The sequence below is a fragment of the Ictidomys tridecemlineatus genome, chromosome 11 (assembly GCF_052094955.1).
Source record: "Ictidomys tridecemlineatus isolate mIctTri1 chromosome 11, mIctTri1.hap1, whole genome shotgun sequence".
In the NCBI taxonomy this organism is placed as follows: Eukaryota; Metazoa; Chordata; class Mammalia; order Rodentia; family Sciuridae; genus Ictidomys; species Ictidomys tridecemlineatus.
The window spans coordinates 84,074,702-84,146,409 of record NC_135487.1 but is presented as its reverse complement, the minus strand read 5'-3'; the positions used below and the strand labels follow the sequence as shown (position 1 = coordinate 84,146,409).

The following is a 71,708-nucleotide window of genomic DNA, read 5'->3' as shown; positions in this document are numbered from 1 at the left end:
AGGTGCGAGGGGTCTCCCGCCAGAAGGGGAAAGTACCCTCTACCTTGGCTGTGGTGGTGGAACAGCTCGCCCTGATACCAAAGTGGGAGTGGTCTTCTGCCTGGAGGGGCGAGTCCCCGGTACCTTGGCTTCAGGGGTATAGGAGCTCCACCCACCACACCCAGGTGGGAGGGATCTCCCATCTGGAGGAGCAAATCCCCTCTACCTTGGCTGTGGTGGTATAGGATCTTCCCCACACACACACAGGTGGGAGGAGTCTCCTGCCTGGAAGGACCAGTCCCCTTTACCCTGGCTGTGGTGGTATCTGAGATCTCGCTGACACACAGGTAGGAAGTGTCTCCCGCATGGAGGGGCGAGTCCCCTCTAGCCTGACTGTGGCTGTATATGAGCTCCCACTGACACCCTGGTGGGAGGGATCTCCTGCCAGGAGGGGCAAGTAATTTCTACCCTGACTGTGGTGATATATGCGCTCCTGCTGACAGGTTGGAGGGGTCTCCTGCTTGGATGGGCTAGTCTGCTCTACCCTGTCTAAGGTGGTATACAAGTTCCCTGCAACACCCAGGTAGGAGGAGTCTCCTGCCTTGAGGGGCGAATCCCTCTTCCCTGGATGCTGTGGTATATGAGTCCCCCCCCCCACATACACACCCTAGTGGGAAGGTCTCCAGCCTGAAGGGGCGAGTCCCTTTAACCCTGGCTGAGGGGGTGTAAGGGGCCCATCCTAACTGCAGGAGGGAGAGGACACTGACCTGGAGAGGCAAGTCGCTGCTACCCAGCTGTAGCTGTATAAGAACCCTCCCTCGCCAGACACGCATGTGGGAGGGGTCTTCCGCCTGGACGGGAGAGCCCCCTCTCCCCAGGCTTAGGCAGTATAGGAGTTATCCCCATTCCCAGGTGGGAGGTGTCTCTGGCCTGGAGGTGTGAGTCTCCTCTACCCTGGCTGCTGGGTATAAGAGCTCCACCAGACACCCAGGTGGGAAGGGTCTTGCGCCTGGAGGGACAAGCCCTCTCTACCCTGGCTGCAGTGATATAGGAGGTCCTCCCTACACCCAGGTGGGAGTGGTCTCCTGCCTTGAGTGGGAGTCCCCTCTCCCCTGCCTATAGCACTATATGTACTGCCCTGACAATCAGGTGGAAGTGATTTTCCGCATGGAGGGTCAAGTCCCCTCTCTCCTGACTCTGGAGGTATAAGAGCTCCCTGCAACATCCAGGTTATGGGGTCTCTGGACTGGAGAGGTGAGTCCCCTCTACACTAGCTGCGGGGTTATAGGAGCTACCCCTGACACCCAGATGGGAGGGGTCTCCGACTGGATGGAGGAGTTCCCTTAATCCTTGCTGCAGAGGTAGAGGAGCTCACCCAGACAGCCAGGTGGGAGGGGTCTGTCGACTGGAAGTTCAGCTCTACACTGGCTGCAGCAGTGTAGGAACTCCCCCTGACACCCTATGGGAGAAATCTCCCACCTGGAGGGGCAAGTCCCCCTCTATCCTGGCTTTAGAGGTATAGGAGCTCCCCAGGACACCCAGGTGGAAGGGATCTCCCTCCTGGAGGGTCCAGTCCCATCTACCCTGGCTGCAGCAGAATAAAAGCTCCCCCAGAAACCCAGGTGGGTGAGGTGTCCCTACTGGAGGGGCGAGTCCCCTCTACCTGGCTGTGGCGGTATAGGATCTCCTTCTCACACCCAGGTGGGAGGGGTCTGCCTTCTGGAAGGAGGAGTCCCCTCTACCTTGGCTGCTGCAGAAATCAAGCCTCCCTGGACACCCAGGTGGGAGAGGTCTCCCGATTGGAGGGACAAGTCCCCTCTACACTTCCTGGAGAGGGATAAGAGCTCACCCAGAAACCCATGTGGGAGGGGTCTACCAACTGAAAGGGCAAGTCCGCTCTACCCTGGCTACAACAGTATAGGAATTCCCCCTGACACCCAGGTGGGAGGGGCGTCCCGCCCAGTGGGGTGACTCCCCAAAACCCTGGCTGAGGTGGTGTACCAGCTCTCCCAGACACCCAGGTGGGACGGGGTCTCTGCTTGAAGGGGCGAGTCCCCTCTATTCTGGCTGCTATGGTATAGGAGCTTCATCCTCCATGCCCAGATGGGAGGGGTCTCCCTCCTTAAGGGGTGAGTCCCTCTACCCTGGCTGCAGTGGTTTACTAGCTTTCCCTGACACCCAGGTTGGATGGGTCTCTCTCTTGGAGGTATGATTCCCCTCTACCCTGGCTGTGGCTGTAAAGGACCTCCCCCTGACAGCCAGCTGGTAGGGTCTCTGGATTGAAGAGGTGAGTCCTCTCTATACTGGCTGCAGTGGTATCAGAGTTTCCCTACACCCAGGTGGGCAAGGTCGTCCACCTTGAGTGTAGAGTCCCCTTTACCCTGTCTATGGCAGTATATGAACTCCCCAGACAACCATGTAGAAGGGATCTTCTGTCTGGAGGGTCGAGTTCCCTCTCCCTTGGGTCTAGAGGTATAGGAGCTTCTCCCCCCCTACAACCAGGTTATGGGGTCTTCCGCCTGGAGGGGCGAGTCCCCCTATACCTTGGCTAAGGCGGTATAAAAGTTACTACCATTCCCAGGTGGGAGGTGTTTCTGGACTGGAGGTGCCAGTTACCTCTACCTGGGTGCTGAGGTATACGAGCTCCTTCCCCCATACCTAGATGGGTAGAGTCTCCCACCTGAAAGGGCGAGTCCCCTCTACACTGGCTGAAGTGCTTTACTAGCATTCATTGACACCCCAGAGGGAGGTGTCTCTCACCTGAAAGGGCGAGTTCCCTCTACCATTGCTGGGGTAAATAATCTCCCCCTGACACCCAGGTGGGAGGACTCCAGCCTGGAGAGGCGGGGCCACTCTCCCCTGGCTGCAGTGGTATAGGAGGTCCCCCTACACCTAGATGGAAGGGGTCTCCTGCCTCTTGTTGCGAGACCCCGCTACACTGCTTGTGGGAGTATATGAGCTCCCTTGAACAACCAGGTGGAACGAATATTCCGCCTGGAGGGTCGAGTCCTCTCCCCCCTGGCTCTGGCAGTATAGGAGCTCCCCCATAACCTAGGTTATGGGGTCACAAGACTGGAGGGGTGAGTCCCCTCTACCCGGGCTAAGGCGGTATAGGAGTTACCCCCATCCCCAAGCGGTAGGTTTCTCTCGCCTGGAGGTGGGAGTTGCCTCTACCCTGGCTGCTGGGGTATATGAGCTCACCAGACACCCAGGTGGGAGGGGTATTCTGCCTGGAGGGGCTAGTCCCCTCAACCCTGGCTAAGGCGGTATAGGAGTTACCCCCATTCCCAGGTGGGAGGAGGGAGGTGTCTCTTGCCTGAAGGTGCTAGTCGCCTCTACGCTGGCTGCTAGGGTATATGAGCTCCTCCTGACACCCAAGTGGGAGGGGTCTTCCATCTGAGCGGGGAGTCCCCTCTACCCCACCGGGGCTAAGGGGGTATAGGAGTTACTCCCATTCCCAGTTGGGAGGTGTTTCTTGCCTCAGGTACGAGTTGCCTCTACCCTGGCTGCTGGGGTATATGAGCTCTCTCTGACACCGAGGAGGGAGGGGTCTTCCGCCTGGAGGGGGGAGTCCACTCTACCCTGGCTGCAGCAGTTAAGGAGCTTTCCCTGTTACCCAGGTGGGAGGGGTCTCCCGCCTAGAGTGGTGAGTCCCTCTACCCTGGGTGTACCAGCTCTCTCAGACACCCAGAGGAGAAGGGTCTCCTGCTTGGAGGGGAGAGTCCCCTCTCTTCTGGCTGCTGTGATATACAAGCCCCCCCCATAACCAGATGTGAGGGGTCTTCTGCCTGAAAGGGAGAGTCCCCTGTACCCTGGCTGCAGTAGTTAACTAGCATTCCATGACAGCCAGGTTGGATGGGTCTCTCACCTGGAGAGGCAAGTCCCCTCTACCCTGGCTGCAGTGGTATAGGAGGTCCCCCCCTACACCCAGGTGGGAGGAGTCTACCGCCTTGAATGGCAAGTCCTCTCTACCCTGCTATGGCAGTATATGAACTCCAATGGCAACCAGGTGTGAGAGATCTTCCACCTGGAGAGTCCAGGCCCGACTCCCATGGCTCTGGCTGTATAGGAGCTGCCAGGACATGCAGGATATGGGTTCTCCAGAATGGAGGGGCGAGTCTCCTCTACGCTGGCTGCAGGGGTATATGACCTCCCCCAGACACCCAGATGCTAACGGTCTCCCGCCTGGAGTAATGAGTCCCCTCTACCCTCGCTGTGGCTATATCCAGGCTCTCCCAGACACCCAGGTGGGAGTGGTATCCCGCTTGGAAGGGTGAGTCCCCTCTACTTTAGCTGTTACCAGACAAGATCTCCCAGTACACCCTGGTGGGAGGGGTGTCCCCTGCAGGGGCGTGTTTCCTCTACCCTGGCTGTGGCAGTATAGGAGCCCCCACCCAGACCCAGGTGGGCGGGGTCTCCAGCCTATAGGGGCGAGTCCCTTCTACCCTGTCTACTGCAGTAATCAAGCTCTCCTGGACACCCAGGAGGGAGGGGTCTCCCGATTGAAGGGGCAAGTCCCCACTATCCTGGATGCGGATGTATAGGAGCTCACCCGGACACCCAGGTGGGAGGGTCTCCCGACTGGAAGGGCAAGTCCCCTCTATCCTGACTGCAGTGGTTTAAAATCTCCCCCTGACATCCAGGTGAGAGGGGTCTCCTGCCTCGACTTGGGAGTCCCCTCTACCCTGGCTGCTGCAGTATAGGAGCTCCCCTGACACCCAATTGGGAGGATTCTCCGGCCAGGAGGCTAGAGTCCCCTGTACCCTGCTGCAGCGGTATAGGAGCTCCCCAGGTGGAAGTGGTCTCCCTTCTGGAGGATAGAGTTCCCTCTACCCCCACTGCAGTGGTATAGGAGCTCCTCTGACACCCAGGTGGGCGGGGTCTTCCGCCTGGAGGGGTGAGTTCTCTCTTCCTTGGCTGTGGTGGTGTAGGAGCTCCCCCCTACATGCAGGGGGGAGGGGTCTCCCTATTGGAGGGACGAGTCCTCTCTACCCTGGCTGTGGAGATATAGGAGCTCACCTAGACACCCATGTGGGTGGGGTCTCCCAACTGGAAGTGCAATTCCTCTCTACCCTGGCTACAAAGGAAATAGGAACTCCCCCTGACACCAAGGTGGGTAGGGTCTCCCTCCTAGAGGTGCGAATCACTTCTACCCTGGCTTCAGTGGTACAGGAGCTCCCCAGGACACCCAGGTGGAAGGGGTCTCTCTCCTGGAGAAGTGAGGCCTCTCTGTTTTGGCTGCAGTGGTATGCAAGCTTCCCCAGACACCCAGGAGAGAGGAGTCTCCCGCCTGGAGGGGTGATTTGCTGCTACCCCATCTGCAGGTGTATAAGATCCCCATCTCATCACACACCCATGTGGGAGGTGTCTTCCCCCTGGAGGGGCGATTCCCCTCTACCTTGGCTAAGGCAGTGTAGGAGTTACCATTCCCCCAAGTGGGAGGTGTCTTTCGCCTGGAGGTGCTAGTCACCTCTACCATGGCTGCTGGGGTATATGAGCTCCACCTGACACCCAGGTGGACTGGGTCTTCCACCTGGAAGGGCGAGTCCTCTTTACCATGGCTGTAGCGATTAAGGAGATTCCCCTGACATCCAGGTGGGAGAGGACTCCCACCTAGAGGGGTGATTTCCCTCTACCCTAGCTGAGGGGGTGTACCAGTTCTCCTAGACACCCAGATGGGAGGAGTCTCCTGCCTAGAGGGGTGAGTTTCCTCTATTCTGGCTGCTTTGGTATAGGAGCACCCCTCATACCCAGATGTGAGGGATCTCCTGACTGAAAGGGCGAGGCCCCACTTCCCTGGCTGCAGTGGTATACTAGCTTTCCCTGACACCCAGGTGGGAATGGTTTCCCGCCTAGAAGGGTGACTTCCTACTACCCATTGGGGGTTTACCAGCTCTCCCAGACACCCAGGTGGGAGTGATCTCCTGCTTAAAACCCTCTATTCTGGCTGCTGTGGTATAAGAGATCCCTCCTACATACCAATATGGCAGGGATCTCCTGCCTGAAGGGGCATGTCCCTTCTACCTGGGCTAAGGTGATATAGGTGGGAGGTGTTTCTCGCCTGGAGGTGCAAGTTGCCTCTACCTGGCTGCTGGGAAATATAAGCTCCACCTGACACCCAGGTGGGAGGGGTCTCCAGCCTAAAAGGGTGATTTTCCCCTTCCATGGCTGCAGGGGTTTACCAGCTTTCCCAAGACCAAGGTGCAAGGGGTCTCCTGCTTGGAGGGGCAAGTCCCCTCTAATCTGGCCGCTGTGGTTCAGGAGCTCCCCCCCCATTCCAAGATGGGAGATGTCTCCCACTGGAAAGGGCGAGTCCCCTCCACCCTGGCTCTGGAGATATATGAGCCCCTCCCCACACCCAGGGGAAAGTGGTCTCTTGCCTTGAGGGGCGAGTCCCCTCTACCATGGCTGCAGCAGTATAAGAGCTCCCCCTGACAACCAGGTGAAAGGGGGTTTCCCACCTGGAGGGGGGACTCCCCTCTACCCTGGCTAAGGCAGAATACAAGCTCGTCCTGGCACCAAGATGGGAGAGGTTTCTCGCCTGGAGGAGCATGTCCACTTTACCCTGGCTGCAGCAGTATATGAGTTTCCCCTGACACCCAGGTGGGAGCCGTCTTCCAAGACTCTGGTGGTATAGGAGCTCCACCTGACACCCAGGTTATGGTGTCTCCCGACTAGAGAGTCGAGTCCCCTCTACACTGGCTGAGGGGGTATAGGAGGCCCCCCATAGCCAGGTGAGAGGAGTCTCCCTCCTGGAGCAATGAGTCCCTTCTACCCTGGCTGTGGACATATACAAGCCCTTGCAGACACACAGGTGGGAGTGGTCTTCTGCATGGACAGGAGAGTCCCCTCTACCCTGGCTTTCGCAGTATACAAGCTTCCCTGACACCCAGGTGGGAGAGGTATCCCACCTGGATGGGCGAGTCCCCTCTACTTTACCTTTTGACATATAAGAGCTCTTGGTACACTCAGGTGGGAGGGATCTTCTGCCTGCAGGGGCATGTTCCTTCTACCCTTGCTGTCACAGTATTGGAGCTCCCTCTGACAGCCAGCTGGGTGGGGATCCTGCCTGTAGGATCGAGTCCCCTCTTCCCTGGATGCTGTAGTAATCAAGCTCCCCTGGACACCCAGGTGGGAGAGGTCTCCCGATTGGAGGGGCGAGTCCTCTCTACCCTGGCTGCAGAGGTATAGGAGCTCACCCAGACACCAGGTGGGAGGGGTCTCCCGAATGGAAGGGCAAGTCTGCTCTATCCTGCCTGCAGCAGTATAAGAACTCCCCCTGACACCCAGGTGGAAGGGGACTCCCTCCTGGAGCTGCAAGTCCCCTCTACACAGGACACCCAGATAGAAGGGGTCACTGGTCTGGAGGGGAGAGTTCCCTCTACCCCGCCTGCAGTGGTATAGGAACTCCCCAGCCACGCAGGTGAAAGGGGTCACTCACCTGAAGGAGAAAGTACCCTCTACCATGGCTATAGTGGCATAAGATCTCCCTCTGACACCCATGTGGGAGGGGTCTCCTGCCTGGAGGAGCAATTCCCCACTACTCTGTATTTACTGAATTAAAATAAATGCTAGAAATGTGGATCAGTGGCTTAGTGTCCTTAGGTTCTACTCCTGGTACCAAAGGGGGAAAAAAGAGGAGAAAAAGAAAACATGACTTGGGTACCTTGTTCTGTTGCTGAAAATTTTGGGGTGTGGAGTTTTAAAGGCTGTCATTCTGCCTATCAGAGGAATAGGTTGTTATATTTTTACTTGATTTTTTTTTTTAAAAAAGAGAGTACTGGTATCAGAGCAGAGGGAGGTTCTATTCAGCTTAAAAATGCTCTTTGGTAACTGTAAAAATTTTCTAAATCCCAGAGAAAGTCCAAAGGAAAAAAAATGACAGCATGTTCACAAATGACAAAGAAGGAAATCCAAACTTATCCCAGAAGAAAACACCAACCCACAGAAACAGACTAGAGAGTAAGGGAGGAAAACAGAGAAAAAGATCTAGAGAAATCAGAAAAAGAAACTAAAAACAAATAAGACCAGTCAGAAATAATTCTGTATCTTTCAATAAAAAACCTTGAATGTAAAGTGAATAAACTTCCCTATTTTAAGATGTAAAGTGACTGAATGGATTTTCTTTTTTTAATGGACTCAGTCACCTGCTGTCTACAAGAAAGTCACTCCACCTCAGGACACACACAGAGTGACAGTGAAGGGATGGAAAAGATATTCCACATGAAGAAAACCAATCTAGAGCAGGAATGGCTAGACTCCTGTCAGATAAAGTAGACTACAGATTAAAACACAATAAAAAGAGACAAGGTGATCACACCATGATAAAGGGGTCAATTCAGCAACATGAGAGAGAAATTGTACACACACATGTGCCCGACACTCGAGCACCCACATGTGCAAAACAGATATTACTGGAATGTAAAAGAAGAAGTCGACTATAACACAGTAAGAACAGTGGGGGCTTCAACTCCCCCCCTTCTTTTTGAGAGAGAGAGAGAGAGAGAGAGAGAGAGAGAGAGAGAGAGAGAGAGAGAGAGAGAGAGAGAATTTTAATATTTATTATTTAGTTTTTTTGGTGGACACAATCTTTGTTTGTATATGGTGCTGAGGATGGAATCTGGGCCGCATGCATGCCAGGCAAGCATGCTACTACTTGAGCCACATGCCCAGCCCAGTCAACTCCCCTTTTCAGCCCTGGACAGATCATGTCTGCACACAGTAGACATTTACAGACCATCCCACCCAACCACTGCAGAGCAAACATCCTTCTCAACAGCACACGACACATTCTCCATTTATCCTCAAAATAAATTTCCATAAATTTCATAAGAATGGAATCCATAGCAGGGGGAACACCTGGACAGTTACAAAGCATGGGACTTCTTCAGTGTGTTCCCCAACAACCAATGGGTCATTGAAGAAATCAAAACATTGTCATGTATGTAAGAAATAAGAAAAATAAATAAAAATAAAAAAGAAAGTGTAAAATGCCTGCAGACCAATGAAAAGGGCCACACAAGATATTCAGACCTGGGGTTACAGCAAAAGCAATTCTAACTTGGAAGTCCTCAGCAAGAAATAGTTTCATTAGGAAAATAGATCTCGAATAAATGGCCCAATATTGCATCTCAAGGGACTGGAAAAAATAAGGATGGGTCATGCCCCAGTTAGTAAATTTGGGAGAAGGAATAAAATCATAAAACTTCTCGAGTAGCTGTGATCCCAGGCATGTGCCACTGCAACCGGCTTTTCATACTTGTTTGTTATTGTTTTGGGGACCAGGCAGTGAACCCAAGGGTGCCACACCAGTGAGCCCCATCCCAGGTACAATTTTGAAACAGGGTCTCACAAATTGCTTACAACCTCACTAAGTTGCTGAGGCTGGCTTTGAACTCACCATCCTCCTGCCTCACCCCCTGAGCTGCTGGAACTATAGCTGAGCACCACCAAGCCAGCTTTTCCAGTAGTTTTTGGAAGAGAATCTTTCAGGACATCAATTTGATCCACCTGTCCAGACCAATTAAAGAATGCATTCTATTGTTTTCATGTGGGTTCTGATTCTTTCTTTTTGAATATTTCTAACAGATAGACAGCTCTCTTCCAATTAAACCTTCCCAATGTGGTCACATCATTTTTGGATTTATTTATGTGTTTACTTATCTCTGTGATGCCTTGGATGGAACCCAGGCCTTTCCACATGCTAGCAAGTGCTCCACCACTGAGAAGTGTCCCCAGCTCCCTGAGTCAGCTTTGATGAAGTTCACTCATTTGTCTAGAATAGCATGGGTTCTGGGTTTCTAAATTGTGGATGTAAAATTGGCCAGTGTTCCAGAGGGGCTGTAGAGTCTTTGGATACAGATGCACATCTCTGCATCTTTCAGAGGCCAAGGAGTGAAACCCAGTCGCCACTTCCTGACCCGGCCACCCTTACAAACCAGGTCCTGTTTGTTATGACATCCTACAGTTGTGTGCTCGCTCACAGCACAAATGAACCTAGAGTCAAAAGATGAGAAACTCAAAGAGAGGTGAGTGCTTTATCCCCAGGCATCTGAGAAAACAAAGTGCCCTCACAATCCTTCCAGTGTAAAAGGGGTCTGGAGGCACCAGAATATCTTCAAGTCCCTTTTTAGTCATGATAACTCATAAAAGAACACATGATGACAGATCTCATTATGCAGATCTTCCTTGACTTTATTTGATCCTAGAATCCAACAAAATGAATGCCCTTCAGAACCTTCTGCATGCCTCACACATGCAAGCTAGACTTAGAGCCCGAAAAAAGAAAGTGCCATAAAGAGGGAGCGAGGCACAAAGATCACTCTGTGGGTGACAGAGCGGCCAGCTGTGCTTGGCCCAGACTCTGCTACCAGTTCCAAAAGTGAGCTGCAGTCTGCTGACAAATCAAAGTGGGTTCCAGTTCACTATGTGTGGAGAATTATTCAAGCCGTAATTAAAACACGTCCAAAGGCAGCTTTAGAATACCTGAAATGAAGACTGGGTGGACTTTATTCTCATCCTTGGATGGGAAACTAAGGTCGCTGCACAACCCCATCAGCCCAGTCCTCAGCAGAGGGAAGTGTTAGAGGAAGATCTCTCAGTTATGTGCTACCCGGCCCATGACTAGAGCTTGTAATTGATTCAGTTTCATTTTGAAATATTTACAAGTGTTATCTACCTATATGATTCTACTATTTTGCTGAAAGGGAATTTGGGTCCTTCAAGGGGCACCAAAGGTTTAACTGTGGACAGACTACCTAGGTGGATGACAGGCAAGGTTTGGTGAGGCCCAGAGGCTCTAATCAAGTGCAGCATGGACACCTCCTGCAGCACTGGGAGTGGGACAATGGGGCCTGTCTTATGCACAGATGCCCTTGGCCAGCACACCCAGAGACCAGGACCTGAGTTTTCTGGGTCTACATGGAGACCCATGAGGAAGAACCAGCATTGAATGTCTGGGTGGCACTGAGGTCCACTGAGAAGAGGTTTTCTTGCAATGGCTCATGTTCAATGCCTACATAGAATGTTCCAATCCACCTGTGTGAACATGCATGTGTTAAGCCACAGAGTAGCCACCTATTATGACCAGATTTCAGTTTGATACCTTGACTTCCTGGGCCTGAACCTCATTGTTCACCAAGTACCTCATGCCTTCTTTCTCCATCAGCACCTGGAGAATCCCAAGGTTTCATTAGAAAGCCAGGTAAATCCAGACTAACCTTGAGATTCTGTTCATTTCTGACGATTTATGGACCAGCCATGAAAGAAAGTAGCATCTTCCTGTGCCCATCAAGCCTGAATCCTATTCTAGAAATCCAGGTCCCTATGTATGTCTCTATAGAGACACATGTCCTGAAGGTCCTAACCTCATAGGGCTTCCCTCCAATGGAGCCCCCTGCTGTACTTTCCTTTCCCCATCCACACTTTAGGCAATGTCTGAAATGGTGGGCTCTGTGTTCCCTCTAAGGTGACCTTACATCCTGGTTATACCTCCAATTGCCTAGAAGTACACTTTTTTTGTATGCATTAATGTGATTTACTGTGATATTTTCATATGTGCATACAGCATGCATTGATCATATCCAACCACCCATTTTCCATTTTTTTGTCCCCTTCCCTTGTGGCACCCTCCCATGTCCCTAGCAATCAGGTCAATTTTAGGTCAACTTTTTAAATTTTATGTTTGATTATTATATTTTTAATCTCCATATATGAGAGATAACATATGATACTTGTCTTTCTGTGTCTAGTTCATTTCACTTATGATAATGACCTCCAGTTCTATCCATTTTGCTGCAAATCACAGTATTTTATTTTTCTTTGTGACTGAATAATGGAGTAAGCATACAAAAGAGATACCTGCATACTGGTGTTTATTGTGGTATGATTTTTAATAGCTAAGATAGGAAATCAGCCTAGGTACCTCTCAACAGATGAATGGCAGGAATGTTGAAAAATCATTCTTCTAGGTTTTTGTAATGTACAGTCAATTATTGTTAATATAGTCACCCTACTATATAAGAGCCCATCAGAACTTCGTGCTTCTATATGACTATTTCTTAGTAGCCATTGAGAACATGAAGCATTTCCCTGTATTTCCTTCTCCATTTTTCTCCCTAATTTCAGGTAACCACTATTTATTCTCAACTTATATGAGATCAATATTTTTAGATTTCAAATATGAGTAAGGTTATGTGGTACTTATTTTCAGTGCCTGGCTTATTTTATTTAGCATAATGATCTCCAGTTCCATCCATGTTATGGAAAATGGCAGTTTTTGTTTTCTTTTATGGTTAAATGATATTTAATAGCATATATGTACCACATTTTCTTTATCCATTCTTCATTTGATGGACACTTAAATTGTTTTCATTTCTTGGCTATTGTGAATAGTGCTGCTATGAACATGAGAGTATAGAGATCTCTTCGACATACTGACTTCATTTCCTTTGGATATATAACCAGAAGCTGGACTGCTGTATTATATGGTAGCTCTTTTTTTTTTTTTACTTTTTTCAGGAACTTCCATAATATTTTCCATAATGACTGTACATTTACATTCTCACCAACAGCATGTGCAGGTTCTCTTTTCTCCACATCCTTCCAACACTATTTTTAGTCTTTTAAAATTTCCATTCTAACTGATGTGAGGCTATATCTATTGTGATTTGTTATGGTATGTCTTCTTGTGAGAAATTTATATTTAGGATGCTCATTTGTTTTTAAATTGAGATTGGTTTATTGAGGTTTTATTGTTTGTTGCTTGCTTGATTGGTTTTCTTATTTTTGCTATGTTTCGGTGCCCTGTTCTGGAATCAACTTCTTATTAGATATATAACTTGAAACTATTATCTCCTATTCTATAGGTTTTCTTCACTCTGTTGATTTCTTTTACTGTGCAGAGGCTTTAGAGTTTGATGTAATCACAACTTCTGTTTCTGCTTTTGTTTTCTGTGATTTTGAGGGCTTCTCTAAAATATCTTCGCACTTTGCAATGTTCTGAAGCATTTGATCTATGATTTGTTCTGTAGATTTCATAGTTTTGGTCTTACATTTGTCTTCCATTCATTTTAAGGTAATTTTTTTTTAATTGGTAAGATTTAAGGGTCTATTTCATTCTTTTGCATGCAAATATATGATTTTCTCAGCACTATTTATTTAAAATATTGTTCTTTCTCAAGTGTTTGCTCTTTGTACCTTTGTGAAAATTTGGTTCTGGAGACATTGGTTTACTTGTAGGTTCTATATTCTGTTCCATTTGTGTATATTGGTGCACATATCATGCAGTTTTTCTTATTACACCTTTATAGTATATTTTGAAGTCAGGTTATATAGGGTCCCCTGCTTTATTCTTTTTATTCAGTATGTCTTTGGCTATTTTAGGACTTCTGTGGTTTCATAAAAATTTTAGGATTATTTTGTTAGGAATTGCACTGAATTTGTAGATAATCTTGGGTAATAAAGATATTTTAACAATATTGTTTCTTCAAATCCATTAACACAGGTTATCTTTTTCCTTTAACCATTCAATCACCCTTTGTCTTTTAATTGGAGAACTTAATTCATTTACATTCAAAATAATTATTGCTAGGTAAGGCATTCTTGCAACTATTTCTAAATGAGAAGTATGTTTTTACAAATTTCCTATAAGTTTTCTGTATTGCATAGCTGGACCATATCAATGTAGTTAGTATTTTAAAATTGATTTTTGTATTCTTTATGTAAAAGAAGTGAATTATTTTTGTACTAGGTTTGCAATATTAGAGCATTCTGAATTTGTCTCTATAAATATTTCATTGGTAAGTTTTATTAATGGCCTGGGAATGTATTTATGTTTGCTTCATTTTCAAAGATAATCTTTGCTGGGAACAGTATTCATGATTGGAAGGTTTTTCCTTTAGTCCTGTGAAAATTTCATGCAATTTTCTTCTGACCTGTAAGGTTTCTACAGCTAGTTCTGCTATCCTCCAAATTGGGGTTCCCATATGTGCTATTTGTATCTTTCCATTTATAGTCTTGAAAATATTCTCTGCATCTTTCACCATTAAAAGTTTGATTATAGGATTGTTGGAGTAGACTCGCCTGAGTTAAATTTGAGTGGTAATTTTTGATCTTCCTGTACTTTATTTCTTTCCTTCTCTAGTTTTGGGAAATTTTATGGTATTAATTCTTTGAATAAGCTCTTTACCCCTTTGACTTTCTCAAGTTTCTTTCAAACCCAAATAGCTTAAATCTTTGTTCTTTTAATACTACCACAAAGTTTCTGTAAGTTTTCCATACTCCCATTTATTTTTTTCTCTTCTGTATATTTGCAAATAGCCAGGCTTCGAGCTCAGTAATTCTTTTTTCTGTTTGATCTACCTGCTATTGAATGTATTTAATCTTGCTGAGTATATATTCCACTGCATTTTTAATTTTGCTGAATGTATTTTTCAGCCTAAGGATTTCTGCTTGATATTTTAAATTGCTTCCATCTCATCATTAAGTTTCTCTGTTAGACTATTGAAATATTTCTGCATGTTTTCTTCAAGCTCATTGAAATTTTTTTGTGAACAATTTTATTTATTTATTTATTTATTTTTTATTTTTTATTGTTGGTTGTTCAAAACATTACATAATTCTTGACATATCATATTTCACACTTTGATTTAAGTGGGTTATGAACTCCCATTTTTACCCCGTATACAGATTGCAGAATCACATCAGTCACACTTCCATTGATTTACATATTGTCATAGTAGTGTCTGTTGTATTCTGCTGCCTTTCCTATCCTCTACTATCACTCCTCCCCTCCCCTCTTTTCTCTCTATCCCCACTACTGTAATTCATTCCTCCCCCTTGTATTATTTTTCCCTTTCCCCTCACTTCCTCTTGTATGTAATTTTGTATAACCCTGAGGGTCTCCTTCCATTTCCATGCAATTTCCCTTCTCTCTCACTTTCCCTCCCACCTCTCATCCCTGTTTAATGTTAATCTTCTTCTCATGCTCTTCCTCCCTACTCTGTTCTTAGTTACTCTCCTTATATCAAAGAAGACATTTGGCATTTGTTTTTTAGGGATTGGCTGGCTTCACATAGCATAATCTGCTCTAATGCCATCCATTTCCCACCAAATTCTATGATTTTGTCATTTTTTAATGCAGAGTAATACTCCATTGTGTATAAATGCCACATATTTTAATCCATTCATCTATTGAAGGGCCTCTAGGTTGGTTCCACAGTCTACCTATTGTGAATTGTGCTGCTATGAACATCGATGTAGCAGTGTCCCTGTAGCATGCTCTTTTTAGGTCTTTAGGGAATAGACCAAGAAGGGGAATAGCTGGGTCAAATAGTGGTTCCATTCCCAGCTTTCCAAGAAATCTCCATACTGCTTTCCAAATTGGCTGCACCAATTTGCTGTCCCACCAACAATGAACAAGTGTACCCTTTTCCCCACATCCTTGCCAGCACTTGTTGTTTGACTTCCTAATGGCTGCCAATCTTACTGGAGTGAGATGGTATCTTAGGGTGGTTTTGATTTGCATTTCTCTGGCTGCTAGCGATGTTGAGCATTTTTTCATGTACTTGTTGATTGATTGTATGACCTCCTCTGAGAAGTGTCTGTTCAGGTCCTTGGCCTATTTGTTGATTGGGTTATTTGTTATCTTATTGTCTAATTTTTTGAGTTCTTTGTATACTCTGGATATTAGTGCTCTATCTGAAGTGTGAGGAGTAAAGATTTGTTCCCAGGATGTAGGCTCCCTATTTATCTCTCTTATTGTTTCTTTTGCTGAGAAAAAACTTTTTAGTTTGAGTAAGTCCCATTTTTGATTCTAGTTATTAACTCTTGTGCTATGGGTGTCCTATTGAGGAATTTGGAGCCCGACCCCACAGCATGTAGATTGTAGCCAACATTTTCTTCTATCAGACGCTGTGTCTCTGATTTGATATCAAGCTCCTTGATCCATTTTGAGTTAACTTTTGTGCATGGTGAGAGAAAGAGACTCAGTTTCATTTTGTTGCATATGGATTTCCAGTTTTCCCAGCATCATTTGTTGAAGATGCTATCCTTCCTCCATTGGATGCTTTTAGCCCCTTTATCAAATATAAGATAGTTGTAGTTTTGTGGATTGGTTTCTTTGTCCTCTATTCTGTACCATTGGTCCACCCGCCTGTTTTGGTACCAGTACCATGCTGTTTTTGTTACTATTGCTCTGTAGTATAGTTTGAAGTCTGGTATCGGTATACCGCCTGATTCACACTTCCTGCTTAGCATTGTTTTTGCTATTCTGGGTCTTTTATTTTTTCATATGAATTTCATGATTGCTTTCTCTATTTCTACAAGAAATGCCGTTGGGAATTTGATTGGCATTGCATTAAACCTATAGAGAACTTTTGGTAATATCACCATTTTGATGATGTTAGTTCTGCCTATCCATGAACAGGGTATATTTTTCCATCTTCTAAGATCTTCTTCAATGTCTCTCTTTAGGGTTCTGTAGTTTTCATTGTATAAGTCTTTCACCTCTTTTGTTAGGTTGATTCCCAAGTATTTTATTTTTTTTGAGGATATTGTGAATGGGTTTTCCTCATTTCCATTTCAGAGGATTTGTCGCTGATATACAGGAATGCCTTTGATTTATGCATGTTGATTTTATATCCTGCCACTTTGCTAAATTTATTTATTAGCTCTAATAGTTTCTTTGTAGACCCTTTTGGGTCTGCTAGGTATAGAATCATGTCATCTACAAATAGTGATAATTTAAGTTCTTCTTTTCCTATTTTTATGCCTTTAATTTCTTTCGTCTGTCTAATTGCTCTGGCCAGTGTTTCGAGAACTATGTTAAACAGAAGTGGTAAGAGAGGGCATCCCTGTCTTGTTCCAGATTTTAGAGGGAATGTCTTCAATTTTCCTCCATTCAGAATGATGCTAGACTGAGGCTTAGCATAAATTGCTTTTACAATGTTGAGGTATGTTCCTGTTATCCCTAGTGTTTCGAGAGTTTTAAATATAAAGGGAAGCTGTACTTTGTTGAATGCTTTTTCCGCATCTATCGAGATGATCATATGGTTCTTATTTTTAAGTCTATTGATGTGGTGAATAAAATTTATTGATTTCCGTATATTGAACCAGCCTTGCATACCAGGGATGAATCCTACTTGATCATAGTGCACAATTTTTTTGATATGTTTTTGTATCCGATTTGCCAGAATTTTATTGAGGATTTTTGCATCTAGGTTCATTAGAGATATCGGTCTGTAGTTTTCTTTCTTTGAAGTGTCTTTGTCTGATTTAGGAATCAGGGTGATGTTGGCCTAGTAGAATGAATTTGGAAGTTCTCCCTCTTTTTCTATTTCCTGAAATAGCTTGAAAAGTATTGGTATTAGTTCCTCTTTAAAGGTTTTGTAAAATTCTGCTGTATACCCATCTGGTCCTGGGCTTTTCTTAGTTGGTAGTCTTTTGATGGTTTCTTCTATTTCCTCAATTGATATTGGTCTGTTTAGGTTGTCTATATCCTCCTGACTCAATCTGGGCAGATCATATGACTTAAGAAATTGATCAATGCCTTCACTATCTTCTATTTTATTGGAGTATAAGGATTCAAAATAATTTCTGATTATCTTCTATATTTCTGAAGTGTCTGTGTGATGTTGCCTTTTTCATCCTCTATGCTAGTAATTTGAGTTCTCTCTCTTCTTCTCTTCGTTAGCATGGCTAAGGGTCTGTCGATTTTATTTATTTTTTCAAAGAACCAACTTTTCGTTTTGTCAATTTTTTCAATTGTTTCTTTTGTTTCGATTTCATTAATTTCAGCTCTGATTTTAATTATTTCTTGCCTTCTACTTCTTTTGCTGTTGTTTTGCTCTTCTTTTTCTAGGATTTTGAGATAAAGTATGAGATCATTTATTTGTTGGTTTTTTTTCTTTTTTTAAGGCATGAACTCCAAGCAATGAATTTTCCTCTTAAAACTGCTTTCAATGTGTCCCATAGATTCCGATATGTTGTGTCTGTGTTTTTATTTATCTCTAAGAATTTTTTAATTTCCTCCTTGATGTCTTCTATAACCCATTGATCATTCAGTAACCTATTGTTCATTCTCCAAGTGATGCATGATTTTTCCTTCTTTCTTTTATCATTGATTTTCAGTTTCATTCCAGTATGATCAGATAAGATGCATGGTATTATCTCTGCTCCTTTATATTGTCTAAGAGTTGCCCTGTGACATAATATATGATCTATTTTTGAGAAGGATCCTTGTGCTGCTGAGAAAAAAGTGTAACTGCTTGATGTTGGGTGGTATATTCTATATATGTCAATTAAGTCTAGGTTATTAATTGTGTTATTGTGTTCTATAGTTTCCTTATTCAACTTTTGTTTAGAAGATCTGTCCAGTGGTGAGAGAGGTGTGTTGAAGTCTCCCATGATTATTGTATGGTGGTCTATTAGACTCTTGACCTTGAGAAGAGTTTGCTTCATGAACATAGCTGCACCGTTGTTTGGGGCATATATATTTATGATTTTTATGTCTTGTTGGTGTATGGTTCCCTTGAGAAGTATGTAGTGTCCCTCTTTCTCCCTTTTGATTAACTTTGGCTTGAAATCTATTTTATTTGATATGAGTATGGACACTCCTGCTCGTTTATGAAGTCCATATGAGTGATATGATTTTTCCCAACCTTTCACCTTCAGTCTATGTATATCTTTTCCTATCAAATACATCTCCTGTAGGCAGCATATTGTTGGGTCTTGTTTTGTGATCCATACTACTAGCCTGTGTCTCTTAATTGGTGAGTTTAAGCCATTAACATTTAGGGTTATTATTGAGATATGGTTTGTTCTTCCAGCCATATTTGTTTATTTATGTTACTAAAAATGTTTGTTTTCCTCTTTGATTATTTCCCCCCCTTTACTGTCCTACCTCCCACTGTTGGTTTTCATTGTTATTTTCCATTTCCTCTTCCTGAAATGTTTTGCCATGGATGTTTTGAAGAGATGGTTTTCTAGCTGCAAATTCTTTTAACTTTTGTTTATCGTGGAAGGTTTTAATTTCATCTTCCATTCTGAAGCTTAATTTCACTGGATACACGATTCTTGGTTGGAACCCATTTTTTTTCAGTGTTTGAAATACGTTATTCCAGGATCTTCTAGCTTTCAGAGTCTGTGTTGAAAGATCAGCTGTTATCCTGATTGTTTTACCCCTAAATGTAATCTGCTTCCTTTCTCTTGTAGCTTTTAAAATTCTCTCCTTATTCTGTATGCTGGGAATCTTCATTATAAAGTGTCTAGGTGTGGATCTCTTATGATTTTGCACATTTGGCATCCTGTAGGCTTCTAGGATTTGGGATTCTGTCTCATTCTTCAAGTCTGGGAAGTTTTCTCATATTATTTCATTGAATAGATTGCTCATTCCTTTGGTTTGGACCTCTGTACCTTCCTGTATCCCAATGACTCTTAGGTTTGGTCTCTTTATGTTATCCCATATTTCTTGGATGTTCTGCTCATGGTTCCTTAACAGTCTTGCTGAGCTGTCTATGTTCTTTTCAGGTTGAAATACTTTGTCTTCATTGTCTGATGTTCTATCTTCTAAGTGTTCTACTCTGCTGGTAGTATTCTCAATTGAGTTTTTAAGTTGGTTTATTGCTTCCTGCATTTCAAAGATTTCTGTTTGTTTGTTTTTTATTACCTCTATCTTTCTGTATAGTTGATCTTTTGCTTCTTGGATTTGTTTATGTAATTCATTGTCAAAGTGATCTTTTATTGTCTGATTTTGCTGTCTAATGTCTTCCTTGAGACTCCAGATCATCTGAAGCATGTATATCCTGAATTCTTTATCTGACATTCCATCTGCTGCAGCTATTAGCTCTTCTAATGTTAAGTTGACCTACATTACTTGTGGTCCTTTCTTTCCTTGTCGTTTCATACTGCTCGTGTTTCTTTCTGCTTGGTGAAACTGTTGTGTTTTTGAAATTTTCCCCCTATATATTTATATTGCTCTTGTATAGTTGAAAAGTCTCCCTTGCAGGGTGGGCAGTGGCTGTGCTCCTCCTCCATTTGTGGTGATCTGTCTACCATGCTGGCGGGCCGCTGGGTTGGTTCTGCCGGTCAGTCTCAGGTCTGCCTACCTTGTAGGCGCGGGCGGCGACTCTGCTCTGCCCCTCCTTCAGTTGGTGTGATGTGTCTACCACTCCCGCGAACCCCTGGGCCTGTTCTGCCAGTTGGTCACAGGTCTGCCTACCTTTCAGGCACGAGCGGTGGCTCTGCTCTGCGCTTGCTCCAATTGGGGTGATGTGTCTACCATGCCAGCGGGTCGCTGGGCCTGTTCCGGGCGCGGGAGGCGGCTCTGCTCTGCCCCTACTCCAATTGGGGTGACGTGACTACTATGCCGGCGGGCTTCTGGGCCTGTCCCGGGCGCGGGTGGCGGCTCTGCTATGCCCCTACTCCAATTGGGGTGATGTGTTTACCATGCCGGCAGGCCGCTGGGCCTGTTCCTCCAGTCAGTCACAGGCCTGCCTGCCTTGCGGGCGCGGGTGGCGGCTCTGCTCTGCCCCTCTGGCCTCCACAGTATTCAGCAAAATCCGGACCGAGAAGCAGTTTCTGCGGGGTCTTTAGCCCTGGGCCAGAGAAGTTCCAGGAGCCAGAATTTGGCCGCTCCTGGCTCGGTGTATGTTCTGTTAGGAGCAGGCTCCAAGAAGCAGTTTCTGCGGGTTCTTTAGCACTGACCCTGAGTAATTTGTCTGCGAGATGCAGGTGAATGGCAGCCTGAAATTACCTGTTCTATAGTTGAATGAGCTGCAATCAGTCGAAAACAGGGATGATGACGTCAGCTCTCCAAGATGGTGGCCACTGGCCTCCTCTGTGGTCTGACCGGTGTGGAGAACTGAACTAGACCGCTTCCTTCCCCCGTCTCAAACCCAGAATTCAGCACTGTGTACAGTGATTACACAGCTGGCAGGGGCCCACAGAATCTGCAGCTCTGTATCTTTGCGTTGCTATCTCTTGTTTCCCAGTGCGTGCCGCAGATTCTAGCCCCGGGGCAATTTGCTGAATAAGCAGTGTGACCCTTCGTGCGGACAATTCACTCTCGTTTGAGCCCCTGTAGCTGATCCTTGTGCGATGAAAATCCTTCCACTAGGTTTTGGAGCACCCCAGTTTTGCTAGAAATTCCTAACAAGATAGTTTTTAGCTGTTCGAACTCATCATTCTCCTGAACAGTGACGCGGTACACAGGGGTGATGCACTCCCTTCGCCGCCATCTTCCCTCCTCTAGAAGTACACTTTTGAAACACACCCAACTAGGCAGCTGTTGGACAGGAGCAGTGAATGAGGTCCTGGTTATACATGAACTTGGAGCCACAATGACGACAGGGGACAGTACAGAACACAAGGATGTTTGGCTGCCTAAAGTCCCTCAATATTGCTGTCAGCTCAGCACAGAGTTGGGAACATCTCCCTGGTGGATGGTACCCCGGGCATCATAGCTCTCCAGAGGGGCAAGATACAGCTCTACGCTCAACTGGCTCAGCCTGGCAGTGTGAAGCAGCAGGGCACTAAGGGTTGACATAGAGAGGCGGTTCCCATGGATGCTCAAGATCACAAGCTGGGAGCAGCAGCTCAGGGCAGGTAGGAGGGCTTCAGCTGGGAGTCAATGATCCCACAAGCTGCCAAGTCCAGGCTGTTCAGTGTGGTTGCAGTGGTGTCCAGCAGGATTTGGAGGGGCTCCAGACTGAAATCGGTCAGTTTGATGCCCCTCAGTTCCAGGTGTCTTAGCTGTCTGGCGTTTGGATATCGGGAAAGATAATTCCAGTCAGAATTGGACAGAGTCCAGCTGCAGCAGTCTCAGAACATTCCTGGTGTAGCTGGTAGGTTTCCCAAAGATCTTCAGCCTATTGCAACACAGGTGCAGCCTGTCCCTTCTCTTTCTGACCCACAGGAACAAGTGGGTCAGGAAGTCATCCAGGGGTCTTTTTCTGAGGCTCAAGTCTATGAAAACCTTGAAGAGTGGCTTAGCTGCCATTGCTGGACCAAGTTTCAATGCTTGATTCTTCTTAATGTCCTCTGGGGAGCAGGTGTCAACCACGGCTCCAGACCACATCCTCCAGAAGTTCTGGGGAACATTCTGCAAATCCAGCACCTGCAGTTTCTACCTCCTGTGGGGATTACAGCAGAGTCTCAGCCCTGAGGCCCCTTCTTTCACCTCTCAGCTGCTGCCCCCTGCTCCACCTCTTCCTTCTGTCTCACCTTTCTCCATCCACTTCCCTCTATTCCAGCCTGGTGCCCCCACTTGTACAGACTGAGGCAGGGGCAGGTACAGCCTCATTAATGGGTCACCACAGCTGCCACAAGCACCTCCACATCTGGAAGCCTTTCCCAGATGGGGCTCAGCATGGCCAAGGCCTCTTCACCCCTCCTTGCTGGCAGCACAGGAAGCCTGTGGAGCACACTTCAGCACCCACTCTCCCTGCCTATACCCATCCTTTCCCTGGCACCGAGGGTGCTCCCTTCCAGACCATGTGGGTCCCCCTCACCTGGGGCGATCCTGCTGGGAAAGCAGCATGTCCAGCCCATCCAGGGCCACTTGGATCATCTCAAGCTGTGGCTTCCTCATCAGGGCCCCCAGGGTCAGGCAGGTGAAGGGCCAGGCCTGCACCATTTTCTTCAGGACCTCAGTGTGTCCCCTGCTGAAGGCCTCCACAAAGAGTGGTGGGAAGAGCTCTATGGGCAGGTCCTCCAGATCCAGGACAGCCCTGTACTTTTTGCTCAGCAGACTGCTCCCTGCCAGCTCCAGCAGTGTGGGTGGGGACTGAATGCTTATCCTGGGGAGTCTGAAAGAAGAAGGATCCAGGAAAATAGTCCAGGGAAAAACCCACTAACCCATTCATTTGCCAGCCACTGGGAAGGGGGTACTGGGGAATCTATAAGCACACCTCACCCTTATGGGGGAAAGCCTTTGATTGTTATTTTGTCTTTCTCAATGTGGAATTGGACTGTCATGTGACCTTAACAGTAAGCTCCTAGATTCAACAACTACATGGCTGGGAATGGACTTGCCCTCATATGGGTGATATTAGTTTTAATTTAAAAAAATAATGAGCAATTATAAAGCATGTGCCCATACTTGGAAATTACAACAGAGTCTCTTGGATATCTGTTACACATGTGAGATTCTGCCACCTTAGGTGGAGTTGAAGAGAACAAACAGATCAGAACAGAGTCTGTGAACTGGTCCATGAGATAGTTTGAAGCTTTTGTTTTAATTTGTTTAAACAAATTATAAAAGTACCAAATCACATAGGCCATAGAGTATACTCTTTTAGGGAGCAGATATTGGCGATGAGTTTAGGACACTCCACCACTGAGCCAAGTCCCTAACCCTATTTTGTATTTTAGTTGGAGACAGGGTCTTACTGATTTGTGCAGCACTTTGTGTTGCTGAGGCTGGCTTTGAACTCTAGTCCTCCTGCCTCCTCATTCTCCTTAGTTTGCGGGATAATAGGTGTGCACCTCCACACCTGACAAAAGAGTATAATTTGTAGGCACACAATATAAATATTTCCATTATTAGAAAATAGAATTCCAATCAATTACAATGAAATAGGAATCCAATATCCTTGGTGAAGAAAGTGGCTGGGCCTGGAACTGGGCTTGATCCTTAGCAGCACCTAAAAATTAATAATGGTGACCTGGGGATATGCCTCTGTTATTAGAGTGCTTACCTCACATGTACAAGGCCCTCAGTTCAATCACCATACCACCAAATTAATTAATTAATTAATTATATTGTCCATATAAACCTTAAAAAACAAAAATTAATCAAATGAATAAAAGTTGGGCATGGAAGTGTGCACATTTAATCCCAGGGGCTCCAGAGATTGACAGAGGAGGATCAAGGGATCAAAGCCATCCTCAGCAAGAGCAGGCGCTAAGCAACTCAATGAGACTCTGTCTCTAAATAAAGTACCAAACAGGGCTGGGGATGTAGCTCAGTCGTTGAGTGCTCCTGAGTTCAATACTGGGTACCAAAAAAAAAGAGAGAGAGAGAGAGAGAGAGAGAGAGAGAGAGAGAGAGAGAGAGAGAGAGAGAGAAAGAGAGAGAGAGAATTGAAAGTGACATAAACCAAAATGGAAATCCTAATATTAAGCATAAAGGCAAAACCACACTGAGAGGCAAAATCAAAGTCCTACATTTGTTCATGAGAAAAGACAGGAACAAAATTGTACCTGAATCTGCACAGATGAGGAGGAAATGTGCTGGTCCTTAGGCCAGTGAGGAACTTAGGGGATCTAGCCAGGTGTGCAGGTGCTCTGAGCTTCAGTAGGCCAGGATGTGTCTTCTTGGGCTACAAGACTCTTGTGCTTCTCTTCTGGCTCTGCAGAAGCTTTTATGGACCTCTCTGGCCACGCTGCCCCCACCTCCATCTGATTGATCAGCATCCAATCAGAAAGAAGTATGTGATCACCTTCCCCAGTCTCCACCCACTTAATTCTATTGGGATTTTTCTTCCTCGATATGAGTTCGTTGAATCCAATGCTCATGCAGGAGTGCAGAGTCAGGGAGATGAGAAAGTCAGGGAGGCTTCCGTCTATGCACTCCCCACCATGGACTCAATTTTGTCCATATGTGACCCTCCTGTTTCTACTGTCAGACAGAAAAGTACTTAATCCCTAACATAAGAAAAACACATTCCTAGAAACTACCTTTCTACAGGGATCTTTGGTCATATCAAAATTATTTGAAAAAAATAACTTTCAAAAATATTTTGAAAATTCCAGAGAGAAAACAGCTTTTTGAAGACAGTAGTGTCATCCACAAAGACTACAGAATGGAAACTATGTGTCCAACATTCACACAAGTATCAAGTTACATTGTAGCAAATCTGGGCACACTCAGGGAGGAAGAGCACACAAGGAGGGTGGAATCAGTCTTCTAGACTTCGGGCAAAATTTCTTCTGTCTCTTTGTACTGGGGATGAAACTCATTGGCCCCACCATTGAGCCACATCCCCAGCCCTTTTTATTTTTTGTTTTTATTTGGAGACAGGGTCTCACTAAATTGCTTAGGTCCTCCCTAAATTGCTGAGGCTGGCCTCAAACTTGCCATCCCCCTTCCTCAAGTCTCCTGAGTTGCTGTGATTACAGGCATGGGCCACCATGCCCCATCAGACTTGGAAAAGTCTGAAAGCCACTGAGGGTGGAAGCAGTGGGCAACTTGGGATTTTAGAGACAAAGACACAGGGTTGGAGAGCAGGTGTCCTTGACTTCAGGGCAGCCACCAAGTAGAGAGCCTTCCTTGGCCAAAAATCCTTGGCCCCAGGCACTTTCCAAGGCCTTTAGCCTGGGAGAAAAACACAAGTAAAGGAAAATTGCAAGAGTCTGAGTAAAATAAAATTCTAAAATTAAGGAAGGAGAGACAGAAAGAGATGGAATGCTTGGATGAGCCATGTAAGGGGAGCACTTCCAGGGAACATGCAGAAGGAATGGTTTGATGGGTGGCATTTAGAGAATCCATTTCTGTTTCTTTGGTCTATCTTTATGGTGTTGTGACTAAAAGACCCAACTACAGTAACTACAGAGGAGGAAAATTTATTTGGGTGGCTTGGTTTCAGCGGCCTCAATCCAGAGACAGCACCTCCAAGGTGAGACTGAACATCATGGCAGAAGCGTGTGACAGAGGGAAGAGGCTCACATTACCAGAAATCAGAGTGAGAGACATGGCCTCTTGCAGATACAAACTCTTCACCCATATTCATACCCCAAAGATCAGCTTCCTCAAGCTACACCCCACCTGCCTCCATTATTCCCCAGTGAATCCCACCAGGGGTTAATTCACTGGCTAGGTTAAGGCTATAAACCAATCATTTCTCCTCCAAAACATTGTCACATGAGCTGTTGGCAGACACAGCATCTAAACCGTGATGGTCTTTTGGGGAATCTTGTTGGGAAATATCCCTGCTCACATCACATAATCATTTAATTGGATATTTACAATTGGCTAAGGTTATATTTGGTTTCTGTTTCACATAAGAACTTACCACAATGAAACACATTTAACTTCATGTGTGTGTGGAGCTATATAGGATTAAGGCTATCCAACACCTTTCTCTGGATTTTATGCTCTACAAATTTGAAATTTACTCTCTGATTTAATTTTAAGTTTCTCTGGAATTTGTCTGTGTCACCAGCTGAGAGTGACTACATACCACAGCCCTGGCTTCTCTTATTACTCCTGATTTGGTACACAAGGTAGGTCAAAATTACAGTCAACCTAAGTCACACCAGACAGTGGCTCTCCATAAAACAAGTGTAGTCAGACATAATAGGGCAGGAATGCAGGACACCTAAAGTAAGATGAATCAGAGCCCCCATTCAGAAGGCAAAGGGAGACAGGGTGTCAAAGGAAGCTTTCAATTAATTATCACTGGCTCCATAGTAACATGGGTGACCTCTGTTCATGGACCACAGGTGGCTACGGTGTCCTCCTACACTTTGGGGGGTGAGGGTTTGGGTGGATTTTATGCACAGCTGAGGTTGAGGCTGACTGGTTTGTGATAGTTCCTGCCATCAGGCAGGGCTGCCCAGGGACCCTCCCTTCACAGCACCCTGCTTCCCCTTCATCGGGATTTGACACAGTTCCTACCTGTTGATTGAACACCATTATGTTTTCCCCTTGGGATGAAGATTTTTTTCTATGGATGCATCACATAATGGTTAGGGTTTGATTCTCTCTCAGTGCCAGGATGGACTTTTCCTGGTTGGTCCATCTCCCATTGGAAGGAATTAATAGATGACTAGGAATCAATGTTGAAACTCATTGAGTCACATTTGAACAAGGTGGGTTTGGAGGGAGTGCCTCTCAGTGTCCCTCCACCAGGAAGTCACTGTTAAATTCAATTTTGCCTGTTCATTAGGCCTTGGCTATCTCAGCTCCAAGCTCTGGTCTTTACTATTCTAGGAAGAGTTAGACTTTTGCAGAAATTTTATGAGTACAGGTGCTCATTTAAAAAAAAATATTTAGGCTCTGAATTTATTTATTTTTATTTTTTGTTTTTTGCATTGGGATTGAACCCAGGAGAGCTTTACCACTGAGCTACATCCTCAGCTTTTTTCATTTTTATTAATTAATTACTTAGTTAAATTATTCATGTATTCAGTTTGGGTACCAAGGTTTGAAGCCAGGGGAACTACACCACTGAGCTACATTCCCAGCCCAATTTTTTATTATGAGACAGATTCTCACTAAATTACTGAGACAGGCCTTGAATTTGAGATCCTTCTGCCTTAGCCTGCTAAGTAGATGGTGTTATGGGGAGTCCCTCCAGAAAGTACTCAGCCTGAATTTCAAATCAAAAGAGACCTCTACTTACCTGACTAGGGACTGTCACCCACCACAGAGACTCAAGCTCTCTGACAGGACAGCAGCTTCCTGGTCCATCCAAAAACAATATAAGCACAAAATCCACAACTCAGTGACTTGCTTATTGTCATGTAAGCTACCAATCATAGAAATTAAAACATGAATAAGTGGGGCCTCTGGGCTCTAGGCAGGACCAGAATTCTCCAGTCAGCAAGCCAGCACATTAGCTTTGCAGTTCAGTTGAGCACGGTCCTGGGTTCAAGTAGGTACTAGACCGTCACATCGTGAATTTGGGTGGGGGTCAACAGGGTGAGAATGTACTTCAAAGTCATGTAGACCCACAATAGCATTCAAACCCAGGATGTAGCTCTCCACAACCACCACTGCATTCTGAGTAGGGTACAATTTGTGGGGTACAAAGTACAGAACAGCAATTATTTTAAAGTAAGAAAACAGCATTCATTTCAGTTTTTCAGAAATAGCTCTTTTAACAGTTGTTCATAAGAGGCAGCAAAATGGAGTCTCAGGCCTACCTATGACAGTTCTTGCTTTATAATTGTCTTATCTCACTTTTCAAAATTTTATATCCATCAGGTATTTTTTTATTAATCTGACACACTTATTGATTGTATTTATCTGTTCATACCATAGCAGATGGGATTACAAGTGTTCACCATCACACCCTTTTTAAATTACAATTTTGAAAAGGTAGAGCATTTGCCTAGCATGCATGAGGCCCTGGGTTTGATCCCTAGCAAGAATAAATAAAGAAATGGATAAATAAATACATAGATAGATAGATAGATGAGAGACCTGTGTTCAAGTAAACTTGTTAGAGGTTTTTTCTTCTTAATCAATTAATCTTATTTTAGTTATGTCCAGGGGAAAAAATCCAAATGATAACTCTTGATGATAAATATTTAGAATAGTCATGGTTAAAAATCTGTTGGGAATTTACTATAACCAGCTATTAACCAGGTGATTTGATTGGTATCTATATTTAATATAGTGTCCAGAATTATGTCTGAAAACATATGAGATTTTTTATGAATTTTTGCCATTTTAAAGCAAATATTAATAAAATATCCAAATAAATACAACTTGAAAAAGTTATGTCATATTTGACAACTCTTCCCATCATATCAAATTAGGATAATTGCCTTAATGTCTCTCTTCTAGAAATCCCTTAAGCAACTATGGAGTTCTCTGGAACATCCTAATGTTAGTTCAAGGTCAAATGACAATGTAGACTTTGATCATAGAGAAGTTAGTCAACAATCTCAAAAGTTTTAAAGTACTTAATGACACCTGGAGTCCTAGATCATTATAAAAGATAAGTCATTTAACCAGAGTGTTGAAAGACATTTAAAGCGAATACAGAATGTTATGTCCTATGAACTAATACTTCAATATTTAACAGAGATGACTCAGTTTTCCCTTTCCCAAGTAATCAGAGAATTTGATAAAACCAATTTGAACCCTATAAACTTACTCTCCCCTCCTCCAGTACTGAGCATTGAACCAGGGGCACTCTACCACTAAGCTACCTGCCCAGTTCTCTTTGTTTTATTTTGAAAAAGGCTTACCAAATGGCCAAGTATGGCCTGAATCTTGCCATCCTCCTGCCTCAGGCTCCTGAGAATCTGGAATTACAGGAGTGGACCACTCACCTGGCCTAAAATGTGCTTCTTAAAGGGAAGCTGTTTGAGAGATGTTCACCTGGAACATTCCATGAGGAAGCCATTACTGTTTTTAATTGTCTTTGGAATCATTTGCCCACCAGTTTAAAAATGTGTTTGAAAAGGAATCATGATAGACTCCACTGCGGTGCAGAAGAAAGGCTCTCCTGGAGTTTCTTGGAATTTGCAGGTCCCATTCTGTGTTTTATCAATCTTTTGAGAGCCAATGATAAAAATCCTATGATATTATTTGGAAAGATAGGAGTTTAGAAGCAAATTTTTCGTAATGCTGTGGTTTTGCAGAGTCCTCCTGGAAGTCTATTATCAAACTATCAAGCTCAAGGACCTTCTCCTGCATGGTCCCCTGCCCTCCACTTTTGTGAGGATTTTGTACAAATAGTTTCATTTTGATCCTGAAATCTTTCACAGTAGCATCATCAGCTGAAACACTTTGGCCACTGAGTATTCTAAGCCATTACATGGTCAGTGTTGGCTCCCTTGAGTTGTCTGAAGCTGATGGCAATCACTTGGCATGCATGAGGCTGCTGGACTGTGTGTGTGTGTGTGTGGGGGGGGTGTAGGTGTGTGTGTGTGTGTGTGTGTGTGTGTGTGTGTGTAGAACCAGAGATTATGTACCTGGGGCACTTTACTACTGAGCTATACCCCCAAAACTTTTTATATTTTTATTTGAGACAGGGTCTGACTATGTTGCCCAGGCTGGCTTGGAATCTCCAATCCTCCTGCCTCGGCCTCCTGAGTTACTGGGATTGTAAGTGTGCACCTCGGTACCTGGCCATAGAGCATTTAAACCCTTAAGAGATTACATTGCACTGGGGAACAAGTGCCATAACTAAAAGGAGAATAATAGCCTCAGACTCAAAATTCCTCTGGGTGAATGTTATACCAATATAGAGACCCTCAAATAACTCTCAGACCACACATTGCCATTCCAATTAAGCCTTTATTGCTGGCCAGCAGCAGACACTCTACTCTCTAAAAGCGAGATGGTCAGAGTAGCACACCACCTTCAGTGATGCCTCATATTTAAGCCAAAACACCACAAAAGGGAGATTTGGGGGTCTAGCCAATGTAAAATAGCACATTGAATATGAAAAGAAGAGCAGTGTACTACAATTTTATTGTTGATGTTTTTATATTAACCAAGTTTTAGACTCTGTAATGTGGAACAATACTCTAAAATAACAGTTGCTGTTTCACCAGAGATGTCCAAACCTTCATTTGTCCAGTTAGTTGCTCTAGAGAATAAAACTTAACAGACACAATGTAATTAATATTTTAAGAAGTGTTTGTCATTTTAATATGTAAATCAAACTTTGATTTATATCAGCACATTAATATTTGCTCTTAGGGAATAACCTTGAGTACTTTTAACCATTTGTGTTACATATATAAACAACTCAGTTATAAAGAAACATTTTAATATTTAACCTTTATTTATAGATGTTTATATTCCTTACTTAGACACTATTGTTTACTTAGATGAATTATAATTATATTTTACCACACAAAGACTTTCTTACCTGGAAACATGTTTTTTACTAAATATATTTTTATATTTAGAACCTTTTAATAATTTTTAATCCATGGATTCTTCTTTTTGTTTATACCTTAAAATAACCTTTATCAATTTCTGAATTTAGATAAATTAATTCATTTTAATAAGAGGAAATGTATTTACAGTACTCTAATTGAAATGCAGTTGAAACCTCTTGACATTTTGTATACAGAATTATACCCGCTGGGGACTTTTAACTTTTAGTAACCTTGTTTTTGTGATAATGTAAAGTAATTTTAAATTTTTAAATTTACCACTATATGAAATAACCAACAGTTCTTAAATATTTTACCTTATGGAATTTAAGAAGTTAAGATTACTTGATATTATATTTAACAGTTGACATTTAAACTTTGTAAACAAATCAGATGTCTCTAACAAGCACATCCATGATTAATTTCATATATGTCAGATCTAATTTACATTTTTTTAAAAAAAGGTATAAGAAAATGCATTGAATAGCATTTGTAATTTTTTCCCATTGAAGAAAAGTCCTAGAGACAATGGATATTAAACACTTTATAGACACTAACATTTTATTAACAACTGTTTGACCACCTAGAAACAAATCTGTGCATTGTAACTTTAAAGACATTTTTACTTTTATTTCTTTACCCAATTTCAATTGAATATTTTAAATAATATGAGCAAAAGATATTAATATCCATTTTTTAAATTTTAATTTTATGAGATCATATGTCAATTTTTAGTACCAAATATATGTAGACACTGAGAAACTGATGTGACTCCATTTTTGAAAATAAATAACAGAAGCTTCTACCTCAAGGCCTATCCAAGGAAGAGGGCTTGACCCTTGTCCTTGGAAAAACCCACAGAGAATTCCTAGGAACATACTCATCTGCTGAGTTGTTTATCTAAAATTAACAGGAGAGATCTGAGGCACCAGGTGTCCTTACTCAGTTAGGCTAGGTGAGGACCCATAGCAACCCCCTAGCAACCACCCATCAGTATTTTCCCAGATTACTCAGGATGCCAGATGACCCCCCAGTAGTTTATGGTGGTTGATAACATGTTGGGAAACCATGTAGTTCAGCACATACGCCCCTCATGGCTTAAAACAATCAGTTCAAAGGAATCCTGCAAACCCACCTTTCTGTTCAAATGTGGCTCAATGGGCTTCAACAAATATTCCTACTTGTCCTTTAATTCCCTCCAGTGGGGACAGAACCAAGGAGGACAAGTCCAACATGGCACTGGGATCTAATCAATCCACAGGAAAGAATGGTTGATCCCTGATGCTTCAGGAGAAAAGATCTTCATCAGAACTGGGATATATAAATGGTGTCCAAATCAACAGGCAGTAACTTGTCTCAAATCCTGATGAAGGGGAGCCAGAGGGCCATGAGGGGAAGGTCCCTGGGCAGCACTGGCTGGCAGCATGACTATCACAAGTGAGTCAGCCAAAACCTCAGCTGTGCATAAAATCTATCCCAACCTGTACCCCCATGTTTTCTAGGAGGACACCTGGCCAGTCGCTGCCTGTTGTCCTTGAACTGAGGCCACCCTTGGTACTGAGTCTGTGGAGCCAGTGATAATTGATTCAAAGCTGCCTTTGACATCCTGTCTCCCTTTGCCTCCTGGATGGGGCTCTGACTCATCTTTCTTTGGGTGTCCTGCATTCCTGCCCTATTATGTCTGATTACACTTGTTCTTTGGAGAGCCACTGTCTGTTGTGACTTAGGTTGACAGTAACATCTAGCTGCCTCCTGCACCAAGTCAAGGGTGGTAAGAGAAGGCAGGGCTGTGGAGTGAAGCCACCCTTTCAGCTAGCTACACACAGACAAATGGCAGAGAAATTTAGAATTCAGTTGAGAGACTAGATTTCAATTGTTGTGGAGCCTAAAAAGCAATGAGGTCTCTGAAATAGCCTTAGTCCTACTTCACTGCACACAAAGGAGATTAAATGTGGGTCATTTGTGGTAAGTCATTATGTGAAACAGAAACCAAAGATAACCTCAGCCAACTGTAAGTATCCAACTGTGATGTGAGAAGAAGTATTTTCCAACAAGATACCCAAGAAGACCATCACGGTTTAGATGCTGTCTCCCAACAGCTCACCTGTGAGACAATGGTTTTGGAGGAGACATGATTGGTTTATAGCCTTAACCTTGTCAGTAAGTTAATTCCCAATGGGATTACTGAGTGACAACAGGGGGCAGGTGTGGTGTGCCTTGAGGAAGCTGATCATTGGTGGTGTGAATATGGTGTGTATATTTTGTATCTGGCTAGGGGCCATCTCTCTCCTTCTCTGTTCTCTAATAATGTGAGCACCTTCCCTCTGCCACAATCTCCCACCATAATGGTCAGCCTCACCTTGAAGGTGAGGGCCCAAGGAATGGAATCTGCTGTGGTGCATTTCGACCTCTGAAACCATGAGTCCCCAGGTAAACTTTTTCTCCTCTGTAGTTGTTGGGGTTGGGTATTGTAGTGACAGCGTGAAAAAGCTGACTAACACAAAGAACAACAAAGCAGAAATGCAATTCTGTAACTGCAGTCAATCAAACCATTCCTTCTACATCTTCCCTGTAAGTCCTCCCCTCACATGGCTCATCATCCAAGCACTCCCTCTCTTTCCGTCTCTCCTTCCTCAATTCCTGAATTACTTTATACTCAGGCTCTTCAAATTTTCCTTTGCCTGTGAACTTCTCACAGCCTAAAGAGCCCTGGAAACTGCCTAGAGCAAAGCTGCCTGGGAGATGTGCCCTCAGGTCCCTGATTCTGCAGAAAGACTCTCCAGTGGGTGGCCTCCCTGATTTCAGGAACACCTGCTGTCCAACCCTGGGTCTCTCTCTCTGATTCCCAAGTTGCCCACAGTTTCCACCCTGGGTGGGTTTCAGACTTTTCCAAGTCTGATGGGGCACTATGGCCCATGCCTTTAATCACAGCAACTCTTGAGATTGAGGCATGAGGATGGCAAATTTGAGCCAGCCGCAGCAACTTAGTGAGGACCCAAGCATTTTAGTGAGACCCTATCTCCAAATAAATGCAAAAAACAAAAAGGGCAGGGGATGTGATTCAGTGTAGAGCACCAATGGGTTCAATCCCAGTACAGACAGTCAAACAGGAGAAGTTTTGCCCTAAGTCTAGAAGACTGATTCCACCCTCCTTGTCTGCTCTTCCTCTCAAATCTCCAGATTTGCTGCAAGGTAACTCGAAACTTGTGTGACTGTAGTAAATATGGTTTCCATTCTGTGGTCTTCGTGGATGACACTACTGTCTTCAAAAAGCTGTTTTAACTATGGAATTTTCAGAAAAGAAAAATTCAAATAATTTTGATATGGCCAAAGACCCCTTTGAAAGATATTTTCAGGTGTTGTTTTTCCTTAGGGACTCGGTGCTTTTCTGTCTCACGGGAGAAACAGAAGGGTCACATATGGACAAATTTGAGTCCATGGTGCGGAGTGCATGGAAGGACGCATCCCTGACTGTCACACTCTCCTGGATTCTGCGCACTTTCATGAGATCGGATTCAATCAATCAATCTGGAGGAAGACAATCCGATCAGGATTAAGTGGGTGGAAACTGGAGAACCTGATCAGATACTGCTTTCTGATTGGATGCCAGCCAATCAGATGGAGGTGGGGGCGTGGTCAGAGAGGTCCATAAAAGCTTCTGCGGAGCCAGAAGAGAAACACAAGAGTCCTGGAGCCCAAGGAGAACCAGCCTGGCCTGCTGAGGCTCCGAGAACCCTGCACACCTGGACCCATCCCGTAAGTCCCTCACCGCCCTGAGCACCACCCGGTTCCCCCCTCACCTGTGTGGATTCAGGAACAATTTTGTTCCTGTCTTTTCTCATTAACCAATTTAGAACGCCGATTTTGCCTCTCAGTGTAGTTTTACCTTGATCCTGAACACTAGGATTTCCACTTTGGTTTATGTCACTTTCAATTTTCTATCTTTCTTTCTTTGGTACTGGCTATTGAACCAAGGGGCACTCAAACACTGGGCCACATCCCCAGCCCTGTTTTGTGTTGTATTTAGAGACAGGGTCTCACTGAGTTGCTTAGTGCCTGCTCTTGCTGAGGCTGAATTTGATCCCATGATCCTCCTGTCTCAGTCTCAGGAGACCCTGGGATTATAGGCTTGTGCACACACGCCCCAAACTTTTTCTTTTTCTCAATTGTTTTTTTTTTAAGTTTATATGGACAATATAATTTATTTATTTATTCATTTATTTATTTGATGGTATGGTGATTGAACCAGGGCCTTGTGCATGGAAGGCAAGCACTCTATCAACAGAGGTATGTCCCCAGCCCAACATTTAATAATTTTTATGTGCTGCTGAGGATCAAGCCCAGTGCCTCACATGTCCTAGGAAAGTGCTCTTCCACTGAGCTCCAGGCAAAGCCAATTTAAAATTACTTAACCAAGGAAGTGGATTGCAATCCTATTTCATTCTAATTGATTGGAATTCTATTTTCTGATAATAAAAATATTTATTTTGTGTGCCCTTAAAATTATAGTGTTTTGCTGGGTGTGGTGGCACACACCTGTAATCCCAACACCTCCAGAGTTTGAGGAGGCCAGAGAATTAGAGTTCAAAGCCAGCCACAGCAGCACGAGGTGATAACAAATCAGTGAGGCCCTGTCTCCAACTAAAATGCAATATGGCTGTGGGCAGTGATTTACTGGTTGAGTGTCCTGAATTCAATCGCCAATATCATCTCATACACAAATTATACTTTATAGCTTATTTAGTTTTGTAATTTTATAGTTTGTTTAAAAAAACTAATTAAAAAGCTTCAAACTACCTCATGCAACAGTTCACAGGCTCTGTTCTGATCTGTTTGTTCTCTTCAATACCCCCTAAGGTGGCAGAATCTCACATGTGTAACAGACATCCTTGAGACTCTCTTGTAATTTCCAAGTGTTTTGTAATATGGGCACATGCTTTATAATTGCTTATTTAACCTTCTGAAATTAAAAATAACATCACCCATCTGAGGGCAACTCTTTCTGAGCCACAATAGTTACTGAAACAGAGGATCCTACTGCATTAAGTCACATGACACTCCAATTTTCATTTTATAAGGACAAAATAATAAGCAAAGCTTTCCCCCATTAAGGTTGGGGTGAGTTTTAGACTTCCCAGTACCCCCTTCCCAGTGGCTGGCAATGGATGGGATAGTGGCCTTTTCCTTCGACCATTTTCCAGGATCCTTCTTCTTTCAGATTCCCCAGGATGAGCATCCAGTCCCCACCCACGCTGCTGGAGCTAGCAGGGCACAGCATGCTGAGTGACAAGTCCAGGGCCATCCTGGATTTAGAGGACCTGCCCATAGAGTTCTTCCCACCACTCTTTGTGGAGGCCTTCAGGAGGGGACACACTGAGGTCCTGAAGAAAATGGTGCAGGCCTGGCCCTTTACCTGCCTGCCCCTGGGGGCCCTAATGAGGCAGTCACAGCTGCAGATGATCCGAGTGGTACTGGATGGGCTGGACATGCTGCTTGCCCAGCAGGATCGCCCCAGGTGAGGGGGACCCAGGTGGCCTGGAAGAGAGCACCCTCAGTGCCAGGGAAGGGTTGGGTATAGGCAGGAGAGTGGGTGCTGAAGTGTGCTCCACAGGCTTCCTGTGCTGCCAGCAAGGAGGGGTGGAGAGGCCTTGGCCATGCTGAGCCCCATCTGGGAAAGGCTACCAGTTGTGGAGGTGCTTGTGGCAGCTGTGCTGACCCCTGATTGAGGCTGTACCTGCCCCTGCCTCAGACTGTACAAGTGGGGGTACCAGGCTGGATTGGAGGGAAGTGGGTGGAGAAAAGTGAGACAGAAGGAAGAGGTGGAGCAGGGAGCAGCAGCTGAGAGGGGAAGGAAGGGGCCTCAGGGCTGAGACTCTGCTGTGGTCCCCGCAGGAGGTGGAAACTGCAGGTGCTGGATTTGCGGAGGGTTCCATGGAACTTCTGGAGGACGTGGTCTGGAGCCGTGGTTGATGCCTGCTCCCCAGAGGACATGATGAAGAATCAAGCATTGAAACTTGGTCCAGCAATGGCAGCTAAGCCACCCTTGAAGATATTCATAGACTTGTGCCTCACAGAAGGGCCCATGGATGAATTCCTGACTCTTTTGTTCCTGTGGGTCACACAGAGAATTGACGGCCTGCAACTGTGTTGCAATAGGCTGAGGATCTTTGGGAAACCCACCAGCCACACCAGGAAGGTCCTGAGACTGTTGCAGTGGGACTCTGTCAAAAAGGTGGAAGTACAGTGCACCTGGGCGCCCTCCACCTTGGCTGCTTATGCTCCTTTTTTGGGCCAGATGAGGAACTTGTGGAAGCTGCTTGTCTCCCAGGTCCACATGCCTGCCCACACCTCCCCAGAGGAGCAGGAGTAGCTGCTCGCCAAGCTCTCCTCGCAGTTCCTCAGGATGGACTGCCTGCGGAAGTTCTGTGTGAAGGCTGTGGTCCTCCTTGAGGGCTACCTGGAGCAGGTGCTGGGGTGAGTAAGGGGGGTGACCATCCTCTACAGATCAGTTACAGGAAATCTGAAAGGGCACCTACTGTGTGCCAGCCACTGACACTCTCATGGTGAATAAGACATTGGAAGGTAAATAACCCCTCATCTGTTCCTATTGTATCCTGAAGCTCCATCTTCTAACCTGTGTTAGAGCAAAGGGCTAAACCAGGGTCCATGATCTGGGAGGTGCCACCATGCTGGGAAAACAGCTGATGGGGACCGGATTTAGTGAGCTTGGTTGAGGTTCCTTTCCTGAGACGACTGTCTAGCAACAGATGTGTAAAGCTGGGTAGAGTAGAGGGCAGTGAAGGAGGGGAAGTCCCTACACCTGTACCCCCAACAGGGAAGCTCACTGCTCTCCAGCTGGTAGCACAGAGACCCACCTCTAATGCTCATGTAAGGAAGGTTGTTCTGAGCTCCAGGTAGTGATTGTGCAGTCCAGGGTGAGGAGCAGAGATGGAGGCCTTGCTGTGGGTGGAATGTGTGAACTCTGCGAAGATTAAACCCAGTAGGTTTTGTCACATCTTGCCTGGATTTGTCCTTCCTATGTGACTCCCCTTGACCTCCTCTGATCAGAGATGTGGCTTTCTGCTTGTTATTGAGGATTGGAGTCTTAGAGATGGTGGGTCCACCTGGTCACAAAAGTGGTGGTAAAAGGCTCAGACTGAAATGCAGTGACCTGAACGGGAAGATTCTGCAAAATGTCAACCATGTTCAGATAGCCATGGTGACATTGGGTTGGGGTCAATTCATTTTCTCCCTCAGAACTAACTGCCTTGTTTCTCCTTAGGCACCTGAAGACCCCCCTGGAGACCCTCTCAATAACCAACTGCCCGCTCTCAGACTCTGACTGGAATTATCTCTCCTGCTGCCCAAACACCAGCCAGCTCAGACACCTGGATCTGAGGTACATCACACTGACCAATTTCAGTCCAGAGCCCCTCAAAATTCTTCTGGAGACTGTTGCAGCCACCCTGAAGAACCTGGACTTGGAAGCCTGTGAGATGACAGACTCCCAGCTCCAAGCCATCCTGCCTGCCCTGAGCCGCTGCTCCAAGCTCAGGATCTTGTGCCTTTTCGGGAACCGCATCTCCATGTCAGTCTTGAGGGACCTGGTGCTTCACACTGCCAGGCTGAGTCAGTTGAGCATAGAACTGTACCCTGCCCCTCTGGAGAGCTATGATGCCCAGGGTGCCATCTACCCAGGGAGATGTTCCCAACTCTGTGCTGAGCTCACAGCAATACTGAAGGACTTTAGGCAGCCAAACGTCCTTATTTTCCGTACTGTCTCATGTCCTCAATGTGGCCGCATGTTCCTCTACAACCAGGGCCTCATTCACTGTTCCTGTCCAACAGCTGCCTAGATGGGTGTGCATAAAAAGCTGTCTTTTAGGCAATTGGGGTATAACCATCATGTAGTATGATTGTGAAGGAAACTCAGAGCCCAGCATTTCAGACACTGCTTGAAATGTGGATTGGGAAAGAAAACTGAAGGAGGGGACACATTGGAAGGAACCCCTTGAAGATTGGACTCTCTGTATAGAGCCATATGTGTCTGTATAGGGTCATAACTAGGGACCTAGGTTTCTAGAATGGGACTTAGGCTTCATGCACATATGAAGAAGCTATTTTGTTTCATGGATGGTCCATAAATAAATAGTCAGAAATGAACGGAATCTTAAGGTTAGTCTTCTCATGTCCTGTGTGATGGATTTTCCTGGATTTCTAATTTAAACCTTGGGATTCTCCAGGTGCTTATGGAGAAAGATGGCCCTGGATTCTTGGTGTTCAATGAGGTTCAGTCCCGGGAACTCAAGGTATCAAACTGAAATTGGGTCAATATGTGTGGTGGCTACTCTGTGGTTTAAGGCATACAGGTGTCCATAGCAGGCCTGGAACATTCTAAGTGGTCAGTGGAATTGGAAGAAAAACATTCATCAGGGGACTTCAGTGCCATCTAGACACTCAGCACTGGCCCCTCCTTGTGGGTCTCTGTGTAGAACCAGAAGCCTTGGGTCCTGGGCTTTGGCTGCACTGGCAACAGGCCAGAGCCTTTGGGCCTCACCAAACCTTGCCTTCCATTCTGCTGGGTAGTCTTTCCTCAATTAACCTAGCAATGTGTACCAATAAAGGTATCCAGATTACCTTTCAGCAAAATAGTAGAATCATTTATGTAGATGACACTTGCAAACATTCCTAACTCAAACTGAATAAATTACAACCTCTGGTGAGGTGGGGGCTTCTCATGACTGACGGATCTTCCTTGAACACTTCCAGTCTCTCCCTACCCAGGGACACAAGATGGCCTCTTTTAATCAGCAGATGGTGAGAGGATGAGTAAGGGTAGGGTAGCTCTGGGGAAATGTGTGACCCTGACTTGCTGCCTGGTCTGAGACCAGGATCTCCTTAGCGACAGCTCCTGCTGAGGACTCATGCAGGTGGGGTTGTGCAGTGACCTTAGCCTTAGCTGCCCATCTGAGGAGAAGGAAGTCACCCAATTTTTATTTGAAGTTTCTTAAGGCTGCCTGTGTATGTTTTAATTTGAACCTGAAGGCTTCTCCACACATAGTGAATGGGAGACTGCAGCTCCCTCTAGGAACAGGTAGCAGAGTCCCAGCCAAGCACAGCCAGCCCATCTGGCCCCAACACAGCGATCTTTGTGCTTCACCACTATTTATGGCACTTGCTTTTCTAGGGCTCTAAGTCTAGCTTGCACATGGGGCAGGTGGAAAGTTCAACAGCATTCATTCTGCACTGCTGCTGGATTTAGGATCAAATAAAGGCAAGGGAGATCTGCAGTATGAGATTTGTCATCATTTGTTCTTTTAAGGATCTTCATGACCAAAAAGGGGCTTGAAGATATTCTGGTGTGTCTAGACTCCTTGAATTATATAAGGATTGCGAGGTCCATGTGTCCTCACACAGCTCTGGGGATAAAGCACCCAGATTCCTCTTTGAGCTCCTCATCTTTTGACTCTAGGTTCATGTGTGCTGTGAGAGAGCACATGACTGTAGGATGTCATGAAAAACAGGACTGGGTGTTTAAGGGTGGCTGTGTCAGAAGGAGACTGGGTTCTACTCCCTGGAGTGCTACTAAAAGGTGCACATTCCTTTGTGCATCTGCATCAAAAGAGTCTAGATCCACTTCTGGAATACTAGCCAATTTCACCTGTACAATCTAGGAACCCAGAACCCATGCTTTTCTACAGAAATGAGTGAACTTCATAAAAATTAACTGAGGGCCTGGGGACATAGCTCAGTTGTAGAGCACTTGCCTAGCATGTGGAAGAGCCTGGGTTCCATCCCCAGAACCACAAAAGTACGTGAACAAATAAATGAATAATTAAATCTAATATTGATATGACTCCAGAGGGAAGTTTTAATTTGAAGAAAATTGTCTATATGTGAGGAGTACTTGAAAAGAAAGAACGAGAACCCACATGAAAACAATCAATTGCATTCTTTAATTAGTATGCACAGGCATGTAAAATTGATGTCCTTAAATATTCTTTTCCAAAACAACAGAAAACCCAGCCTGGGGGTGAAGGGAAAGTGAAGAATGAGAGTCAGATAAGAAAGAAATGAAAGACAGAGACCAGGCAGAGATACACACGAGAGTTGATTTTTCACACTTGACAAGTAAAGGCCATCTCTCTATAGGAGAGGGGGCAGAACAGGCTTCAGTTCTGGGACTTTTATGGCAGAGGATCCAGAATCAGAGCCCAGTGGGTCCTCATGCAGATGGTTAAGATTTGGGTTGGTATGGAGGAGTGGTGAACCTTTCTCAGAAATGCCCTTGGGCGGGAAATTGAAATGTTTTCCTTAATATACCACATGTCATTTAAGATGGCCATCTAGGTGCTAAGCAAGGACCTTATAGTGAGAACCTGATGTGACTCCGTTTTTGAAATAACCAGCCTCTACCTCAGAGCAGGGCCTGTCCAAAGCAGGGGGGAGGGGATGATCCAGCATTTCTAGGTGCATAGCTAGCCCTAACTGCAGTGACCAGATAGCCTTGACTTAGCAATTCAAGACCAAAGAATGCTTAAGACCTAATTTCAGACCATAGCAACAACCAATCAGAGTGAGACAGGGAACATATCTAAAATGCCAGGTGACCCTCCCAGTAGTTTTGGTGATTGATAACATGTTAGCAAACCATGTAGTTTAGCGCATACACGCCTCACAGCTTAAACCAATCAGTTCAAATGTACCCACCTCTTGAACTAACCAATCACCCTTACCCAACTTGTTCCCACCAGAGAATGTGCAAATCAATCTTAAGAGTTTTTGTTAGATTTTCCCACGGTATAAAATGATTTGCTGTCTGATGTGATATATAGAGTATCCCAAGAAAACCTATAAATTCTCACTGAACTAAAGGCCAGGACTCACTCCCTGGGACTGCTGCATCCTAAGTGGTTGTGAGTCCAGGCTCGAGCTTGCAATAAAGACTCTTGTGTGATTGCATCAGATTCGGCTCCTGGTTGTCTATGGGGTCCCATGAATCTGGCATTACAATAGGTACTAAAAAGAAAAGAAAAATTGGAAGGGAGTTGTTAGAGACACAGCAGAGACTCCTAAAACCTTACACTACCCTTGGGGACAGGGATAGACAAGCAGGCTTTGGTTCCCCTACAAGGTAAAGTGTGTTTGGGGGGAACTGGCTTAGCAAACAGGCTTGAGAAGTATAAGATTTTTGCTTAGTATCTGGATGGCCATTTTAAGTGACAGGAGCCATTTTAAGAAAAAAGTTTGCTTTCCCACCCAACCCTAACCACCCATATTAGGACCCACCTGGCTCTGATTCCTGAGCCTCCCAAGATCGAGCTCCCTGGTGTGCCCAATCTCCCCTTTGAGGTTCACGGAGTTTCTCTGGGGCCCCAATCTGGATTCCATCATGGAACCCACTTCTCCATTCTGCTGAAGGCCTTCTCTACCCCCACTACCAGACATTTCATCTCCAGTCAACCTAAAGGACCTACAGTTCCCAGGAAGTGATGGTTGATCATCTGGCACTCTATGTGATTGGGGGCACCCCCAGGCACAACATTCACAGCTACTGCTGATCCCTCCTATCGACTCAGTGTATAAGTGGTCATTTATTTGAGTCCTGGGTTTTGAGACAAAACCACTGAGGATGATTGGGAGCTGTTCCTGGTAAGATGACCTCTCAGCCTTGGGTTAATGTCTATGGACTTTTCCCCCATCTATGGGTATCTGGACCTTACACGGGCTTTTGCCTCTAGTACATTGTCCTGGCTGGATCTGAAGTGCCTCTATGGGCTTCTGGCCTTACACTTACCCCACAGGGTTGACAACCACTTGAGCATAACCATGCTCTCAATTAGGTGATACTCGGAGACTGGGGGATGGCCCATGTTTAAATTCACACACTATGTCTCATGAGTGGCTCCTTATCCATTCCCTCCCAGAGTCCTCTAGGCTGCCTCCTGGCTAACCTAGGGTCTCTCTCACCCCAGATATAAACACCGCAAAACTTATCTACTTGTGCAATTAGATCTGTCTTAAATATCCTTTGAATAATGACTCTTAATTGCCACTTGAGGGCACTCTAGAGCCCAATGTTTTCAGGGAACTCTTCAACTATTGTGAGTGTTTGGGAAAATGGAAAGAGATGTCATATGCTCAGGCCTTCTCCTTTCCATGTCCTAATCTCTCTCTCTCCAGCTCTTGCTCTCCCACACAAGTCCTCTCATCCCTCACCTCCCCTACACCTTCTTCCAAAGGGACAGAAGATTCTCCGCAGGACTCCTCCTCCTTTGACCCAGTGGGTGAGACACCCACCTTGCCACAGTTCTCTTTCTGATGAAGCTACCACAACAGCTGGCCCCCTGGCCCCTCCGGCTTCTCTCCTCCTGCCACATGCTCACAGGCTGCCACTGCCCAACCAACATCTCTGTGTCTGATACACAAGGTGGCTGGGGTACATGGTATAACCCGGGTTCATGTGACTTTCTCTTTTTCAGATGTTTCCCAGACAGAAAAGTGGGCTTGGTTCATACTTCAAGCCCTACCACATGTATCAAAGGGTTTCAATATCTGACTCAATCATATAATTTGACCTTCCATGGTGTCCATATGATCTTGTCTAACACTCTCCTGCCTGAGGATCACAGGTGAGTTTGGGAACAAGCTAGAAATTATGCTGAATACATTATACATCAGACCTTCCCTGCCCATCTGATTGACATTGAAGCAGTCCCTGACCAGGACCCCAACTGGGATTAGAATTTTCCTGAGGAATAACTAGTAGAAACCAATGCATTATTTGCCTCATGGCAGCACTTAGAAAGGCAGCCATAAGGTTTTCAATTATGAAACACTCCAAGAAGAATTCTAATATAATAATGAAAACACTTCGGCATTTTTAGATCACCTGACCAAGGCTTTATTATAATATATTAATCTGGACCCTGAGGCTCCAGATGGGAGACAAGTACTGAGGACATAATTGTTCTCCCAGATTTTCCCTGATTTTAAGGCCAAACTAAGACATGTTGAGAGGAGCCCCCTAACTCCCCAAGTGATGTTCTGGAAGTGACCTTTAAGGTGTATAATGAGGGAGACAAGAAGGCCTGAAAGCAGAGATATCAGATGCTTGCTCAAGCCATCTATCTGACCTCAGCATCTATGCTTGGTTCCACTGGCCAAAGGAAGTGTCCCTCAGGTCTGCTCAGACCCTGTTTTAAATGTGATCAGATGGGTCATTGGGCTTGTACCTGTCCTAAGCCTTGTAAGCCTCTGGATCTTTGTCTTATGCCATCAAGAGGGACACAGGGCCATTGACTGTCTCCAAGCTCATAGGAGCCCCTGGACATCCAGCTCTCCTGGTTCCACTTTTCAACTCTTGGAGTGGCTGAAGAGGATTGACGAGACCCAGGTCCCCATCATCCAACCACTTCCATCACTTCACAGAAACTCAGGGAACTCTAGATCCCAAAGTTATCAGGGAGCTCTTCAACTACTGTGTGTTGAAGAGATAACTTCAGGGTAACTCTGTGTATTTCAGGAAGGCCCGTCTCCTTCCTCCTAGACACTAGGGCTACATATGCAATCCTCAAGGTGTTCTGGATGCCGATTACCAACCCTTATAGACACCTAGCCTTGTTTGTGCTTGTGGCTCTCTAATTTTTACTCATTCCTCTTTGGTCAATCCAAAGTGTCCTATTCCTCTTATGGGTAGTGGCATCCTCACAAAGTTGGGGGCTATGCTGTCCTTCTCCCCTCATAGTCGCTTCCATGCAGACTCACTTGATGTTCCCCTAACCCTCACCCTTACCTTAGGACCATCCCTTACTCTGTTGGCCAGTGCCTTCCAATGACCCGCTTTTGAGGTGGATGTTTTTTGTCCTTCTATCACCTCACACCACGAGCCCATTCACATCTGTCTCAAAACCTCCTCCATTTTCTACCCAATCACAACACCTGCTCTCCCTCCTTGCTGATGCTGTTCCTCTCTTTGCAGAGCTGCCTTGATCACATTCTTCCAACAGCTTTGCTTTTTCATCCAGCTATTTGGGCTGCTTTGATCCCTGGCCTGAGGGCCCAGGACAATGACCACACACCTTCTTCCATTCACCTAGGGCTCTTCTTTACTACACGCTGGCCTCCCCTCGGGAAGTGACTTTGCTCTTCCTCAACCTTCCTTCTCACAAGTCTACTTCCTAGAGATGGCAGTGACAAGTCTCCACTCTAGAGACAAAAGTTAACTTAGATCTTGGCCCAGCACCAAGATTCTTGACATTCCCATTCCTTCCCCTTGGTGAGTTCACCTGGCATATGCGGGGCTCTGGGTTCGGTCCTCAGCATCACATAAAAATAAAATAAAGATGTTTTTGTCACCAAAAACTAAAAAATAAATATTCAAAAATTCTCTCTCTCTCTCTCTCTCTCTCTCTCTCTCTCTCTCTCTCTCTCTCTTAAAAAAAGTGACGTGTTATATTCTTTTACTGAATAAAATTTGGTGGTGGGTGTTTAAAAAAGTGGTTGTAGTGGACACATTGGCACACACCTGTAATTCCACCAACTCAAGATTTGGGGCAGGAGGATTGCAATTTAAGGACAGCTTGGGCAAGTTAGTGAGACTTGGTCTCATAATAAAAAACATAAAGGACTGGGGATGTGCTCAGTGATCAAACAGTCCTGCATTCAATCCCCAGTTCCTCCAAAAAAGAGGGGGTTGGAAATGTGTAACAGGGCTTCGCTCTTTTATTATTGTTATGCTCCAGTTCGGGACCCCCAAAAGACCACCAGAGACTGAGATCAATGTAAGCAGCAAAGAGGCGTTTATTGCGAGCTAGCTGGGTTCTCTGTGTACATAGCAATTGGTAACACCGAGAGGCCCTGAGCCTGGGCTTTGAGCAGTTTTATACACTCTTTGGGGAAGTCAGGGACTTCACATACATCATAGGATCTTTTAGCAAATCATCACACACCACGGGAAAATCATAAAACAACTCTAAAACATAATTACCACATTCACTGGTGGGAACAAGTTGGGTAGGGGTGATTGGTTACTACAAGAAGGGGATTCCTTTGAACTGATTGCTTTAAGCCACGAGGGGAGTACTGCTGAACTACATGGTTTCCCAACACGTTGTTATCAACCACCATCAACTACTGGGAGGGTCATCTGGCATCCCAGGTATTTTTTCTATCTCATGCTGATTGGTGGTGGCTAGGGGGTTGCTGTGGGTCCTCACCTAGGCTAACTCAGTCAGGGATACCTGGTGCCTCAGATCTCTCCTGTTATTTGTACATAAACAACTCAGCAGTGTGGGTATGTGCCTAGGAGTGCTCTGTGGGTTTTTCCAATGATGAGGGTCATGCCCCCTTCCTTGGACAGGCTTTGCTCTGAGGTAGAGGCTGGTTTCTCAAAAATGGAGTCACATCAGTTTCTCACTATATCCCCTGTGGCTTTGAAATTTACATTTTTTCCCCCAAACCTTCTCCCTAACCTTCTCCTCCCTGAACTTCCTTTCCCTGATCTTCTCCTTCCTGGTTTCTCCTCTCTAATCTCATTTTCTCTGAAACACCTCTTTAAAAACAACCTGTTCCTGTGATGGGCAGAATCACAGCCTTTGGGACAGGAGTCCCCTGGGTTCCTCCTTTGCTAGCAAAGTAACAAACATTCTTTTTCCTTTTTCTTAAACCTGTGTCCTGGTTATTGGATTGACACTGGGGAGACCGACCTTTTACTAACCATTATATAGTGCCCCTGGGTTCAATCTTCAATACTAAAAATAAATAAATAATCAGGCAAGCAAGCAGGATGAGCATACTTATCTCTCCGTCATTGGTGACTATTCCTTTTATAGTCCCCATGCTTGCCTTCCTGGCTTTAAAGGGTTTTAAACACTTTCCTACAACCACAAGCACTCCAAACTGTTGCCATCAGTTTCAGACAACTCAAGGAAACTTGTTGTGTCCTTGCTGAGGATGTCTATCATCCGTGAACTCCTGTGCACTTACAGGTGGAGCTAATGGTGAAAGTTTTCCATAAAAATGACACCACTCCATGTCAAAATCTGACAAAACAGGGCTGAGGGAGGTGCTAGGAAGAGGGCATCTTGAACTACCCAAGTAGCTGGGATTACAGGGGCAGGTCACCAAACCTGGTACTACACAATATTTTTAATAGGCTGGACTCTTCTGATTTATTTCTTTCCCTGGATTTCACTCCACAGTGGCACACTGTAATGTGTACAAGATACACATGACAATCGAGCCTCATGTCAGAATTAGCATTTTCCATCTCTTATTTCCAAATGCTCTCAAATACTATATGTGGCTTTTAGCATTGCTTACATTTAAACTGAGCATGGTGGTACCTGTCTATAATCCAGCTATTCAAGAGGCTGAGCAGGAGGATTATGAGGTTGAGGCTAGTCTGGAAAACTTAGTGAGATCCTGTCTCAAAATAAAATATGTCTGAGAGCCAAACGTGGTGGCAAGTGTCTGTAATCCCAGTGGCTTGAGAGGCTCTGGCAGAAGAATAGTGAGTTCAAAGCCAGGTTCAGCGACTTACCATGGCCCTAAGCAACTTAGTGAGTACCTGCCTCAATAAAAAATAAAAAGAGCTGGGGATGTGGCTCAGTGTTTAAGCACCCTGAGTTCAATGCCCAGTATGAATAAAGAAGGAGATGAAGAAGGAGGAGGAGAAAGGGTGGCAAAAAGACAATAAGGAGGAGAAGGAAGAGAAGAAAGGACAGAAAAATAAACGAGCTAAGGGCAAATGGACAACCCAGACCTGAGGCAGAGTCCACCCACGAGCTGACCATTCCCTCTGCTGGGCACAATGAAATCTGGCTCTAGAACCCATCAGTGGAAAATTGCTTGGGGGAGATGGGACACACTGGAACATGCCTGCCCCCTAGTGGCTGATTTACAGGTGGCTCTGGCTTCAGATTCCATTTTTCTGTGTTTGGTGCTCACTCTGGAGAGCAGCCTTAAATAATAAATCAAAACTAGATCTCCCCCAACCCAGAAAGTGATTTTCTGTTTGTTTATTTTTGTTATTAGACACAGTGGTGGGGGAAGAAGCACTGTTGGTGCACCTGGGTAGTGTCCTGATGCTCGGAGAGCTTGAACTTGAATGCAATCTTCTGATGTTGGTCTTCGAGTCTTTTAGGGCTCACTTGAGGTCTCTGTCAGCTAGATATGAAGGTGCTGGCCCCAAGGCCTTGGTTTCTGCACCTGAGATATGGAGCATCTTGGAGGTCGCTGGGTAGATGAAGCTGGAAAACTGGATCCTATTTGCTGGTGAATCTAGCTTTCCTGCTAGGTTTTGCTTTTCCTGGACTAGAGATCCCGTGACTCCTGCTGCAGGCAGAGCCTGGCCTCATGTCCTCTCTGAGAACCAAGGGCCTCAACTCCCCATCTGCCTGCATGGCCAGTCTTGCTACCCTTGTCAGTACAGAAATATCCCTGACCCAAGAGAAGCTTTACTCCTCTGTGGAGTGCAAATCATCAGCCTCCAGTCAAGTTGCCCAGGGTGCCAAGCTTCCCAAGGTCACTCAATTGCAAGCCAGTCTTTCCCACCTGGTGCTACTGAGTCCTCTGATAGTGTCCCTCTTTCTTGTTAATTCATCCTGGGGAACTTGGTCCTCTCAACAGCCTTCTGGAAATGAAAACGACCTCAGGCCACATTGCAACATTATGCAAGCCTGCCAACTGCCTCTTGGCAAGACCTTCCCTGGGGGCACCTCTCCAGGCCTACCTCCCTGCTCTCCCTAGTTCAAGGTGATGAGTTGCTATTACCCCACCTAAAACCAGTCTTGTCAGAGGACCTTAGCAGAGTCCAGTCTCTATAATCCACTGAGGGTGGAAGCTATAATCTCTTTGAGAAGCTGGAGAGAAGTGGACATGGGTCAAAGGCATGTGTCCCAGTCATGATTTGGATATGAGGTGTCCTTTAAAAGCTGCTGTATTAAGAAGGGTTACTCAGCCTTTACGTGGGAAGGATGGAGTCACTGAGAAAGCCCAGAGGCCCCATTAAGTCATCACCCCATCACCACCCCCACTCCCAACCCCCCCCACCCCCCCCACCCCCCCACTCCCCACCACCATCCCCCCACCCCCCCCCAACTTCAGTGTTTAGTAGGGGAGGATTCGCAGCCTCTCCCTGCCTGGGCAGAGGATTTAGGAGATCCTAGGTGCTTTCTATGGCCCAGCCCCTTGGGGAGATGCCTTGGTCCCCTAAACTTTAGCATGCCTGAAAAGCCACCAAGGAAATTGTTCAACAAAGATTCCTGGGTCCCACTCTCACAGGCTCTGGGTAGGATACCTAGAATTCGAGTATCCAGCAGCTCCTAGGCGCTGGGATCTGTCAGCATTGATGGCTCCCCCGAGGGCACTGCCCTGTCTACTCTTGGGGCCCCACTTCCTTGGAGGTGAGGGGCCATTAGCAAAACGCAACGCGGAGCCGCCTCATCACAAGCTCTTTTTGTGCATTGTGATTTCTGAAACAAGACCTTAGAAGGGCCCTGGATCCCTCTGACTAGGGCAGCATGGAAAAAGTTGCAGAAGCTGGTGCGGTGGGGGAGGGGTCGGAGCAAACCAGGTGGAGAGCCAGGAAGTGCCCAATTGGGGAAGCTGTCTGTCCTTGCAGGAGGCACAGACTTCCTCAGCTGCCCCAGAAAGCCACCTCTGACTTCAGAAAGCCCCCCAGGTCTGCAGGGAGAACTGGTGGGGAGCCCAAGGGCACACCACAGGGAGCGCCCCTGGGAGGAAAGCTACCTGCAAGGACTGACATCTGCTCCCACTGTGCTTTGGGTGTTCCCCTCAAGTCCTTGCTCACTTTGCTCCATTAGAAAAAATTTACATGAAATTTACTTATAATTTTAGGGGCCATTAGCAAAAAGCAAACGTTTTGGAGTCAGAAGTCCTGGTTGCCCTCCCCTTGCCTCCAGGAGGTTGGGAGTAACCCCGTAGGAAATGGTGGAAAGGCTGGGGGTCTTCTCCTAGTCTGTTTCTTCATGGTTGATGGGTCAGTGCTGCACAGGGCTGTTGATGCGGATCAGTGATACAATATGTGCCTTGCACAATGTCTCTGGTACAATATTGACACATCCACGTGAATTCTTTAAGTAAATGGATAGAAACTTGAGAATTCAAGGGATGAACTCTTTGGTTTCCTATTGTCAACAATTTCCGAGGTGGCATATCCCAGTAAAGCAGCCCCTGTCCTGTATCCTCAGGGGTCACTTTAAGACCTCAGTGGATGCTTGAAACCACAGATAGTAACAACCCGAGTTCTTTCCTGCACATAAGTACCCATGAGAAAGTATGATTCATACATTAGTCACCCTAAGAAAACAACAATAACCAAAAATAGAACAATTTATTACAGTATATAAGTATGTAAAAATACACTGTAATAAAAGTTTTTTTATTTTTTATTTTATTTTTTTTATTTTTGTTTTTAAACCACAGAATATATTTAATTCAAATTAAACATGAAACTAGAATAATGTTCGGTCCTTATCAAGGAGCAATTATATTGTTTTAAAAAAAAAGACAGTACATTTCTCTACATTCTGGCAATCTGACAAGGCACAAGTCACGTCCAGTTTGATGAGGTGACAGATGAGCAGTCACCATAGATGCTCACGGTTCTGAGCAGACTGGGAAGACACAGACCAGACTTAATACAAAACGGTTCTGCAGCAAGTCTGCAGGAGGGGCTCCCTCCTGGTACATGAGGGTGAGCGCCCCAGTAGCAAGCAGCACTGACCTGTGGCTGAGAGTTTTATTAAATAGACAGCACGTAGCTTCTCGTTTGCTCCGAGCTGCTGTGGGTGCCACCTGCGTTCACAGAAGTGGCCAAAGCTTCCTATGCACTGCTCAGCAGGAAGGCTGGTCCTCTCCTGGTTCTTCTTTGCTTTTGACTTTTTGCCATGGTTGCCCTCCCAGGTAAAGAAAGCCAACTTCTTCAAGACCCAGGTCATGCAGCTTTGAAGTGTGGGCCTCCACGCTCTCCTTGGGCTGTGCAAAAGGCCAGGTCCTGCGTGGGAGGACCTTTCTCCTCCACTGAAAGCTATTCACTGTCTGGTCTGCCCAGCCTGGTTCCGGCCCACAGGGTGGGAGGGACGGCTGGGAACAGCTTTCTTCACAAGGCGGTACTTTCCCTGTCAGTGTCTATATCCAGCAGAATGTGGCCGGCCAGGTCTTTGTTTGCGGAGACTGAGTGCATTTCAGAAAAGATGCTGCGAAGCTGTTCTGAAGCCCTAGAATTGGTGTCTGTCACTATTTTGGAAGCTGTTGGTGCTGCGCTGCTGAGGCTGCTGTCCCCGGCAGGCAGAGTAGGCACCAGGAGGATGGGGGTGGGGCGGGGGCATGCTGGGTCAGTTCCTAGGCTTTGGTACTGGCCTGGGTCTCGGCAGGGTTCCAGCATGTGTCTGCACAGCCTCAGGGTTACTCACCACCTGGGTCTGAGCAGCTGGCAGGTTGGAGTTCTGCTTTCCTAAGGGTGGAGTACTGGAGGGTGTTGGCGTCTGAGGAGGGGTGTGGGGTGGCTGCTGGAGTCTGTGCTCACTGGGCAGTGTCATGGAGGTGGGTGGGCCCTGGCTGCTGGGTTTGCTGTGCCCCTGTGGCGTGGCCTGGGTGGGCAGCTGTGGCGGTGGATGGCTGGGTGCTTGTATTGGAGACAGGCTGCTGGAGTACCTCCAGGGTGCAGAGAGCTGGGAGGTGGCTGAGGAGGGCTGGCCTGGGGCTGGGCCTGTGTGCTGTGGGGGAGGAGACGGACTTCGAGCAGATGGCTTTGGTGACAGGCTGGGTGGAAGCTGAGACGCTCCTGGAGCACTCGGGACCCCGTGATGGCCAGGAGGCAGTTTTCCCGGTTTGGGGGGCCCTGGAGCAGGTTTTTTAACTGCCCGGTGCAGCATGTGAGGGCTGGGACCAGCAGCGTTGTGAGCTGGGCCGACAGAGAGCTGATGGGAGCTGGCACCTGCCTGGGCCTGGCTTTGGCCACTGGTCATTTGACTGCTATTTCTCCCTGGTGCAGGGACAGCTGCAGATACAGAATCTTTGGGTTTTGGAGGACTGCTGTCCCCCCGGGCTCAGCCCCTGCTCCAGTATGCTCGCAGGGGAGGGGCTGTCCCACCCCCTGAGCTGCTTTCAGCCCTAGAGCTCTGGGAAGGGGGCTCTGGGCCTGCTGGAGCGCTACCGTCCATGGGCGGGAGCGGTGGCTGGAAAGCTGGGGATATGTGCTTTCTATTTAGAGTACCACCCCTCCGGTGGGCCTGGAAGTCCATAAGCTTCACACCAAAGCTCTCCTTCTTCACCAAGTCCCCTTCCATCACCGCCATGCTGGTCGGCCGCTACCTCTCCAGAGTCCCCGAGTCAGAGTCGTTTCCAGTGTGGGATGAATGATTGAAATTTGGGGTGGCGAGAGGCACGAACGCTTCTGATACATTAAACTCCACCTCTTCAGGGAAGAACCAGTCTGCGTGCATGGACGGATGTGGCCGCTGCCATTTCAGCCAGTGTTCCTTCATTTTTGGCCCATAACAAATTAGGGCCTAACACAATTGCAATGTTGCTAGGAGTCATTTTATTAATGTCACTAGTCTGAGCGAGCTTCGCAAGGAACTTGATTAAATACCTAAAATTAACAAAATTCTGTGGTGGCAACTTCTGACATGTTCTCCATAAATCTTGAAGTTTTTTGTCCTGATCCTGCACACTTGCCACTTGTGTCCACTCCTCATACAGATGAAAAGTCATCAGAGGTTCAGGCAATTCCCGTAGGTAGGACTTCAAAGCACCTGCTACAGCATGGGGGTCTGAGTAGAACTCGTCCAGGTGAGAAGTAGAACAATCCAAAGCGGCTTTCAGCTTCTTTAACTTGGAGGCTCCAGCCCCGATTCGGAAAAGGCCCTCCTCCTTCATGCCCATCTCCAGGAGCAGCATGACACAGGCTTCGATGGGAAGCCGCGATCTCATGCCCACTCCGCTTCAGGTGCTCTTCCAAAGGCGTCCCAAAGGCTGGTTTTTCTGCCCACTTATCTTGATGGGCTCGCATTTCGGGAAGGGCCTTTTCTAAGACTGCTAATGCTTTTCTATGGTAATCTGCTTGGGCTTCTAATAACGTAACAAAGAATTTGCGGAACTCCCCTTCCTTGGCCATGAAGTTGTACATGTCTGCTGCAAGTTGATCCTTGCACTGTTCTACTTTATTTCCAGTTTCATCCATCTCTTCCTTTAAGGTATCTATTTTTGATGGGAGCCCCTGAAAGTTGGTTCCTGAAGATTTGTGAGCTTGGTTCCACCTGGCTCGGACTGAGTCCCAGTCCAACACCAATTTAGCCAGCTGTTTCCTCTGTTTCTGGATGTTGGGAATCTCCACCTCTGCTATGCCATAGAGAGGGTCCACGATCTCCTTCTCAATAAGGACCTCGTGCTGAGAGAGCTCCAGAGCCAGTTGGTGCTCAGCGTCTCCGCAGGTCTCCAGCATCTTCCCCAGGAAAGAGTCTTCCAGCTGAGTGGATGCTTCTTGCATATTCTGACAGAGAGCTGTCAGAGGGAGTTTTTTGTGTCTTCTCTTGGCATCAGTGCCATGCTGGCCTTGGAAGCATGCCATGAGCCGCTTATGGGAATGGTGACACATTGACCGCACAGTGTGCAGGCGCCGCTCAATCTGTAACAGATCTTCACTGAGGATTTCTGTTTTCTCCGCTCTGCCCACGGTCTGGTTGGCCAGCTGCTTCATGCCGTTGAACTGCTTCTTCATGGCGGGGGCGGCGGCGGCCCATGGGGCTCGGGCGGGGCAGGACAGGAGATGGCCTGGCGGCTCCTACATTGCTTCCCGGCCCGGGTGGCAGCCATAACGTTTTTTTAAACTTAAAAAAACAGCTGCTGTATTAATACAAGAGGAGAAATGATCAAATCATGAGAGCTGTAATCTAATCAGTGGATTAAACCATCCAATGGATTAATTAGTCATTTTCCAAGCACACTCAAGTATTTTCCAAGTATATTCTGATAATTAGCATTTCTCCCTCATATTTAACAATACAAATAAAATCAGAACAGAGCCATGATATTGTCAACCACACATAAGAAAACTAATAACTAGACATTGGTTCAAAGGAAATTCTAGTCTATAAGATAAATTATACTTTTCTGTATGTGATGGATAGTGATGAACCAGCCTGATTCCATTTTAACATTGAGAACCATCTCGTCATAAAGCCATGAAAAGTTCATTTCTGTTTTACTATAAATTACTGTAATTTCTAAACTTGTTTGCAATTCCTGCCTTGTGCATTGAACCCACCCATGCCTGGCCTTCCCTGACCAGATAACAACCATTTCTGAAACCTCAGTGGCACCTCAGAAATTTTAATATTGGGATTTAAATTTACTCCCTACTTTGAAATATCACGCCCTGTAGTACATTAACCTAATATCTGCCTTTGTATTATACTTGTCAAAATATTGTTACCCATAAGTTCTCAAGACATCCCCTTTGCAACTTTTTGAGCTATAAAACCTTATTCCTGGAGTACTGGGGGGGGGGCTGGTCTTCAGCCTGTGTTGGGAGAGACAGCTGCTGATCAGTCTCATCATGTACACGAACACAAGCTTGCTTTAATTTAATTTAATTTAAAATTGGAGTTGGTGGTCTTTTCTTTGCATCAGGGTTCAAAATAAATGCTCAGGGTATATTTTTAGAGGAACTCAATTATGCTTAATTGGAGATGATATATGGGGTTTACTTTATCAGATTCATAAAAATTTTTTTGTTTGTGTCTAACTTAAACAACACACTCCTCCTGTCAATGTGCAGAGGCAGATGTGGTAAAGGACTGTGACATCTTACCACCACCAAGGGTTGGATAATGGGATTTACTTTGACCCTTTCTCTCCTGAATGCTAGATGATTCTCCTTGTGTGACAACAACAACAAAAAAATTAAAATAAAAATTTCCACCTAAGTGGGTCGAGCCCAGTAGCTCAGCCTGTCTCCTACCTGAAAAGGCCAGAGATGCCTCTTAAAAAGCTGGTGACATCTCTAACTGAAGGTCCTACATAAATTGACCTCTGATTAGTCTGTCATGTGTTCCCAAGCCCAACTGCTTTGTGCTTCAGAGAAATGTAGCCCTGTACTACACTCCAGGATGCTTGTGGCCCTTGATAATTGTCTCAAAGCAACTTATGTAACCTTCTCAAGGAAGGTGGGTCCATGAGACCAATGCTAGGGACAGATAGACCCAGGATTGCATCCAGTGCTATTTATTGGATACAAAAGGACAGAAGCATGTCTCAGGCACCAGCAAGATGCTGAACTTCCACTGGGATGATACCTGGACATTCTCAGGGGACCATGCAGTAGAAGGTCCTTAAGCTTGATAGTTTGATCAAAGGAACTTTCAGGAGGACTCTGCCAAAACCACCACCTTATACAAAAGAAATGCTTCCAACCCCCTGACTTTCCAAACAAGAGCATAAGATTTTATCTTTGGTTCTCAAGAGATTAGTAAAACACAGAATGGGACCCACAAATTTCAAGGAACTCCAGAAGAGACTTTCTTCTGCACTCCAGCTGAGACTGTTATGGTTCATTCTCAAGCACATTTTGAAATTGGTGGGCAAATGATACCAACCATAATTAAAAATTGTGATGGCTTTCATGTGAATGTTCCAGATGAACAGCTGTCAAAGAGCTGCACTCTAAGAAGTGCCTTTCAAGACAGGGAAGTGGGCCATGCCTGTAATTCCAGTTTCCCATGAGGCTGAGGCAGGAGGATGGCAAGATTCAGATGAGACTTGGCAATTTGTCAAGCCTGTTTCAAAATAAAACCAAAATGACTCGGCACATGGCTTAGTGGTAGTGTGCCCCTGGTTCAATGCTCAGTACTCGGGGGAGGTAACATTTTATGCTTCAGATTAGATTTTTTTGGGGGAGGGTGGGGCACAAACTGGAGATTAAACTCAGGGGTGTACTCGACCACTGAGCCCCATCCCCAGTCCTATTTTGTATGTTCTTCAGAGACAAGGTCTCACTGAGTTGCTTAGTGCCTTGCTTTTGCTGAGGCTGGCTTTGAATCTTCAGCCTCTGGAGTTTTATATTGGTTTTAACAAGGTCTCTGTTTACTTGAAAAAAAGGAAAGCTTAGTCATCTCGGATAAAAGTTGAAGTACTATTTCCTATGACATAACTTTCTGTATTAAATTTCAAAATCTTTCATCACTCTGGCTAAATGACTTATCTTTTAGAATGATCTAAGACCCTACTTTCACTAAGTGCTTTAAACCTTTTAAGATTGTGGACTAACTTCTCTAGGACCAAATTCTACATTGTCACTTGACCTTGAGCTAACATTGAGATATTATGGGGGGCTCCAGAAATTCTCAAGGGATTTCTAGAAGAGAGAAATTAACCCAAGTAGCCTAATTTGATATGATCAGAAACCCTGTCATATAAGACATAACTTTTTCAAGTTATATTTATTTGGCTGTTTATTAATATTTGCTTCAAAATTGCAATAAATTAATTTAAAAAACTAATATGTTTTCACATATAGTTCTGGACACTATATTAAAAAACCAAATCACCTTGTTAATAGATGGTTACGTCATATTACCAACAGATTTTTAATCATGGCTCTTTGAAGTATTTATCATATGAGTCACCATTTGGATTTTTTCCTAAAAGTAACTATAATCAGATTCATGGAAAAAACAAATAAACAAACAACCTCTAACAACTATACTTGAACACAGGTTTTGGATTTATATGTTTATTTATTTTTGGTGCTATGTATCAAACCCAGGGCCTTGTACATGCTAGACAAATGCTATACCTTTTGAAACTTTTAATTTGAAATGGGGTGTGATGGTGTACACTTGTTATCCCATCTACTTAGGAGGCTAAGGCCAGAAGACCTCAAATTCGAGGCCAGTGCCAGCAATTTAGCAAGAACCTGTCTCAAAATAAAAATAAATAAATAAATAAAAATAAAATAGGCTGGGAGTGTAGCTCAATGGTACAGTGCCCGTGGGTTCAATCCTCAATATCAAAACTACATAAATGAATAATTTAATTAATTGAAATGAAATGAAAAGGACTGGGGATGTAGCCCAGTGGTACAGCTCCCCTAGGTTCCATCCCTAGTGTCAAATAAAAAGAAAAATAAAGTCAGTACCTACATTGTTTTAAAATATTAAAAGGAGACTGAGGCAGGAGGATGGCAAGTTTGAGGCCAGCCTCAGCAACTTAGTGAGGAACTAAGCAATTCAGTGAGAACCTGTCTTTAAATTAAAAAAAAAAATAGAAAGGGCTGGGGATGTGGCTCAGTGGAAGAGCACCAATGGGTTTAATCCCCAGTACAAAGAGACAAACCTTTTAAAGAAGTCTTTTCCTAAGCCTTGAAGACTGACTCAACCATCCTTGTGCATGCCTCCTCTCTGAGTGGGCCTACATGTGCTGTACAGTAACTGGATACCTATGTGACTGTTGGCAGTTGGATATTTGGTGGTCATTCTGTTTTTTTCACTGGTGATGCTACTGTCTTCAAAAACCTGTTTTCTCTCTGGAATTTTTTAAAATTATTTTTTAAATAATTTTGATAGGGCTAAGGTTTCCCTTACAATATATTTTGGAGTTTTAGTTTTTCTTAGTTTAGGGATTAAGGGCTTTTCTGACTCACAGGCAGGAACAGGAGGGTCACATATGTGTAAAATTCAGTCCATGGCATGGACAGAGGCATCCCTGACCCTCACTCTCCCTGATTTTGTGCTCATGCATGAAAATCTGACTCAATCAGTTAATCTGGAGAAAGAAAATCCAATCAGGGTTACATGAGTGGAGACTGGGAATGTGATCAGATACTGCTTTCTGATTGCATGCTAGTCAAAAGGTGGAGTTGGGGGCGTGGTAAGGGAGGTCAATAAAAGCTCTTTCAGAGCCAGAGGAGAAACAAAAGAGTCCTGGAGCCCAGGAGTCCAACCCTGGCCTGCTGAGGATCCCAATATATCTGCCCAGATCCTGTAAGGCAATCACTGCACTGAGAATTATCTGGTTCCAGCCTCATCTGTGCAGAGGCAGGAACAATTTTGTATTTGATTTTTTCTTATGCACCAATTTAAGACTTAGATTTTGCCTCTCAGTGCGATTTTACCTTTATGCTGAACATTAGGATTTGCACTTTAGTTTATGTTGCTTTCAATTTTCTTTCTTTCTCTCCTTTTGCTCCAGAGATCGAACTGAGGGCACTCAACCACTCAGCCACATTGCCAGGTCTATTCTGTATTTCATTTAGAGACAGGGTCACACTGAGTTGCTTAGCACCTCCTCTTCTGAGGCTGGCCTTGAACCCACTGTGACCCTCCTGTCTCAGCTTTCCCAGCTGCTAGAATCACAGGCATTTGCAAAAGGCCCAAATCTTCTTCTGTTTTGTTTTTGTTTTTAGTTGAGAGGGACACAATACATTTTTGAATCTATCTATGTATTTGGTGGTGCTGGGGAATAAAACCAGGGCCTTGTGCATGTGAGGCAATTACTCTACGCACTGAGTTATATCCCCAGTCCATTATTTATTTATTTTTATGTGCTGCTGAGAATCAAACCCAGGGCCTCACACATGCTAGGCGACCGATTCACTACTGAGTTCCAGCCAAAGCCGCTTTAATATTTCTTACCCAAGGAGAATGATTGGAATTCCATATCATTCTAATTGATTGGAATTCTGTTATTTGACATTTAAGATATTTACTTTGTGTGCCCTTAAATGAAACTTTATTGCCAGGTGAGATGGCATGTGCCTATAATTTAATCTGCTCAGGAGGCTGAGGAGGCAGGAGGATTGGTGTTCAAAGCCAGCCTCAGCAACAGTGAGGCCCTAAGCAACTCAGTGAGGCCCTGTATCTAACTAAAATACAAAATATGGCCGGAGATGTGGCTCAGTGGTTGAGTGCTCTGAGTTCAATACCCAGTCCCAGTCCCCAAAATTATACTTTATGGCCTACGTGGTTTTGACATTTTAGTGTTTAAACAAATTACACAAAAGCTTAAAACTATTTCTTGCAACACTTCACAGACTCTGTTCTGATCTATCTTTTCTCTTCAACTCCCCCCTAAGGTGGCAGAATCTCTCATAGGTAACAGATATCCATGGGACTCTGTTGTAATTTCCAATATTTTATAATATGGGCACGTGCTATTACAATTGCTCATTTAATGATTTTAAAATTAAAACTAATGTCACCCAGGCTAAGATTGTGGCTCATCAGTAAACAAACAAACAAACAAACAATCAAACAAACTAATGTCATCCATGTGAGGACATGTCCTTTTCCAGCCATGGTAATTGCTGAATCTGAGGAGCCTACCACTGCATTAGGTCACATGACACTCCAACTCCCTATGTATTAGGACAAAATAATAATCAAAGGCTTTCCCCCATGAGGGTGTTGTGAGCTTTTAGACTCCCCAATACCCCCTTCCCAGTGGCTGGCAATGGATGGGATAGTGGCCTTTTCCCTGGACCATTTTACAGGATCCTTCTTCTTTCAGACTCCCCAGGATGAGCATCCAGTCCCCACTCACGCTGCTGGAGCTGGCAGGGCGCAGCCTGCTGAGCGACACGTCCAGGGCCATCCTAGATCTGGAGGACCTGCCCATAGAGCTCTTCCCACCACTCTTTGTGGAGGCCTTCAGCAGGGGACACACTGAGGTCCTGAAGAAAATGGTGCAGGCCTGGCCCTTCACCTGCCTTCCCCTGGGGGCCCTGATGAGGCAGCCATAGCCTGAGATGCTCCGAGTGGCACTGGGTGGCCTGGACATGCTGCTTGCACAGCAGGATCACCCCTGGTGAGGGGGACCCAGGTGGCCTGGAAGGGAGCACCCTCGGTGCCAGGGAAGGGATGGGTATAGGCAGGGAGAGTGGGTGCTGAAGTGTGCTCCACAGGCTTCCTGTGCTGCCAGCAAGGAGGGGTGAAGAGGCCTTGGCCATGCTGAGCCCCATCTGGAAGTGGCTTCTGGATGTGGAGGTGCTTGTGGCAGCTGGGGGGACCCATGAAGGAGGCTGCACCTGCTTCTAACTGAGCTGATACAGGTGGGGGCACCAGGCTGAATTGGAGGGAAGTGGGTGGAGAAAAGTGAGACAGAGGAAGAGGTGGAGCAGAGAGCAGCAGCTGAGAGGGGTAGGAAGGGGTCTCAGGGCTGAGAATCTGCTGTCCTCCCTGCAGGAGGTGGAAACTGCAGGTTCTGGATTTGGAAATGTTCTCCACAACTTCTGGAGGACGTGGTCTGGAGCGGTGGTCAATGCCCACTCACCAGAGGTCATGAAGAAGAATTGAAAATTGAAATATGGTCCAGCAATGGCAGCTAAGTCACCCTTGAAGGTAGTCATAGACTTGTGCCTCACAGAAAGGCCCCTGGATGAATTTCTGACCCACTTGTTCCTATGGGTCACACAGAGAAGGGACAGGCTGTGTTGCACCTGTGTTGCAATAGGCTGAAGATCTTTGGAAAACCCACCGGCCACACCAGGAAGGTCCTGAGACTGCTGCAACTGGACTCTGTCCAGAAGGTGGAAGTGCACTGCGCCTGGGCGCCCTCCATCTTGGCTGCTTGTGCTCCTTTCTTGGGCCAGATGAGGAACCTGAGGAAGCTGCTTGTCTCCCAGGTCTATGTGCCTGCCTACACCTCCCCAGAGGAGCAGGAGCGGCTGCTCGCCCAAGCTCACCTCACAGTTCCTCAGGATGGACTTCCTGCGGAAGTTCTGTGTGGATGCTGTCCTCCTCCACGAGGGCCATCTGGAGCAGGTGCGGAGGTGAGTAAGGGGGGGAGAGCATCCTCTGCAGGCCAGTATCAGTAAATATAAAAGGGCACCTACTTGTGCCAGCCACAGGTGGATAGGGGACAGGAGCTAGTGAGGTAGGTGAGGTTCCTTTTCTGGGAGGCCTATTCAGCGAAGGTGGTGGGAGACGGGGTAGAGGAGAGGGCGCTGAAGGAGGGAAGCCCCCTCACCTGCACCTTGCAACAGGGAAGCTCTGCGCTCTCCAGAGGGGAGCAGAGGAGCTGCTTCTAATGCCCCTCTGGGGAAGGCTTCTCTGAGCCTCAGATGGTGATTCTGGTGTTGAGGGTGAGGAGCAGGGATGGAGGGTACAGGTTGTGAGCCTCAAAGGTGGACAATTCCAGTGGGTTTCCTTCATCTTGCCTGAGTTTATCCTTTGTAGATGACTCCCCCTGACCTTCTGTGGAGAGAGCTGTGCCCTTCTGCTTTGCAGTGAAGAGGGGAGCCATAGAGATGTGGACCCATCTGGTCACAGGAGTAATGGTGAACCTCGCCCTGACATGGGGGTGATGTGAATGACCAGATTCTGCAAAAGGCAGAATTGCCTTTTGATATTGCTCCTCAGAACTAACTGTCTGGTTTCTCCTTATGCACCTGAAGACCCCCCTAAAGACTCTCTCAATAACCAACTGCCGGCTGTCAGATTCCAACTGGAATTATCTTTCCTGATTTCCAAACACCAGAAAGCTCAGACACCTGGAACTGAGGGGCATCAAACTGACCAATTTTAGTCCAGAGCCCCTCCAAATTCTGCTGGAGACTGTTGCAGCCACCCTGAAGAGCCTGGACTTGGAAACTTGCAGGATCACTGACTTCCAGCTCCAGGCCCTGCTGCCTGCCCTGAGCCACTGCTCCCAGCTCAGGGTTTTGAGCTTCCATGGAAACCGCATCTCCATGTCAGCCCGGAGGGACCTGCTGCCTCACACTGCCAGGCTGAGCCAGTTGAGCATAGAGCTGTACCCTGCCCCTCTGGAGAGCTATGATGCCCAGGGTGCCATCCACCCAGGGAGATGTTCCCAACTCTGTGCTGAGCTCACAGCAATAGTGAGGGACTTTAGGCAGCCAAAGGTCCTTGTGTTCTGTACTGTCCCATGTCCTCAATGTGGTAGCATGTTCCTCTACAACCAGAGCCTCCTTCACTGCTCGTGTCCAACAGCTGCCTAGTTGGTTGTGTTTCAAAAGCGTACTTCTAGGCAATTGGAGGTATAACCAGGATGTAGGTTCACCTTAGAGGGAACACAGAGCCCACCATTTCAGACACTCCCTGAGGTGTGGATGGGAAAGGAAAGTGCAGCAGGAGGCTGCATCGGAGGGAAGCCCCCTGAGGACAGGACCTTCAGGACACGTGTCTTCATAGAGACATACATAGGGACCTGGATCTCTAGAATGGGATTCAGGCTTGATGGGCACAGGAAGAAGCTATTGTGTTTCATGGCTAGTCTGTAAACAGTCAGAAATGAAGAGAAACTCAGGGTTCCTCTTCTAACATCCTCTGTGATGGATTTATCTGGCTTTCTAATGAAACCTTGGGATTCTCCAGGTGCTGATGGAGAAAGACAGCCCTGGGTACTTGGTGAACAATGAGTTTCAGCCCCAGGAAGTCAAGGGATCAAACTGAAATCTGGTCATGATGTGTGGCTACTCTGTGGCTTAACACATGTGGGTGCATACAGGTGGCCTGGAACATTCTATGTAGGCACTGAACATGAGCCAAGGCAAGAAAACCTCTTCTCAGGGGACCTCAGTGCCACCCAGACATTCAACACTGCCCCTTCCTCGTGGGTCTCCATGTAGACCCAGAAACCTCAGGTCCCTGTCTCTGGATGCACTGGGCAAGGGCATCTGTGCATACGACAGGCCCCAGTGTTCAGCTCCCAGTGCCTGCAGGAGGTGTCCATGCTGTACTTTGATCAGAGCCTCTGGGCCTCACCAAACGTTGCCTGTAATTCACCTAGGTAGTCTGTCCTCAAACTATTGGTGCCCATTGAAGGTATCCAAATTCTCTTTCAGCAAAATAGTAGAATCATATAGGTAGATAACACTTGCAAATATTTAAAAATTAAACTGAATAAATTACAAGCTCTGGTGGGGAGGGGGTTGCACATAACTGACAGACCTTCCCTAACACTTCCCTCCACTGAGGACTGGGCTGATGGGGTTGTGCAGAGACCTTAGCCTTAGCTTCCCATCCAAGGATGAGAACGAGGTCCCCCCAGTCTTCATTTGAGGTGTTCTAAAGCTGCCTGTGAACGCATTTTAATTATGGCTTGAATAACTCTCCACACATAGTGAACTGGAACCCACTTGGATGTGTAAGCAGACTGCAGCTCACTCTTGGAACTGGTAGCAGAGTCTGGGCCATGCACACCAGCTCATCTGTCCCCCAAACAGCGAACTTTGTGCCTCGCCCCCTATTCATGGAAGTTCCTTTTCTGTGGCTCTAAATCTAACTTGCACACATGGCGGGAGGAAGGTTCTGAGAGGCATTTGTTCTGCACTGCTGCTGGACTCTAGGTTCAAATAAAGCCAAAGATCTGCAAAATGAGATCTGTCATCATTTATTCTTTTAAGAATTATCATGACTAAAAAGGGACTTGAAGATATTCTGGTGTCTCCAGATCCCTTGAACACTGGAAGGACTGTGAGGGCTCTTAGTCTTCCCAGAGCCCTGGGGATAAAGCACTCACCTCTCTTTGAGCTGATCATTTTTGACTCTAGGTTTATTTGTGCTGTGAGACACACACAAATGTAGGACATCATGACAAACAGGACCGGGTGTTTAAGCGTGGTCGGGTCAGGCAGATGGGACTGGGTTCCACTCCTTGTGTGATAGTCCAGCCAAAATGACTCCATATTGTTTTGTGACTCCATCTTGTAAAACAACCATGCCAAGTAGAAGACTCGTGACCAAGGCAAGATGTTCTTTTCCTTTGGCTATAGAAACCTTTAAGAACACAGAACTACCTAATGGGACATTGTTTCTGTAACTAGGAAAACGGGACTCTGTTTCTGTAACTGAGGTGACTGGGCTAATTGTGATTGGCTGAGCATCCCTCCACCAGACTGCACTTTCCCGCTTCTATAACTTGGCTTGCTTGCATTGGCTGGACCCCCAAACACCCCTTTTGTGGTTTTCAGGCTTATAAAGAGCAACCTTGCAATTGTTAGGGGCTGATCAGGGGAATAGCTTTATGTTGTGGTCAGTCGCCATCTGTGTGCTTCAATAAAGGCTTGATTCAATTACATGTGAGTGGTCTAGAAGTCAATCTATGAAACCCCAGGATGATGCTTTAACTATAACACTTGGAGTGGCTACTGAAAGATGCAGAGTCCTTTGTGCATCTGCATCAAAACAGTGTAGAACCCCTTCTGGAACACTGGCCAATTTCACCTGTACAGTCTAGGAACCCAGAACCCATGCTTTTCTAGAGAAATGAGTGAACTTCATCAAAGCTAATTCAGGGATCTGGCAACATTGCTCCGTGGCAGAGCACTTACTAGCATGTGGAAGGGCCTGGGTTCCATCCAAGGCATCACAGAAATAAATAAACAAATAAATAAATCCAAAAATGATGTGACCATATTGGGAAGGTTTAATTGGAATAGAGCTATCCACCTGGTAGAAATATTCAAAAAGAAAGAAGCAGAACCCACATGAAAACAATGGAATGCATTCTTTAATTGGTCTGGACAGGTGGGTCAAATTGATGTCCTCAAAGATTCTTTTCCAAAAACAACTGCAAAAGCCGGCTTGGTGGTACTCAGCTGTATTCCCAGCAGCCCAGGAGGCTGAGGCAGGAGGATGGTGAGTTCAAAGCCAGCCTCATCAATTTAGTAAGGTTGTAAGCAAGTTTGTGAGACCCTGTCTCAAAATGCCTTCTGAGGGTGTGGCTCAGTGTCGAAGCACCCTTGGCTGCAATGCCTGGTCCCCAAGACAATAACAAGTAGGAAAATCTGGTTCAAGTGGCACATGTCTGGAATTCAGCTACTTGTAAAGTTAATTAACTCGTATCTTCTCCCAATTTTACTAATTGGGGGCATAGTCCATGCTTATATTTTCCAGTCCCTTGACATGCAGTACTGGGCCATTTATTTGAGATTTTTTCCTAATGTAGGTATTTCTTGCTGGAAACTTCCCACTTAGAATTACTTTTGTTGTGTCCACAGGTTTGAATATCTTGTGTGGCCCTGTTCATTTGTCTGCAGGCATTTTACACTTTCTTTTTGATTTCCTCAATGACCCATTGGTTGTTGGGGAGCACGCTGAAGAATCCCCATGCTTTGTAACTGCCCAGGGGTTCCTCCTGCTATGGACCTAACCTATGCACATGCTCCTGTGTGCTTTAAGTCACCTCAGCCTTCCTTATGTCACTGCATACAATGGGCAAATTACATAGCGGTTTACAATGTGCTGCTTAGAGAATAATGACAAGAAAAAGTCTCTACACATTCAGCCCAGATGCACTTATTTTCAACCATGTTCAATGCAAGGCTGATTGAGTCCAAGGATTCAGACCCTACAGCCTCAGAGCCCAGACGAGAGACACAGTAGCACAGAAGTGTGAGCAGAGCAGAAGCAAACAGAGACATCAGTTACAGAAGATGACAAAGAACCAGGAAGAGCAGCCTCGAGAATTAGAAGCATCACAGCTCTGCCATCTGCTTGGTGTTTGCATAGAGAGACCTACACCCCTGGGGCCACTAAGGACATTTCTGAGAAATAAGTTAGTAAGAATAAAGCTGTTAAATTTCATTCGATGCCTAGGTTTCAGTAATGCAGGCAATTGTGTCTCTATTAATTTTTCAATGAATCAGTCCAATGTTTCATCTTACCTCAAAGCAATAAGCTTCAGAAATCAGGGGACTGAATAATAGGAGAGGCCTAATTGCCTATCACACTCTATAATTAAACTATTTTTTTCCTTTAGGTTGTATTTATTGAATGAACAGAAAGAAAGGGAAAAAAAGGCTGGAAATGTGGCTCAGCAGTTCACTGTCCCTGGGTTCATCACCTGGTACCAAAAAAAAAAAAAAAAAAAAAAAGAAAAGAAAAGAAAAACTGATGAGTGGTACTTTGTTCTTTTACTGAACAAAATTTGTGGGGGCTTAGAAAATGTGGATTGTAGTGGACACAGTGGCACACACCCTAATTCCACCAACTCAGGAGCTAAGCAGGTGGATTGCAAGTTCAAGGACAGCTTGGGCAAGTTAGTGAGACACTGTCTGAAATTAAAACATGAAAAGGGCTGGGGATGTGGCTCAGTGGTCCAACAACCCTGCATCCAATCCCTAGTTCCTCCAAAATGTGGGGTTTGGAGATGTGGTTCTGTGCAGAACAGGGGTTGCCTTGACGCTTTGACTATATCCCTTGTGGCTTTGAAACTTATATATTTTTTTTCCCAAATCTCCTCCCTAACCTTCTCCTCCCTGGTTTCTGTCTAATCTCATTATCTCTGAAAAACCTCTTTAAAAACAACCTGTTTCTGCTGATTGGAAGAATCACAGCCTTTAGGACAGGTCCCCTGGGTTCCTCCTTTGTGAGCAAAGTAATAAACATTCTTTTTCGGTTTTCTCAAAACTGTGTCCTTGTTACTGGATTGTTATCAGGGACAAGGACAGAACTTTTGACATCCAGTGGTAGAGCACCCCTGGGTTCAATCTTTGGTACAAAAAATAAATAAATAAGCAAGAAAGCAGGATGAGCATACCTATCCCTAGGCCTCTGGCCAGTGGTCCTTTTATAGTTCCCATGATTGTTTCCTGGTTTTAAAGAGTTTTAAACACTTTCCTACAACCATACACACTCCAAACTACTACCATCAGTTCCAGACAACTCAAGAAAACCAACACTGTTTTGTCCTTGCTGAGGATGTCTATCAGCCGTGAACTCCTGTGTACTTACAGGTGAAGCTAATGGTGAAAGTTTTCCATCAAAATGACACCATTCCAACACAACAGGCTGACAGGGTGCTGGGAAGTGGGCGTCCTGGACCACAACTGCCTGCTAACCAGAGCCATCTCGTGTTCCTAAGAGCCCCCCATTCACTCCTGGTGTTCACTCAGGTCTATCTTTCTTTCCTTCCTTCCTGCCTGTCTCAGTACAGGGGATGGAACCCAGGATCTCTAGGTGAGTGCTCTACCACTGAGCTCCATGCCCAGTCCCTTTCATTTTTTATCTTGAGGCACAACCTTTCTAAGCTGCCCAGGCTGGCCTCAAACACAATTCTCCTGTCTCAGCCTCCTGAGTTGCTGGAATTACAGGTGTGGGTCACTATGCCTGGCTCTCAGTGGATTTTTGTCTAGACTCTCAACCTCTGGTTCTGACCCTTAACCTGCTCTTTGGCTTTCTGTGTCAATTCACTTTTTTGGAGGTAATCTTGTCCAGCAGGTTGACTGTACTGATCCCTAATGGAGACTCCCCTTTTCTTTCTTGGGGAATCAAAGAAGGCATCTCCCTCCCTGACCTCAAGGACAGCACTGAGATTGAAGGGTCTCTGTTGTCCCTCTTGTAGCTACTTCCCTTCTGACCTCTAAACTCCTTCTAAAACAGATATTTTAATCTTTCAAAAACAGATATTTTAATCTTTCCACGATCACCACCCAAGAGAACTGCACCACGTCAAAACAAAGCCCCAGGCAGGCACCAAAAATAGCTGCATGTACTTCCCACTGCCTTGATGATCCAGAGTTCCACACACAGCAGCCTCAGCAGCCCAGGCCCCAGATCTGCTCCCATTATAGCTGTGGCCTAATCCTCTGGACTCAAGTTTTGAACATCAGTCATATCCTCAGAGGTTCCTCTCTCCCTGCATGAGTGGGCATATGAACTGGTATGTTAGGAAACATAAAATCCAAGTGACAGTTAGTACACTGAGTAACTCTGACATATGTGTGTAAATTCAATGTGGCCCGTTGGGATGGTGGGGCATGCCTATATAATCTTGGTAACTCAGGAGACTGAGGCAAGATGATGGCAGGTTCAAGGACAGCCTTGGCAACTGAGTGAGACCCTGTCTCCAGGAAAAAAATACGAGGAGCTCGAGATGAAGATCAGTGGTAAAGTGTCCCAAGGTTCAATCCCCAGTACCAAAAAAATAATTTCTGTGTATATATAGAGAGACAGATAGAAGGGCATGGCCAAAGAAATCCCAAGAATGATGCATTCAGTTGATTTTCCCTAAGACCAAAAACAGATTTAACCCTTTCCTGTCTCACACTCAGGACTATAAAAGTCAAATACTAATAAAAGTCAATCAATAATATAGAGTGAACAATTAATGTGTCCTTCATTGAGACCCTACTCTTCAGGTATTCCCTTTCAGGTATGTACTTTTGATTAAATCAGTTAATTTGGGGAAAAAAGAAGACGTTAAGTGGGATTAAGTGGGTGGAGATTCAACTATTTAACCAGATAACTCTGATTGGACCTAGGAGTTGAAAAGAGGAGGGGGAATTAGAAAGACCCCATAAAAGCTTCAAGGAGCCATAGAAGCACAGAAGCCTGGAACCTGTGTCACTGTCTGGCACTGCTAGGATTCAGAACTCCCTGCCAACCATCCAGCTCTGGTAAGTCACCAAAGCCCATGGAGACCCCATTCAGGCTGCCTGGTGGCATACACCTTTAGTCCCAGCTACTCGGGAGGCTGAGGCAGGAGGATTGCTTGAGCCCATGAGTTCAAGACCAGCTTGGGCAACTGAACTCAAAACAGAACCTCTATGGAGTCTACTCTCAGCCAATCTTACCCAGTGACCTAGAGCCTAGGAGAGGTAGCACATGTTTGTAAACCCAGCAACTCTGGAGGCTGAGGGAAGAGAAGCACAAGTTGGAGACCAGCCTCAGCAATTAACAAGATCCTGTCTCCAAATAAAAAATAAAAGGAGCTGGAGATGTAGCTTGGTGTTAGAGCACCACTGGGTTCAGTCCCCAATACCAAAAAAGAAACAAAAAATGGTGACATGTAGTTTGTGATGGCAAAAAGAATATCATATTCTATCTCTCCAAAGGACCAGATGTCTGCATTTCTTGTCTCTAAATGCAGTTTTGCCTTCATGCCAATAATTTTGATTTCTGCTTTGTTTTAGGTCATATTAAATTTCTTTCCTTCTGTTTTTCTTTTTTTAGATGAATTTCCACCTATTTATCAACTTTAATTTCAAAATACTTTTTCCTTTGAATCTTCATGGTAACTTTGATTCCAGTTAGAGAAACAGACTCAAAAAAGTAGATGGGACTCAAAGGAATGGCTACTGCAGTTTTCCAAACATAATTGTCCTTCCTTCTCTCTGGGTCTGATACTCTTAAGACAAGTCTCTTCTTAAATAATCCAACACAACATCTTCAATGGTGGCTGGACTGGAACAGGCATTTCAGTCTATATCTGTTAAATGATTGAAGAGTAAGGAAAGCCTTATTCAGAGCAAAGCACTGATGTTCTTGTTTAACATTCAGCCACTCAGTACCTCAAAGTTTCTTTACACTCTCATGCTTGGGCTTAGTTGCCTTCACTTAGAATATTATTTTTTTCTGGAACCACACAACATTATTCATAGGCTGCACTCTATTCTGATCTGTTTCTTTCCCGGGACTCCACTCCAAAGTGGCATGCTGTCACATGTATAAGATATATGTGACAATCGGACCTCATCTCAAAGTTAGCATTTTCCATCTCTTACTTCTAAATGCTCTCAAATACTATATGTGGCTTTTAGCATTGCTTACATTTAAACTGTTCATGGTGGTACCTGTCTGTAATCCAGCTATTCAAGAGGCTGAGGCAGGAAGATCATGAGTTTGAGACTAATCTGGACAACTTTGTGAGATCCTATCTCAAAATAAAACAGGGTTGGGAGCCGGGTGTGGTTAAGGGTGTCTGTCATACCAGTGGCTTGGGAGGCTGAGGCAGAAGGATCGCAAGTTCAAAGCCAGCCACAGCAAATTAGCAAGGCCCTAAGCAGCCTCAATATAAAAAATAAAAAGAGCTGAGGATGTGGTTCAGTGGTTAAGTACCCTGAGTTCAATCTTTGGTATCAAAAACAAACAGGGCTGGGGATGTAGCTCAGAGGCAAAGGACCCTGAGTTTAATCCTGTGCCACAAAGTGAATAAATACAAACCAAAAGGGGTAAGGGTGTAGCTCAGTGGTAAGCTACCCCTTGCTTCAATCCCTAGTATCACCAAAAAAAGAAAAGTATAAGTAAGTAAGTAAATTAATTTAAAAATTGCTCATTTTGAAAATGAAAACCAATGATACGCTCTTTAGTTACTTATTTACTGAAGCTAGGGATTGAACTCAGGGGCACTCTACTACTGAGCTACATCACCAACCCTATTTTATTTTTCATTTTGCTACATGGTCTCACTAAGTTCTAGGCTGGCCTGGAATTTGTGATCCTCCTGCCTCAGTATCCCAAGCCATGGGGTTATAGGCCTCAATCACCAGGCCTGGTTTGCCAACCAAAGAGTGAAATTGGATCAACTGATTGCCAAAGCATCCACTTGGCTGAGTGGTTTCCTTGGGGTGGGTATAAGGTAGAGCTATGGAGCTTGGCTATAAATGATGTGTTTGGGCAGGGCATCCTCCAGGATCCTTCCATGCAGTCTCCAGAGGATGAGCAGTGGACCCCACCCACACTGCAGGAGCTGGCAGGGCGCAGCCTCCTGAAGAACAAGTCCAGGGCCATCCTACCTCAGGAGGACCTGCCCATACAGCTCTTCCCACCACTCTTCATGGAGGCCTTCAGCGGGGGACACACTGAGGTCCTGAAGAAAATGGTGCAGGCCTGGCCCTTCACCTGCCTGCCACTGGAGGCCCTGATGAATACGCTACAGCTGGGGATAAACCGAGTGGCACTGGATGGGCTGGACATGCTGGCTGCCCAGCAGGATCGCCCCAGGTGAGGGGTACCCTGGAAGGCAGCGCCTGGGCATCCAGGGAAGTGATGGCTGTGGGCAGAGAGAGTAGGTGCTGAAGTGTGCCCAACAGGCTTCCTGTGCCGCCAGCAAGGAGGGGTGGAGAGGCCTTGGCCATGCTGAGCCCCACCTGGGAGGGGCTTCCAGATGTGGAGGTGCTTGTGGCAGCTGTGCTGACCCCTGAAGGAGGTTGTGCCTGCCCCTCCCTCAGCTGGTACAGGTGGGGGCACCAGGCTTGATTGCAGAGAAGTGGGTAGAGAAAAGTGAGACAGAAGGAAGAGGTGGAGCAGGGGGCAGCAGCTGAGAGGTGAAGGAAGGGGCCTCAGGGCTGAGATTCTGCTGTGGTCCCCGCAGGAGGTAGAAACTGCAGGTGCTGGATTTGCGGAAGGTTCATGGGAACTTCTGGAGGACGTGGTCTGGAGCCATGGTCAATGCCTGCTCACCAGGAGTCATGAAGGAGAGGCAAACAGTGAAGGCCTCTCCAGACACAGGGCCCACTCTGCCTTTGAAGGTGTTAGTAAACCTGTGCTTTCAGCAAAGAACCCTGAATGCATTCCACTCCTTTCTCTTTCGCTGGGTTAATGAGAGGAAGGGTCTGATACAGCTGTGCTGCAAGAAGCTGCAGATGTGCTCTTTGCCCATCCATAGCATCGAGAGGATCTTGGAGAGGTTGGATCTGGACTTTATCCAGCAGTTGGAGGTGCAGTGTTTCTGGAGACTGTCCACCTTGGCTACTTTTGCTACCTATTGGGGCCAGATGAGTAACCTGAGGAAGCTCTTCTTCTCCCACATCTATGCATGTGCCTATGCTTTCCAGGAGGAGAGAGATCAGTTGATGAATGACATTAACTCACAGTTTGCCAAGATGGACAGCCTCCGGAGGCTGTACCTGGATGGTATCTTCCTCCTAGAAGGCCGTCTGTCCCAGGTGCTCAGGTGAGGAAGCAGAGGGAACTGTCCTAGGACATCAGAGCAAACTCTTTGTCACATGAAACTTCAGCGGGCACCTGCTGTGTGCCAGCCATGGTGACTTAACATTGATGGAGATGTTAGAAAGTCAATGATGTGTTTGTTTCACTCTGTCCTGAAGCCAGGTCTCACCTAAACCCCCACACAGAAGCAGAGTCCTAAACAGGGGTCCGTGGTCTGGGGAGCAGAACTCTGCTGGGGAGCCCGGTGGAGGGAGAGGAGATAGTGAGTGGGTGTGAGGTTTCTTCCCTGGGAGGCCTGTCCAGCAAAGGTGGGGAGAAGCAGGGTAGAGGGCAGGGCGTTGGAGGAGGGAAGCTCCCACATCTGAACCTTTCAACAGAAAAGCTCTGTGCTCTCCAGCGTGGAGCAGAGGAGCTGCCGCCAATACCCACCTGGGGAAGGCTGCTCTGAGCTCTGGGTGGTGATTCTGGACTGGAGGGTGAGGAGAAGGGGTGGAGGGTACAGGTGTG

The 71,708-nt window shown here is 45.8% G+C and overlaps 1 protein-coding gene and 1 pseudogene across 1 annotated transcript; one reads left to right on the top strand and one right to left on the bottom strand.

Moving 5' to 3' along the window:
• The first annotated feature begins 35,771 nt into the window (after positions 1–35,771).
• LOC144368598 (PRAME family member 12-like) lies at positions 35,772–38,483 on the top strand. The gene is made up of 3 exons (XM_078027786.1): positions 35,772–36,058; positions 36,436–36,909; positions 37,826–38,483. Exons 1-3 carry the CDS (start codon positions 35,772–35,774, stop codon positions 38,397–38,399), a joined length of 1,335 nt encoding a protein of 444 aa, XP_077883912.1. The 3' UTR covers positions 38,400–38,483.
• An 11,953-nt stretch (positions 38,484–50,436) lies between these two features.
• On the bottom strand, positions 50,437–53,304 carry LOC120890847 (rho GTPase-activating protein 17 pseudogene; annotated as a pseudogene).
• Positions 53,305–71,708: the final 18,404 nt, after the last annotated feature.

Coding starts and splice junctions, on each gene's coding strand:
- LOC144368598 (XM_078027786.1), top strand. CDS start 35,772: ATGAGCATCCAGTCCCCACCCACGCTGCTGGAGCTAGCAGGGCACAGC. Junction 36,059..36,435: donor GCCCAGCAGGATCGCCCCAG/GTGAGGGGGACC, acceptor TGGTCCCCGCAG/GAGGTGGAAACTGCAGGTGC. Junction 36,910..37,825: donor ACCTCCCCAGAGGAGCAGGA/GTAGCTGCTCGC, acceptor GTTTCTCCTTAG/GCACCTGAAGACCCCCCTGG.